Genomic DNA, 71301 nt, shown 5'->3' with positions numbered 1-71301 from the left:
GTCGTCCCCTTCTCCTAGTGCCCTCAATCTTTCCCAACATCAAGGTCTTTTCCAAGGATTCTTCTCTTCTCATGAGGTGGCCAAAGTATTGGAACCTCAGCCTCAGGATCTGTCCTTCCAGTGAGCACTCAGGGCTGATTTCCTTCAGAATGGATAGGTTTGATCTTCTTGCAGTCCATGGGACTCTCAAGAGTCTCCTCCAGCACCATAATTCAAAAGCATCAATTCTTCGGCGATCAGCCTTCTTTATGGTCCAGCACTCACTTCCATACAATATTATATTACTCAACCTGAATAGGTAGCAATTTCATCTTACAAATCTTCAGATAACCCTGCTAATGATGGTAATTGCTTACAGTTGTCTTTCAAATATAATGCAAATTTGTTCCAGACCTTTTGGAATACAAGGTCTTGCTGGTTCCGGATTCTTCCCGACAGTTCCGCCAGTTCTGCAAAGTCCATCAAATTTATCTGCCACTCGTCTTTTGTTGGTAGCTCCTGTTGTTTCCATCTTGGGGCTAACAAAATTCTTGCCGCAGTTGTTGCATATAATAAGAACAATTTTTTTTATCTTGTCTCAGTATCTCTTTACCCACGGATGCCCAATAAGAAAGCTTCTGGTCTTTTACAAAAGTGTTTTTAAACATAAGCACCGGCAATGCATTTATGGAATAACTATCTCCTGCTTTGCGGTGCCTGACTGGAAGTCAAGCCAGGAACTTACTGGTAACTGACTGGGAAGGACAGTGCAAGAACGAATTTCCAGAATGGCAGCATCTTCAAGTTCCACGTGGCTGACCACATCTGGGATTAAAGCAGCCCGTGTTGTCCTCGGAAGTGTGGCACTCACTAGCACACACAATTGACACAGATCTGCCTGTAAGTTCCTCCGATACAGGGTGTGAGGCCTATTCCTCACTCACCACCTGTTGGGGATTCTTTTTTTTTAAAAAAAAAATCTTTGTACAGCTAGAGAGACACAACACGTAAATTATGAATACTTTGTGCCACCTGCTGCAGCAACCATCTTCTGCTCTTTCTTTCAGCAGCAGGATCATATTCTCTAGCTGGACTTGATCTGAAGAAACTGGGTGGCAAGGAGAAATGTGATCCAATCCGTTTTGGAAAAGCACCTTTCCATTTTAGCAGAATCCAAGAGTCGTGGAAGACCCAGCCCCAAAAGAGTGGCTGCTTGTTGGGCTTCCATGGGCAGGGCCCCTCACATTTTGCCTGCCCGACCTGTCTCTCTGCCAGACCTTGACTCAGCTGGCCCTTGAAGAAAATAACTAGGAAAACCAAAACTCAGCCCTGCCAAGATTGTGATGTAAAAGTATAGTGATGTAATGTACAGAAATTGGGAATGCTTACACACATTACTGTGTGTTTAGTTCTGCAGTGTTCCCCAGTAACTCTCATGCACTTGGTTAACTTTGGTCACATGGGATATATTTTTATGACATTCTCCATTTTGTTTAGTGTGTGGGGGGGGACTTGACTGCAATGGCTGCGTCACCATGAACACTGAAGAAGAAGTGTTAGATAACTCTCTCTCTCCAAGCACAATAGAGAAGAGGCTTGCTAATGTTTCTGTGGGAAATGTATGTGACAGAAAGAAGTACAGTGGTACCTCGCAAGACGAATGCCCTGCAAGATGGATTTTTCACAAGACGAATGCGTCTTGTGATCTGATGGTGACTCGCAAGACGGATTCGTTTTGTGAAAAATTCATCTTGCGAATCACGGCTTCCCATTGGAATGCATTGAAATTTAATTAATGCGTTCTTATGGGCAAAAAAAAGAAATTTCAATGCATTCCTATGGGAAACCGCGATTCGCAAGGTGAATTTTTCGCAAAACGAATTGACTCGCGGAATGAATTAAATTCGTCTTGCGAGGCATCACTGTTCAGAAGCTGATGTTCTCCCAAAGAAGCAGTAAGGAGACATAAGCTGGAAGGAGAAAGTGGAAATCTCTCAGAAGGACCTATGTGGCCTAGCTGGGTTATGTACATAAGGCTGCGTGCAAGTACTGAAAGAGAGAAAGGCAGAGTTTGCTTGAATGTTTAAGGAAGAAGCTGTAATTTGCAATGCAGAAAAACTAAGCCCATGTTTGGATAAGCATGTGAATGTAAATGCTTTGCATATATTCTTCTTTAGTGTTCTGCTAGTAAAAGCTTTAGAATACTTTAGCAAGTATTTGGACATTGTTCTAATTTCAAGAAAAGGGTCAGTATTGCACATGATTTGGCTTCCTAGCTTAAGGTTACCAGATTTTTTTCAAAGAATCCAGGGACGCTTTTTTCAGAGAGAAAAAAAGGTATTTTTAAAAAGGTATTTTTTAAAATATTAAGAAGTAATACCTTCTCTTCTGTGGTCTTCTCTGTCGCGTGGCCTTCCTCGGGGCCCCAGCCTGCTCTCTTGGAGTGCTAGCTGCTGTGGAGTAGGCTCGGGTCAGGCCTGGGCTCGGCCACATGTCCTTGTCCTCCACAGTGGCGGCGGCAGCGGCGCGGCAAGGTAGGGGCTCCCCTCATTTTTCTCCTTCTTCTTTCTCTCTCTTCCTTCTCCTTCTCCTCTCCTCCTTCTCCCTGCGTCAGCTCCGGGGGGTTTACTTGCCTTGAAGCGCCGTTGGACAGTCGGCCGGGTGGCCAGGCACTCTCGCTCCCGGCTCGATTTGGGTCATGGGGGGCGGGTCAGCAGTTCCCCCAGTTGACGCGCCAGGCATACCCAGTTCCCCTTCGGCAGCGGCAGGGGCAGTCTCAGCAGCTCGGAGCCAGCCTGCTAGCGCAGTTGGCTCTGGCTGGCTTCAGGAGCTGCTCGCTGCCATGGCGCCCGCCATTTTGCCTTGCTGGAAGTGTGTCTTGTGCTGTTGAACCAATCACGCAACATTCCTTCCCTACTAATAAATCTACACTTAAAATATAAATCCGGGGACATTAAATGAAATCCGGGGACAGATTTGTGAATCCAGGGACTGTCCCCAGGAAACGGGGACGTCTGGTAACCATATAGGTAAAGGTAAAGGGACCCCTGACCATTAGGTCCAGTCGTGACCGACTCTGGGGTTGCGCGCTCATCTCGCATTATTGGCCGAGGGAGCCGGCGTATAGCTTCCAGGTCATGTGGCCAGCATGACAAAGCCGCTTCTGGCAAACCAGAGCAGCACATGGAAACGCCGTTTCCCTTCCCGCTGTAGCGGTTCCTATTTATCTACTTGCATTTTGACGTGCTTTCGAACTGCTAGGTTGGCAGGAGCTGGGACCAAGCAACTGGAGCTCACCCCGTCAGAGGGATTCGAACCACGACCTTCTGATCAGCAAGCCCTAGGCTCAGTGGTTTAACCACAGCGCCACCTGGGTCCCTGCTGGTAACCATATCCTAGCTGCAATTTACCTACTTTGTCAACAAAAACTGTGAAATTAGCTTAAACACGTTTCATATATCCAGCAGTGTTACACGCTTGTCCACTGTGTCTACAGTTCCAGTTTCTAAGACAATCTCTCTGGATACCTCAAGGTCAATGCTTCTTTCATTCACTTTCTGTTTGTTTTTGTATGGGGAGAAATGATTAGCATAAACAGAACCCATCCTGGGAGAAGTGCTCCCGTAGTCACCACTAGCTGTTGTTCTGACTTCACTTGTATAAATACTGAGTGCTGAATTCATAAACATTCAGATTTCTATTTTTGGAGTCGCAGGACTCGTCTCCTTACAGAAACAGTGTAGGCCAGACGCTCAAAAAATATATTCAACACAAGAGACTGCAGAAAAGAGACCTGGAAGATGCCATAGCGTTATGGCCATGTGTTCTGCAATTCAAAGGCAATAGACTTTCCTTCAAAAGAATGATACCCTCCTCCTTCTTTTCCTGTATTAGCAATGTTCAAAAGTGACATGGTTAGATTGAAAGATTTTATTGCACCCCTTGTTAAAAATGCTTTCAGCTTTTAAGCTAATAAGCAAGGGTTGCAAAGCACAAAAGGGTCATATTCGTCCTCCTTTCAGATAAGAGTGAAGCGTAAGCACACACTGAGAATGGCCTTGTCTGCAGATTGGATTACTGAGGCACAATGGGAGGAGACCTGGAGGAATCAGGATCAGAAGAAGAAGAAGAGTTTGGATTTGATATTCCACTTTATCACTACCCGAAGAAGTCTCAAAGCGGCTAACATTCTCCTTTCCCCTCCTCCCCCACAACAGACACCCTGTGAGGTGAGTGGGGCTGAGAGACTTCAGAGAAGTGTGAAGGTCACCCAGCAGCTGCATGTGGAGGAGCGGAGACGCGAACCCAGTTCCCCAGATTACGAGTCTACCGCTCTTAACCACTACACCACACTGGCTCTCTGATCAGGATCAGTGAAGCAGAAGCCCAAGGCCTGAAAGCTGGGAGAAGCCTCACAAGTTCTGTTCCCCTCCCCAAATCATCATCATCATCATCATTATTTACACACACCCATTTTCCCTGACAGGCACTCAAGATGGCGTACAGATGAAAATAAGATGAGCTAAAAACATAGAGAAAGCAATCATTTAAAAAACAGCTAACAATCCATGATTGTTAACAATCATATGATTTTAATCCTTTTCTGCAAATATTTGGAGAAGACGAATCTAAAGTCACAAATGGTGAGATGGAGAATTATCTGGATACTGTGTATAACATTGATGGAGAGAGGGGGAAAGCTTTGGGGAAACTCCAGTTCTGGCAGAGAGAAAGCATTTTGCATATGATCTGGAGCGAATTCAGAGAATGATGGTACTAAATTTATGGTACTCTCTCTGGAAAAAGACTGGAGGAAAAAACAAAAAATGGAAGATCCTAGAGGAAATCATGATACTATTGCAAACAAAACAGGAAATGGTATATAAATGGAATTTGAACATACAGAACTGGACACGAGCTAAACAATATAAATTATGGAATATTAGCCCAATATGTTACCACAGTGGAGAGATTTTTAAATGGACATGGATGGAAGAATTTACTCTCACTAGTATGGAGTAATGGTGGGAATCGGTTGAGGTAAAATTAACAGAAGATAAAATATATGGTTGACAGACACCAATAATAATAGCAATTAGGGAACCACTCTTGGGCTTTTCATTGGAAAAAAGAAATAAATGATTCTGAGACACCTTGACTTAAAATAAATATTGTTTAATAACAGAAAATGGAGAAGATGGATGTTAGCATGAGCTGAATGTTTTATAAGATCTTGTTTTCTTTTTTTACAGTAGTAAGTATTCCACTGGTTCTCTAGAACAAGTAATAAATAAGATTAAGTTCTGTGCGTGAGAATCTTTCTGAGTGATATCTTTATTTTCTTTTATATCACATGTGAGAGGAGAGGTGTGTGTAGAAAGGTTGGAGAAACAGTTAAACAAGCCAGATTGTGCTATACGCTGTTGGAGGAGATTGATGATGTTCTGGGACACTGGCAAACATCATAAAGTCATGCCAAACCAGAGTAAATTTGTCCTATTCCATTTACCCACACAACGTTCTTAGTTTATTTGTCAATATTTCCACAGTACAGCTACTTACCAGACAGTTTTATACCAGTTGCTCACAGCAGCGCCAGAAAGATTCTGTAAATAAATCTGCTGTAGGCTCCCATGATCTTTGCAGCCCTGGAAGATGGGGGTTTCTAAACCACACAGGGAACCTACCCAAGTTATCATTCCAGTTCATGGCAAATGACAGCCATGGGGATATCAGTGAAGTGAGCAGGCTCATTCCCACATTCTCTCATCATGGGAGTCATGAGAGTTGGACTTAGGATGTGACAGAATCTTGGGAACATAGCTGCCTGAGAAATAAGGGACTGGGCCGGAAGTAGCAGACCGGAAGTAGCGCTGTCGCCAGTTTGGAACTGGGCGGAGCATGCTCAGAAGCTACTTTTGATGCTGCTCTGCCCTGTTCCAAAATGGCCGCCGCACCAGAAGTCATGCTGCAGCCATTTTGGAGCTGGGCAAAGCAGCATCAAAAGTCGCTTCTGAGCATGCTCCGCCCAGTTCCAAAATGGCCGCCGTGCCAGAATAAACCGGGGGAAAACAAAAAAAATCCGTTTTTTCGGCTGGGGACAGCTGGAAAAATGGGGGTTTCCCGGGGAATACAGTTGGGAACTGGCTTCATAGCAACGAACCCTGTGAGATACGGCTGAGGCTGGGGCCTTGCTGTAGTCCAGATCATGCCTCAGCCAAGCCTTAGTTTCCCCCTCTTTTTTAGTCACAATAGGATAACATCAAAGCTTTGCACAATATCATAGCAAAAAAAATTTTTTTTAAAGGACTGGTTGCAAATGTTCTCTAGCAAAATGTATTGTGGACAAGTCTATGATTATGGTAAATAGGGTGTAAACTGTGTGTGTGTGTGTGTGTGTGTGTGTAGGATATGGCTCAATGAACACTTTTATTCTGGTGCAGGGGGCAGGCCTGTTGTGCATCTTGGGGGTGGGGGGGAGTGAGGTCACATCAAGCCTGCCACAGACAATATCCGATTTGTGCTAGCCCTCAAATGCATGAATCTAACACAGCAAGAAGATCTTGTAGCTGAGGCTCCAATACTTTGGCCACCTCATGAGAAGAGAAGACTCCCTGGAAAAGACCCTGATGTTGGGAAAGATGGAGGGCACTAGGAGAAGGGGACGACAGAGGACGAGATGGTTGGACAGTGTTCCCGAATCTACGAACATGAGTCTGACCAAACTGCGGGAGGCAGTGGAAGACAGGAGTGCCTGGCGTGCTCTGGTCCATGGGGTCACAAAGAGTCGGACACGACTAAACGACTAAACAACAACAGCAACAACACAGCAATGCCGTCACAATTCATGCATGATCAGGTCGAAATTTTGGTTTTTTTCCTAGAATACTGTAGTTTGGGTAGCCATCAGCTTCACAGCGTACCTTGGGCATAGTACATGAGCAATAGTGATTATTCTCTCCCCCTCCCTTTCTTTCTTTCTCTCTCTCTCTGCTTACTGGCACTGAACAATTTGGCCGTGTGATGCCGACAATAGGCGGGTGCCACTGCCTTTTGCAGTGAGGTTGCTGTTTGCACTGGCCTCTCCGGTTCTCCTGCCAAGAAAATCTTCCACTGATTTAAGAAAGAGCCATTGTTTCAGGGAGGGCCCAGTGACCCATTCCTGGGTTGCAGCAGATAATAACGGTAGTGATTTGCCTTTCATTACTGCAAAGCTAAAGGGCACCGGAGGACACACATAACCAGACATTTGTATAAGCAACCCCAAGGTAGCTGGAGCTGTGGCTGCGCTTCAGAAGAGGACAACAATCTATTGCACTAATGTGTACAATTTCTGCGACAGACCCTCCCTGGCAAATAACATGTTTGACCTTCTCTAATGACCTGTCATCTATGGGAACTTTCCAGACATCACATCAATAAACAATGACTACTTAGCCAAAGAGAACTGTAAAGATATATAAAGCCCTACTCACATGAGCGGAGCAGTCAGTTCTCTCACAGATTGAGTTTGGCTGTGGGCTTTGCCAGTTTTCTATTATTATTTTTTAAAAAATATTTTACTGATTTCCCCTCCCCCATAACACAAACAAGGAAGTTCTACAACCAACACCAATATGCATTCATCAGCACATAAACAAGCATATAGCTAGAATAAATGCATGCAACATAAATAAGTCTGATCCTGGTTGTTTCTGTTGATGTTCTCTCCAGCATCTTTTCTATATTATTTTTTACATTTCAAAAGACTGAAGTCTCCTCTACAAGTTTTAGATTAAAATGACTTCATCGTTGCCCGTTTCTCCCCCTGAAATTTCAACTGACCTGATTCGCCTCCTTTTGCGCATGTCACATTTTTCATGCATATATGATGGTTTCAAGTCAGCTCAGCCTGCATTCTTGCTCTCCTTTTGCTTCAGATTGCCTGGCAGCAAGAACTCACCTTCTAAAAGACTGGGACTCACCACCACCAAAACAGAAACACGTACAAAATCTAACTTGGGGGATACCCAGATCTCAGGAAGCAGGGGCAAGTATATACGGTAGTTAAGGTTTTAATTTCCAGAAATCAAATACAGTGGAACCTCAGTTGTTGAACGTTATCCATTCTGGAAGACCGTTCGACTTCCAAAACGTTCGACAACCAAGGCGCAATTGATTGCCGGTCGGCAAAATCCATTGAAAAAAATGGAGAAAGGTGCCTCGGAAGCCATTCGACTTCTGAGGCACGTTCGAAAACGGAAGCATTCACTTCCCGGTTGTTGGCGTTCGAAAGCCGAAACGTCCGACTTCCGAAGTGTTCAACAACCAAGGTTTCACTGTACTAGCAAGAGGAGAAGTTCAGGACGTAGTCCTTCTTCTGATAAGAAATGCTTGGTGCGGGGCGGGAGGGCACACAAAAAGTGAGAGGTTGAGGAGGGTCAGTTGGGGGGAAGTGAGAAATGTCCCTATTTTCATCTGAGGAATGTTGGAGGGTATGCTATAACCACTACTGCCTTTCATCGCCATCCCCTACTTCATCTCACTGTGCTATTGACATCTTGCAGAATACAACTATGCGAAAACTTCCATTCTGCAGGTAATTCACTTCCTGTATTGGATTCAGACCAGAGCTCTCTCTTCAGGCATCCTGTAAGCATGTTAACTAATCCTATGAGGAAGGCCACACAGATGATTACACAAGATCCTCCCCCCCCCCCATAAAAAATTGTTGTTACACTCCACAAAGAGTGGAGTGTACTATCTGATAGCGGCAAGCCACTATCTGAAGTGGGGAGCTTGCTGAACTCATGGAGGTTCCCTGAATGTATTAGAACCCTGAGCAGACAGTTGCTCACCAACTCCTGGAGAGTGACAGGAAAAGAGGAGCAAGACAGATGGTTAAAATCATGAATCAGGACCAAACAGAGAAATAAACATCTTTCCTTATTCAAGTGCCCTTACAGTCATTATTCCAGAAGAGAAGGGGGCCCATCCTTGCTTCTTTCCGAGAATCAAAATGTTCAGCAATTCAAGGAAACAGATTCCTCAAGTCTGGTGATCTTGAGTTTGTGCTCCAGGTCAGTTGGAAGGAGGAGGTTCAGAGAGTGACCCAAAGGAAGCTTGAATGCTGGGATTGGGGGAGGGAGAAATCTATAATTGGGGGACGGGTGAGACCAGCTTCTTTCCCCTCCTACACCATTTCAAGGCTAATTCTGGTTTCTGATGGTGAAACCCTTCTGTGTTTGGGCACCAGCTATTGTTGCACTGAACGGCAGGGTAGGAAGGAAGTTACGACATCATCTGAAGTACTCAGATTTCCATCAGGGTTACGGGGAAATAAGTGTTCCGAATGCACATCATCTCAGTGAACATTGCAACAATCCTGCCTGCAATGCAAGGTGAGAAATGGAGAGGCGATCAAGAAAGAGGAGCTTGTTTAAGGTCATCTGGTGAGTTCATGGTTTAGGCAAGATTTTTATCAGCACGTCATGAGGTCCCAGTCTTCTCAATAGCAGGGGCAAGTCGGTGTGCTTGGCCAGACCTCAGTTCTGGTGAGTTCCAGAGTCCTGCTCTTCCAACTCTACAGCTCTATAATTTCTTCATTCTATCCACAGATATGAAAAGACTGGTTTAAGTCATCAGAGAAGTGACAGCAAAGTTAAGAGCTCTCCATGGGGGTCGCAATGGGGGAGGGCGATGGGGGCGGTCTGCCCCAGATCCCACTCTGGGGGGGGTGCCACTTGGCGCCCCCACCCCCTCAACTCCCAAGCCGAGCCTCCACCCTCCCAGTAAAAAATCTGCTCGGCACACCGCACCAAGCGGACTTTTTACCGGGAGGCTGGAGGCTTGGCTAGGGAGTCATGGGGGTGGGGGCGCCAAGTGTCCCCCCTGCCGCGCTGAGCGGGCTTTCTACCTGCAGTTTTGTAGCTGGAGGCACACAGCTTTGGAGGCGCGGGGGCGGCGATACCCCGCCATGTAGCAGTGCATGCGTTGTTACATAGCGACGCTGCGCCCCCCCCCAGGTGCATGGCAATTTGCCACCCCGGGTGTCGCGGTGCCTCGCTACGCCCCTGGAGCTCTCCTCCTTCTCTTGTAGTATATCAGCCCTGGGCATCTCTTCTGATGCAGGCCTTTAAATATTATATCAACTGCTGTATATTAAAGGGGTATTTCTCCCCCTTGCCTATCTCATCTAATTTGTCCATCTTTTGGCAAAATGCAGTTGCAGTTTCCCTGTCCTGCCAGACTTCGTTGCAGATTGCCAAGGCAAGATAATAATCTTTGTGCATGAAAATGCAGGACCTCTAGCAGCTGCAGAGCTGCAGCCTCAACATGGGAGGCTAACACAGAAGCGTGTCTCCCACTGAGCCATCTTCTCAGTCTGAGCTGGGAGTTAGGTGTATTTAAGTTTCCTGCATCTATTTGCACAACCTTTCCCCCTTTAGATCAAGGAGGAGACTTAAGCGGAGAGGCTGAGAGAGCAGCGTCTCGCCTTCCCCATCCGTCTTCTTTTGCTTGCCACCTGGAGCCTCCATGCTGGTTACACAAACATGCCGGTTGCGCCCATCAGTGTTGAGGTCAGCGGGGAGAAAACACAGCTGAGCTCTGCGAATTGCTCACAAGAGCAAAACCTGCACTGCCCGCAGCTCCTTCCAGCCACACAAACATGTTCACACTGCCTGCAGCTGCGCTTCTGCCCATGTGCAACATGTCTGCTTGCCTGCTCGACAAGTCTGCCTGCTCAACGAGTTAAAACTGGTGAAAAGGCCGTCCAGCAAATGTACAAATCCTAAGGAACAAGACAAACACATAGGAAGCTGAAGACAGGCAAGGCATTCATGACCAAATGAATGATTTCATAACCTCCAACGTTTAATAATAAAAAATTATTATTTATACCCCGCCCATCTGGCTGGGTTTCCCCAGCCACCCTGAGCAGCTACCAACAGAATATTAAAAACACCAAACATAAAAAACTTCCCTAAACAGGGCTGCCTTCAGATGTCTTCTAAAAGTCAGATAGTTGTTTATTTCCTTGACATCTGATGGGAGGGCGTTCTACAGGGCAGGCGCCGCTACTGAGAAGGCCCTCTGCCTGGTTTCCTGTAACTCCACTTCTCGCAGTGAGAGAACCGCCAGAAGGCCCCCGGAGCTGGACCTCAGTGTCCGGGCTGAATGATGGGGGTGGAGACGCTCCTTCAGGTATACTGGGCTGAGATTGTTTAGGGCTTTAAAGGTCAGCACCAAGACTTTGAATTGTGCTCGGAAACGTACTGGGAGCCAATGTACCGTAGGTCTTTCAGGACTGGTGTTATATGGTCTCGGTGGCCACTCCCAGTCGCCAGACTAGCTATCGCAGAGAAATGACCAGCACTTCCATGGAAAGCTGTGAGTCCAAAATGACTCCCAGGCTGCGCACCTGGTCCTTCCGATGAAAATAAGGATGTCCTATTTACTACTACTACTATCATTATTATATCCCATCCATTTGACTGGGTTGTCCCAGCCACTCTGGGTGGCTTCCAACATATGTAAAAACATAATAAAACATTAAACTTTAAAAAACATCCCTATACAGGGTTGCCTTCAGATGTCTTCTAAAGGTTGTATAATTACTTGTCTCTTTGGCTTGGGAGTCACATAAATCCATACCCTCCAACATTTGCATGGCAAAACATTTGCATGGTCCCTTAGCTCTCTCGCCCCGATCTGGCCACTGTGATCCATGCGACGATCACCTCCAGGCTTGACTATTGTAACTCGCTCTACGCAGGGTTGCCCTTAAAGCTGACCCAGAAACTCCAGCGGGTGCAGAATGCCGCGGCGAGGCTCCTTACAGGGTCCCGGCCGCGGGATCACATTCATCCAGTGCTTTACCAGCTGCACTGGCTCCCGGTGGAGTACAGGATCAGGTTTAAGGTGCTGGTTTTGACCTTTAAAGCCCTATGCGACTTGGGACCCTCGTACCTACGGGACCGCCTCTCCTGGTATGCCCCACGTAGGACCTTAAGGTCCACAAATATTAATATTCTGGAGATCCCGAGTCATAAGATGGCTAGATTGGCCTCTACTAGAGCCAGGGCCTTTTCAGTACTGGCCCCAACCTGGTGGAACGCTCTTTCCCAGGAGACCAGGGCCCTGCGGGATTTGTCATCTTTCCGCAGGGCCTGCAAGACAGAGCTGTTCCGCCTGGCCTTTGGGTTAGACTCAGCCTGACCCCTGTGTTTCCCTCCCTCATGGCTTGGATTTATGGACTACTTGAAATGAGGCTGCACTTTAAATTTTAATACTGTATTTTAATCTGTATTTTAATTAATTGTTTTTATGTTTTATTGTAATTCTGTTGGTGTCAGCCGCCCTGAGCCCGGTTTTTGACTGGGGAGGGCGGGGTATAAATAAAAATTTATTCTTATTCTTATTCTTATTCTTATTCTTATTATTATTTCTCCAATGAAAATGGGGACATCCTAACCTAAGGAAAAGTGGGGTCAAATTAGAAACCAGGACGGCTTTTGCAAATTCAGGATTGTCCCTGGAAAATAGGAACACTTGGAGAGTGTGGTTTTATATTCCATGGCCTTTTACTGGTAAATGTGTTTGTGGGAGGGGGGGTTATTGTTTTGTTTTGTTTTAATTATTTTTTTTTGTTACTGTCAGGGGATTGTTGCGGCTACTCTCGAGTAAAGACGCTCGAGTCCACTCTGTCTTTCAGAGTTTTATTGTGCATATTATTTACAGTGCAGAGATATCAGGAAACATGACTGCCTAGTCCGATTCAGAACCCGGCAATGGCTCCCGTCGCGTCTTGGACCAGCATAAAAGCCTGGGGCTGGGCACCCCAAAGCGCCTCCCCCTAGCCCTGCGTGTGGGCGCGTGCCTCAATTGGGCGCCGGAAGGGGCTGCGTTCCTATGGCTGGAGCTTTGTGGAGGCTCCGGCCCCTCGCTGCCCTGTTCTTCCTCCTCTGGCCAGCTGGGTCAGTGTCGAGGCTCTGACACGTCTTGGAGCCCTCTCTCCACCCCGCTCCATTCCTCATTCCCTCCTCCTAACCCGCTGCTAGTGCTGTCACTGGGTGAAGTGCTGGTCAGGATGACTGGGGGAGAGTCCCTGTAAGGAGTCCCCCTGACCGTTACTGCCCTGAGATCTTTGGATGAAGGGCAGTATATAAATTTAATAAATCAACCAATAATAATAATAATAATAATAATAATAATAATAATAATAAATCAAATCAGCTAGCTCAGATAGACCCTCTGGAGCAGGGCCATCTTAAGCCCATCCAGCGCCCCCCTCCAGAGCCTCTCCAAGGGCCCGGGAGTGCCAAGCGGACCGCGGCAGCAGTGGGAGGGTCGTTTCCCCAGCGCTGGGTTCCGCTCAGTCAAGCTTCGCCACCAGTGCGCGCACCGCGGGACCAGCAAGAGCTGCTTGAGCGCTGTGCGCGCGCTGGTGGCAAAGCTCAACTGAGCGGAACCCAGTGCTGGGGAAACGAGGAGGCGCAGCGTGGAGTCCTCGGAGGAGGAGCGCAGTCCTGGCCAGATCGCCGGAACCCTGCGCTCACTTGGCGCCCTTCCAGCGCCCTCCAGCGCCCGGCACCGTGGTTCTCCACGCCACTAGCCTCTATGGCTAGGACGGGCCTGCTCTGGAGAGTCCGAAAGTTGTCTCGTTCATTGAATAGACCCTGGTGATAAAATAATGGTTCAGATAATCTGTATATTTATGTAACCATAAGCCCTAGTTCTGGGTGTTCCAGCAAAAGCACTTATTAAGTCTGTGGGACTTAAGGGAAAGCACTTATTAAGTCCGTGGGAAAGGGAAGGCATGTTCTGGACTGCCCAAGCAACAACTCTGCCTGGCATAGGCAAACTGTATGTAGAGTTGAGAGGGTTTGGAACACAGTCAGAAAAAGAATGCCTTAAGTACCTCCATGCAATTCCAGGCAAGCTATACACATATAACATGGCAATTCCTGTCTAGACATGAACAGGAAGCACAAATTCAGACAAGGGCAACCCAAATGAACCAGAGAATGGAGCAATAGGGCGTGTTGAATTTTTCGTCTTTAAAAATCCTGCTTTGAGGGGTGTTAAAAAGTTGTGGTAAGGTAAAGGGACCCCTGACCATTAGGTCCACTCATGACCGACTCTGGGGTTGCGCGCTCATCTCGCATTATTGGCCGAGGGACCCAGCGTATAGCTTCCAGGTCATGTGGCCAGCATGACAAAGCCACTTCTGGCGAACCAGAGCAGCACACGGAAACGCCGTTTACCTTCCCGCTGTAGCGGTTCCTATTTATCTACTTGCATTTTGACGTACTTTCGAACTGCTAGGTTGGCAGGAGCTGGGACCAAGCAACGGGAGCTCACCCCGTCACAGGGATTCGAACAGCTGACCTTCTGATCAGCAAGCCCTAGGCTCAGTGGTTGTGGTTAAAAAGTTGTGGTATGATTAGGTAATTTGGAATGTATTTTGGTTACTTGTAAATATTTAGGTCTTGCTTGGTAAATATCTATGTGAAAAGTTCCTACTTTTTAACATTTTTTTAAAAAAAAATCTGTCATTTAAACGTATAGGTTATTCCCAAATTTTCATGAAAACAGATGTTGATAAGTGCCTAAAACTGATTACAAGATATTGTAGTTCTCTTATATATTGGAGCAATTCCCCCTATGAGGAAGAAGGTTGCAGCACCTGGGGATTTTTAGTTTAGAGAAAAGGGTAAGAGGTGACATGTCACAACTGTATAAATTTATGTGGTATGGAGAAAGTGGAAAGAAAGAAAAGTTATTCTCCCTCTCTTGTAGCACCAGAACTCATGGGTATCCGATGAGGTTGAATGCTGGAAGATTCAGGACAGATAAAAGGAAGGCGTTAGACTATGGAACTCACTCCCACAAGAGGTAGTGATGGCCCCCACCCTACAGGGATTTAAAAGAGGATTAGACAGATTCATGAAGCATAAGGCTATCACTGGCTACGACTACTATTCTTTAATAACTTTATATTCTGCCCTTCACAGGGTGGTTTACAGCATAAAAACACAAAAACATCATAAGAGGTAAGACAATAACACCCCCCTTCAACACAGTTCAAAAGCCATAGATTGTTTAATAAACCAAAGGCTCCATTCTCGAACATTTCGGTTCCTAAACGCGGAAAGCCCGGAAGTAATTGCTCCAGTTTTTGAACGTTTCTCGGAAGTCAAACGGCTTCCGAGGCATGTTTTTCATTTCCCCTCCATTGACTTTGCAGCCAGTCCATTGATCCTCAATTTTCAAACGTTTTGGAAGCCGAACCGTCTTCCGGAAGGGATTACGTTCGAAAACTGAGGTTCCACTGTAATCAGCTCCATTAACTGCAGCATTTTAATTTACCAGTAGGTTGATTTGGTTTTAGTGGAGCAAACATGACTTTAAATCCCAGTGCTACAGTTTAACTGGGCTGTGGATTGGGTTGCTGCAAAACCTGAGCAGGGTTTTGCATTTCCTCCTATCTTCATTTCCTCCTTTAATGCCTGAATTCCCTCTTGCCCTGCAGCCATAAAGGTAAAGGTAAAGGGGCCCCTGACCATCAGGTCCAGTCGTGTCCGACTCTGGGGTTGCAGCGCTCATCTCGCTCTATAGGCCGAGGGAGCCAGCGTTTCTCCGCAGACAGCTTCCGGGTCATGTGGCCAGCATGACAAAGCTGCTTCTGGAGAACCAGAGCAGCACACGGAAACGCCGTTTACCTTCCCGCCGGAGCAGTCCCTATTTATCTACTTGCATTTTGACGTGCTTTCGAACTGCTAGGTTGGCAGGAGCTGGGACCAAGCAACGGGAGCTCACCCCGTTGCAGGGATTCGAACCGCCGACCTTCTGATCAGCAAGCCCTAGACTCTGTGATTTAACCCACAGCGCCACCTGGGTCCCTTGCCCTGCAGCCATAGTAAGTACAAAAACGACTCCTCTACTCTTTAAGACTGTTCCCTGGTATTGTCTGTTGCTGGCTTGGCAAGGGTGTGAGAGAGTGTGCACATGCAAATCTGAAAGCTCTTGCCTCATTTCTCGAGGGTTGTTGAATCACCCCTTTCCGGTTATGAAGGGCCAAATTTCAGCTTACCTTTAATGTATTAGTTACAGGTAGGTAGCCGTGTTGGTCTGTCGTAGTCGAAACAAAATAAAAAAATTCCTTCCAGTAGCACCTTAAAAAAAAAGGACCCCTGACCATTAGGTCAAGTTGTGACCGACTCTGGGGTTGCGGCGCTCATCTTGCTTTACTAGCCAAGGGAGCCGGCGTACAGCTTCCAGGTCATGTGGCCAGCTTGATAAAGCCGCTTCTGGCGAACCAGAGCAGCACATGGAAACGTCGTTTACCTTCCCGCCAGAGCGGTACCTATTTATCTACTTGCACTTTGACGTGCTTTCGAACTGCTAGGTTGGCAGGACCGAGCAACGGGAGCTCACCCCGTCGCAGGGATTCGAACCGTCGACCTTCTGATCGGCAAGCCCATCTTTACCTCTCTGCCTAACCTGAGATTACCCCATGTTCACTTTCTTGAGAGGGATGAGATACAAAGGTGATAGTGAGAATTAATTAACTGTAGCAAAGGCCAGCAAATGATTGCATGACTGGAAGGAGAACTATTCATTTTAGAAAGGTATGTACTGCCATGTCAGTCAGCAGCTTTTATTTTATTTTGTTTTCTTAAAGAAGAAAAACTCCTACATTTATGCAGTTGGCACAATCTAGCAAACATTCACTCATTCCTGCCAATGGATACTGGAACATTTTACTCCCATGAAGTACAATAATTTATTGGAGAGCAGTACTTTCCTCTCCCCTTGAAAGATTAGAATATTTCTTTCACTGAATTTTGGAACGGGAGAAGAAATGCACAAGCATCATCTTTGGTCATCACCATGTACACGGAATGGACACGGCAGAATATTCTGCAATAAAAGAAAAATTGGCAACAGACCAAATTATTGTCCTTGCCACCCTGTTTATAGGACAAAACCTGTGAATCTACAGATAGATTCCAACGATGAAACTGATTAAAGCTGCTTACTTAAGGGTCTTATCTTACATCTGTAAACATAGGATTGTGCTGTAAGGTATAGTTCACAAACACTTGTTCAAGCAAGTGTTCCCAAGAATTCAGCACGCCCTTCCATAGAAATGGGGAATGAGGGACACACCCTGCAGCAATTCATTTGATTCTGCAATTTGCAAAAGAAAAGAAAAGTGATTGTGAATATGCATCCAGGAATACAGATTACTCACTGGGGTTCAAGAGTGCCCTCAGGGAGTTCACATGTGATCTTTCCCCCAAAAGAATCAGAAAACTGTGGTAATTCTCCCCTAGAGAAGTTTGATGTTTGCCAGATAAAACAAGGAAAGATTTCTCAATATGCTCTGTGAATTGCAGAAGGCTCTTCAGGAACCACAAAGCTCTGCACTCGAAAGGTGGAGCCAGAATAATTTCCTGGATAATTTGGTACATTTCCACTGCTCAGCTGTAAGTGGGCAGGTATGTTTAAAACCAGTGTGGCACATCTTTTTGGGGTCCTGGCTGTAACCAGACATCAGTTTGGTCAGAATCAAATGGACAGTCACTATGTTACGGCCTCTTAAAATAACATAATACACTAACCAAATAGAAAACTGGATGTCTGTAGCCTTTGGGCAAATGTTAAGCTGAAAGTTGACACCCCATCATCCTTTCTGCTTTGGATTTCCGTACGGTAGAGGAATGACAGAATCACAGACTTGGAAGAAACCCTTAGAGCCATCTAGTCCAACCCTCTGGAACACAGGAATTTGCAGCTGTCCCAGATGGGGATAAAACCTGCAACCCTGGCGTTATCAGCACCAACCAGGTTGACCTTTGACTAACTTGCTTGCTAAGCTGTGCAGAAATCCTTTTTGTTTGTTTGTTTGTTTGAATGCAAGCATGCAGATCAGATTACCTTCAGAGGCTGGATGGATCATTGTTCTGCCCCTATGACGAGGGTGTTACGCATCTCTTAACTGTGACGCAGTTTTGGTGGTACTGATGACTTCCGTTCTGTGCTTTGATAGCACCTAGATGCATAGATTGAGGTATTGCAGGTGGAACCATGAAAGGTGGGGGCTCCTGTTGCTGTTGCTGAGCATTATCTTTTCCCCATCTCCAAATATAACATTCGGGAGTTAGAAGGAAGGTGTAACGAAACTCCGATGCTGTCGATAAATTATGAGACGAAGGGGTCCAGGGGGTGGAGCAATCCCCCACTCAACTCCTTTTGCCTTACAATAAACCCCTCACTACTTCTGGGCTTCTTAGTAATGAGAGTCTAATTCCAGCTTTCGTGGCCTGATCTCATAAAAACTCGGGGCTACTTAAATGAACAACCTCTTGCCTACAGTAAAGGGTCCCCCCCCCCCCACTCAGCTAGGATCCCCACTGTATCAGTTTGCCTTTTCACCTTGGCAAATTTGTGGCACTCTAGGTTTTCACCCTATTGCCCCTTTTGTGTGACACAAAACTATCCCCCCTTTTCCCTAAGGTAAGTTTTGCCCTCTTCTGAGTCTCCACCTCTGCAAGTTTTGATACGCTGCTGGAACAACTGAGACGATTCTCCTTGGCACAACAAAGATGAATTTTATTTTCTTGAGAACACAGTTTTTCTTTCTTTTCTTAACGATTCATAAGGTTACAAACTTAGTTACAGTTGTACACTAACTCTGTCAAACTTTAACTCCAAGTTAACTCCAAGTTAACCCTAGCCACCACTAACCTCACTTCACACCCTTCTCCTTCCCTCCTTTGTCGCCACACTCCCCCTCTCCCTCTCCAAACGGGGCTATCCCCTCCTCTTTTGAACCTGGAACCATCCCGCCTCCAAAAGATGCGCTGTCCGTTAAGTTGGAGATGGATTAACTCTTTCTAATCCAGGGTGCAATAAATCTTCCATACTAGGGCTATTCCGTTACAGAAGGCATAAGGAGACAGCGTAACATTGGTGTGCAGACTGGGGCAGCGGGCAAGCAGCATCTTTATCCCCTAGTTTCAGGAGCTCTTGAAATCTTCCCCTTGCAGGCAGGCATTTGCCTGTACTTGCTCCTAGAATAACTAGCTGTTGCATCTAACAAGATTGCTCAGCGATGTTAAGGCACATCCATCAAGAGAGCTCTGTCTTGTGACCGTTATTACAGCAGTAGAAGGAAAGGTAAACAACAGCAGCAACCTCATCTGCTCTCTTCCTCCCCCAACTGCCTCTGGAGGTAGACCAGCCACGTCAATCAATCAATCCACCTCCTTTATTGGCATGGTAAGAGTATGTCGTATGCATGGATTGGAACACGAAACATAGGAGGTACTTTAGGATAAAACTGCCCAGATGTCGTGAGACCAGTCATGTCAAAGTTCCCTAGGCTGCCATCATACCCCATTTGACCCTTTAACTTGGATGAGGGTGCTTTCTGGAAAGCAAGACAAATACTTGAAGGAGGGAAGCAGCAATGGCAAAAGCTCAGTTATCCATCCCTGGGGTTTTGCTGTTCTCTAATTGGCCAGCGCTGCGTGAAACGTGGGTCCGCAAGTGGCATGGGTGCCTCTTGGATATGCCTCTGATGCAGTTTAGAAGGGACGCGGGTGGCGCTGTGGTCTAAACCACTGAGCCTCTTGGGCTTGCTGATCAGAAGGTCGGTGGTTCAAATCCCCGCGACGGGGTGAGCTGCCGTTGCTCTGTCCCAGCTCCTGCCAACCTAGCAGTTCAAAAGCATCACAGTGCAAGTAGAAAATAAAGTTTCCATGCGCTCTGGCACTTGCCATGGGGTCCCGTGGTGTAGTCATGCTGGCCACATGACCCGGAAAGCTATCTGTGGACAAACGCCGGCTCCCTCGGCCTGAAGGCCAGATGAGCGCCGCAACCCCATAGTCGCCTTTGACTGGACTTAACCGCTCAGAGGTCCTTATATACCTTATATTTTACTTCTTCTCTCTGCCCCTCATCCTGTGAACTCCCCCCCCCTTTGTACATTTGAAACAATTCTTCGCTGGTCGGGTACTCTCCTGTTTTGCAATAAGCCCAGATATGCTTATCAACCCACAAAAAGGATCAAAGGCGACCATCAAGGCGCTCCCTCCAGTTTATGAACTTTCTTTTTCTTGTTGCTTCTGTCTTCTGTGGTTTTACAAAGAGCACAGCTACCTGCTACCCTACCCCTCCCCTCCCCTCGCTGCAAGATCACATCCCCCAGCCCCCACTAATATGCAGTGTTTATATGTCACACTCTTGCTGTTGTGCGAAGGCCAGCAAAGTGGATGGAGCAACACTAGGGGCCCCCCCTTGCGTAGCAGGGTGTCACATATCTGGGCCGGAACGAGCTCCCCAGCGTGCAGTGACATAACAGCACCTGCCTATAGAGCTGTTCCCTATAGCCTGTTACGCCGCCGCTTGTTTCTTTTACTTGGCAGGGAGGCCGTGAAATGTGAGCCGTCCGGGAGAGGACTTGCGTAACTGGCCTGCCCTGCCCATCCTGCATCCTTCGCGTTGAGCGACTGACCTGGAACAGATCGTGCCGCTGGCAGAGCTCGTTCTGCCCACGGACCAGAACACCCAACAGCAGCTCACATGTCAGCCTGGTGCCTTGCCATAATACAGGGCTGCTGGCTTTGCAAACAGAAGGGGAGTGTCTGTGTTCCCTGCGGAGTGGAAGCCGTATATACATGCAGTTTCCACTCAGAAAAGGCTGAGCTGACTCCTACGGCAGACTTTTTTTTTGCTGCCTACAAATGTAAGCATTGCCTAGATTTGGCAAACCAGAGGTAGGCCTGGGGACAGCTGTCCCTTTACCTGATTGACCAGAACATAACCGAAACAAATAACCCATCTGGAGGGTGTGAAATAGCCGCAGGAGGAGTGAATAACTCAGATGCTGATGTTAGGGTCCTCCATCCCCCCACCCCACCCTTTTAAAGTTGGACTGCTGGCTTTGGCCCAACCTGCTGGCTTTGGGAAGAGATAGGTATGCTTGTTGTTGTTCTTTAGTCGTTTAGTCGTGTCCGACTCTTTGTGACCTTATGGACCAGAGCACGCCAGGCACTCCTGTCTTCCACTGCCTCCCGCAGTTTGGTCAGACTCATGTTGGTGGCTTCGAGAACAATGTCCAACCATCTCGGCCTCTGTCGTCCCCTTCTCCTAGTGCCCTCAATCTTTCCCAACATCAGGGTCTTTTCCAGGGAGTCTTCTCTTCTCATGAGGTGGCCAAAGTATTGGAGCCTCAGCTTCAGGACCTGTCCTTCCAGTGAGCACTCAGGGCTGATTTCCTTCAGAATGGATAGGTTTGATCTTCTCTCAGTCCATGGGACTCTCAAGAGTCTCCTCCAGCACCATAATTCAAAAGCATCAATTCTCCGGCGATCAGCCTTCTTGATGGTCCAGCTCTCACTTCCATACATCACTACTGGGAAAACCATAGCTTTAACTATACGGACCTTTGTTGGCAAGGTGATGTCTCTGCTTTTTCAGATGCTGTCTAAGTTTGTCATTGCTTTTCTCCCAAGAAGCAGGCGTCTTTTAATTTCGGGACTGCTGTCACCACCTGCAGTGATCATGGAACCCAAGAAAGTAAAAATCTCTCACTGCCTCCATTTCTTCCCCTTCTATTTGCCAAGAGGTGATGTGACCAGTGGCCATGATCTTAGTTTTTTTGATGTTGAGCTTCAGACCATATTTTGCCCTCTCCTCTTTCACCCTCATTTAAAGGTTCTTTAATTTCTCCTCACTTTCTGCCATCAAGGTTGTGTCATCAGCATATCTGAGGTTGTTGATATTTCTTCCGGCAATCTTAATTCCGTTTTGGGATTAATCCAGTCCAGCCTTTCATGGATCACTGCCTTGTCGTGGCAAAGGGGCTTGAATAACTCAGAGAAGCTATGAGCTATGCCATGCAGGGCCACCCAAGATGGACAGATCATAGTGGAGAGTTTTGACTAAATGTGATCCACCTGGAGAAGGAACTGGCAAGCCACTCCAGTATCCCTGCCAGGAAAACTCCATGGACAAAGACAACAGGCATAGGTATGCTACTTGAGTCTAATCTGTTCGTACAGATTCCTCTGGTTTCTACACAACCAAAAAGCACAGTTAAGCCTTAGAATTGCTACCGTACTGTTTTTGTTTTTTTCTTGCAACAATCAGTTCAGTTCTTCAGCTGCTCTGAGGTTTCTGTATGTAAAATACAGAAAACTAAGGAATTTAATTTTTGATATTGCTTTAAAATGTTTTACTTTTAAGGTTTTGAGGCCTATCAACTAGGCTTTAGAAGTTACTGTACAACAAAGAGCTCCTCAAACCAAGTACAGTGGTGCCTCGCAAGACGAATTTAATCCGTTCTGAGAGTCAATTCGTTTTGCGAAAAATTCATCTTGCGAATCCCATAGGAATGCATTGATTTTTTTTTGCCAATAGGAACGCATTAATTGAATTTCAATGCATTCCTATGGCAAACCGCGATCCGCTAGACAAATTTTTCACAAAATGAATTCGTCTTGCGAGGCAACCTCCGATCGCAAAACCCATTCGTCTAGCGAAAAATTCGTCTAGCAGGGCATTCGTCTAGCAAGGTACCACTGTATCTTATTTAAACAGGAGGAGCCTTTGAATAGGTCTTAAAATGGTTTTTGGAAGTTAAGCTGAAACAGAGAAAACGCTGCTTGGAAATGTTACCGTATATTGAAAGGCAGAACAGAAATAGGACTTTTGAATACTGGACAGAATCTTTGGGTTGTGTCTTCAAGCAGAAAGGACAGTAGTTGAAAGGAGGGAATGATGCCCAGGAATTAATACTAGTGTCTTTGTTAGGTCTAGTTATTTATTATGGAAAGTTTTTACCTAACTTACCTAGAGAACAATAAGCCTTCTGACATGTTTGCTTAAGGAGAGTGTCTCTGGGGCTGCCAGACTGGAGAATGTGACAGACAAAGGCATTACTGATACGAAAACTCAAACAGGTGGGTACAATATGTTCAAATAGAGGATCTGCTTACTAATTCCATGGAGGCAACTATGGATAAATGTTGATGGAGACAGCAGGCTACTCAACGATTGTCAACTGTACCTTAGCTGCAGAATTTTATTTTTTAAAAACTGTTCACAAGGCATTCACGAATATTATGAAAAAGGTGTCTCCTTTTGGCTCAACCAGTGCATTTCTTTTTTAAAAGAAGAGCTTTTACATTAAAAAAAAGCAAGGGAGATGCTAGTGTTTCAAAGAACCACCCCTTCATTATTGACATATCCTTCTGAGCAAGTCTATTGCTCTCTGGGTCAAGCCATACAACCAAAAAAGCGTGGTTGAATGAATGAACAAGGTTGAATTCTGTTTCCAGCGAAAAAGGAAATGATTGTCAATTGTCAATCCATATCCACTGTGCCCGATTTTGGCAGCTAAAAAAGCAGCAGAGCTTGAGAGGCGACTTTGGAGGCGAGGACCTGGCAAAAACAGTTGCGCGGCTCTTCCCCCAAGTTCAACAACTGAACAACTGAACTTTCCTCTCCCTCTACTTGCTGGTTGACATTCTCAGCATGTTAACATGACTCTGTGACGACACACTAGTTGCAGTGTCAGTCGAGGGCTGTTTGACCATGAATTGCACAAGTGCTGGGTGTTACCCAGACCTCCAGGGTGGACCTGCAGTCTCCAGGATTATCTGGCCACCTCCAAGTGGCAAGGGGGGGGGGAGGAGGTGAGAGTACCTATATATCTATCCATCTATCTATCTATCTATCTAGAAGGCTCTCCATGCAGCTTGCAAGATTCAGTCTGGCAGGAGCCAGCTGCAAATTATTGCATAGACTGTGGGGAGGGGGTCCTGCCCTCATCCGCTCCATTCTCCCCTCTCCCAAATTATCTCCATTTCCAGGGCTCAGTGGTGGGAAGGAACGCAAAGGGGGGGGGGATTGCTCTTGTGACATCACTCGTAGGCCTAAAGTTTGGACCCTTAAATCTCAGAGTCTGGGATGCTACTGATCTGGCAAACCTAACTGGCAATAAGTAACTATTTTACTTTTAGAAGAAAACTGAAGGCGGCCCTGTTTAGGGAAGTTTTTAATGTTTAATTCTGTACTGTTTTAATATTCGGTTGGAAGCCGCCCAGAGTGGCTGGGGAAACCCAGCCAGATGGGCGGGGTATAAATAATAAAATTACTATTATTATTATTATTATTATTATTATTATTATTATTATTATTATTACAACTGGGTGCCATATTATTTTGTGCAAGCCATTGTTATAAGAATTTTAGTGTGTGTATATATATATATATATATATATATATATATGAGATAAATGTTCATAACTGTATATATAAACCACATGTCTGAAACTTCACAGAAAAAAAGTCCTGAACAAATTGACCTCAAATATTTCTCTGCAAGGTCAAAGTGGGAAACCTCCCCATTGTCTTTCCCCTCACAAATCCTGTCTCAAGGGCACATTTAAGCTATGAATAGGGTGTGACCTGACTTAGGAACTAAGTATTTATCATTACAAAAGACTGGCCAGGCTCCCCAGGTAATCCAGTCAAATGACCAGGCAGGATAAAAACAAGCCACTCAGATTTCTGTTGTAGACCGCCTTTTTTGTGATGTATCTATGATGTTTCTGGGAGCGGTCTCGGACTCCAGGACAGGCAATTAAAATTTTCTATATAAGAGCTTGCACACCTTTGTTCTGGTATCTGAAGAAGTGTGCATGCACACGAAAGCTCATACCAAAATAAAAACTTAGTTGGTCTTTAAGGTGCTATTGAAGGTATTTTTTTATTTTGTTTCGACTCAGACCAACACAGCTACCTACCTGTAACTAAACCTTTGTTCTGGGTCTCTCTCTCCCCTTCCTGTGTGTGTGTGTGGGGGGGGAGCACCCTGTTGCAAGAGCTTTTAATAAACTTGCTTTTCACTATAATTCTGGCCTGGTCTCTGTCATTTTACTAGGCGGTAAGGGCTTTCAATTGTGCTCTGCCGGAGGTCCAGGCTCCCTCCCGGAGAAAGACCTCTTTTAACTCTTATAACACCTTCAAGTGCTGAGAAGTTAAGGAAGTGGCCATCACTCCTAGGTTTTGGTTTTTAGGGGAGAACAGGACACTGGAGATTTAGGAGTGTTGATGTTGTTGTTTTGTAATATTTGCTTAGGGAGAGGAGAAACAAATAGCAGGCACTCCTATAAAGGAGCAGGTTGAAGATCTGCAGTCACAAAGTGCCTTGAGTGTTCAACTAACTCATCTCCCTCCCTCCCTCCCTCCCTATCTCTCATATGGAAGCATGGTTCAGTTTATGGGAATTCTATGGGAGGGGGCACATTTTCAAGAATGGAATTAATGATATATAACACACCCCTTAAGGTTTACAAATTGCTTCCAAGTTAGCCCTTGCAATCCTTTTTTTGCTGTGTTTTTAATGGAGCCCACAGAACTTTGTTGTCAAACCGTTGCGCTTTCTCTGACCCAATTTGTGACCCTTTTAAAAAGAATATCGTGCCATTTCAATGCCAGACCTACAGTTTTCTCTTTGTGGGCTCAGCCTTTGTTCAGCACGGTTCAAGGGCAAGTTCAGAATCGCCTCTTAATTAAGTCAATTTCTGCCCATACTTGAGGAGAGGTCAATTGCTCACTTCCCCCTCACCCTTTTTATAACAAAGGAAGGCCATTTCCCAGTGGCGCTGTGGTTAAACCACTGAGCCTAGGGCTTGCTGATCAGAAGGTCGGCGGTTCGAATCCCTGCAACGGGGTGAGCTCCCGTTGCTCGGTCCCAGCTCCTGCCAACCTAGCAGTTCGAAAGCACGTCAAAGTGCAAGTAGATAAATAGGAACCGCTACAGCGGGAAGGTAAACGGCGTTTCCATGTGCTGCTCTGGTTCACCAAAAGAGGCTTTGTCATGCTGGCCACATGACCTGGAAGCTATACGCCGGCTCCCTCAGCCAATAATGCAAGATGAGCGCGCAACCCCAGAGTCGGTCACAACTGGACCTAATGGTCAGGGGTCCCTTTACCTTTACCTAAGGCCATTTCACTGTAAAATAAGTAAAATAGTAAAACCAGAAGGAAATCCAACTGGTGTCCTGTCTGGAGGAGGGGAAGGATATAAAAATACTCAGGCACCAAACCACTTTGCATGTAAATTACAGATGGCCAGGAATGCAAGGCTAGGTTGGGGGAGCTATGGAAGAAGCAAGTAATTATTAGCAATGCTAAGGCAGGAGCTGCCAGAGGCTAAATAAGGACATATCTGCATACAAATCAGTTCTAGCCTGAGTTATCCGGCCTCTTCAGGGACTTCTCAGCTGACACACTCGTGCCATTTTGTGCTAGCTGGAGCTCAAGTCAAGCACATCCTATGTTCTCATCAGGACTCCAGGTTTTAAATCATGGGTAGGCAAACTAAGGCCCGGGGGCCAGATGCGGCCCAATCGACTTCTAAATCCAGCCCGCGGACGGTCTGGGAATCATGAGTAGAATGTGTCCTTTTATTTAAAATGCATCTCTGGGTTATTTGTGGGGCATAGGAATTCATTAATTCCCCGCCCCCCCCCAAAAAAAATAGTCCGGCCTCCCACAAGGTCTGAGGGACAGTGGACTGGCCCCCTGCTGAAAAAGTTTGCTGACCCCAGCTTTAAATCGTAGAGAAAGCACACTTCTAGTCTCTCCAGGTAAAGCAAACTGTTTAAATGGGCAAGAGGCTGTGGATAGTGTGTCTTGCCCTGCCCAGCTCTCTCTCTCTCTCTCTCTCCCCCCCCCCCCCGGGCTCCTAACCCACCTGCGTTCTTGCCTCCATGCCATCTCATGCCCCGCTGTCCATGCTTGCCGGGGGGGGGGGAGACCATTGCAGTAAATATACAAGTATTGCACTGATAATAATGATGATGACGACAGTAATAATAATACGACACACAAGACATTTGTTACTAGGCACAATGTGAATTGCTAGAAACGTTTCCGTTCCAATACCATCTCACTCCTGTCAGAGCTTGCTGGGGGAAAAGACCGTTGCAGTTAATATACACATATTCCACTAACAATAATATGACACGCAGAATATTTGCACAATTCATATTACTAGAAACGTTTCCTAAGCACTAGTTTTGGATTCTTTTTGGCACGGTGTTAGAGATGAGGGTGGATCAGTCCCTCTCAAGGAGGTCTCCTGTTACATGGGAACTTGAAGGCAAAAGAGGTCACCCTGTCTGTAAAACCAGGTATAAACCTGGATTTTAATTCTATTATTATCATCATTGTTGATTTATTCCCTGCCCTTCAACCTAAGGTCCTAGGTTGGGTTACGGCATTAAAACAATATTAAAAACAATTTTAAACAACTTACAACCATAAAAATGAGTTGTGCCCTGAAAACAGTTGTTTGTTGTACATCCTGGGCACAGGATTATCACCACAGTGAGAGCTGGACTTTCCCATTCCTTTTTTTTTCTCCCCGAAACCCAAATGACATGCCACCCGTATAGCCTTTTCCACTTTTATTATTGACTAGCTGTACCCGGCCACGCGTTGCTGTGGCTCCGTCAGGGCCCCCGCTTCCCAGGACAGATGTACCGTAACGACACCCCTCCCTCTGTTGCCGCTGGCGCGTGACATCATATTCCCCCCGTGACGTCACCCCCCACCCCATGCGTTTCATTTGTAGTTAAGACACATATAGGAGGGTTGTATTGAAAGTAGAGAAGGCCCCCCTTGGCCCCCACTTCACAGTCCCCCAAGGGGTATTTTGTAAATCCCCCCACCCCGTCCCGACCCATTGAGGGTCCCCGAAAGCCATGGGTCTCCTGCACTCTCCGTCGGCATCCCCTCTCCCCCCCTTGCAGACCTCATGCTCCCGGCGGGGCAGGCAGGTGAAGGGGCAGGATCCGGCCATCGGCCTTGGAACAGGAGTTCTCCACTATCTGCCGGTGTTCCCTCTCCCCCCCTCGTATAGTTGATGTTCCTGGCATGGCCCGGCGGTCGAAGGGGTAGGATCTGGGCATTGGCCTCGGAGTAGGAGCTGCCCACTCTCTCCTGATAGTCCCTCTCCCCCCCTAATATACCTCATGGTCCCGGTGGGCCAAGGGGCAGGATCTAGCCATTGCCCTTGGAGCAGGAGTCGCCGTGGTGGCAGTTACAGCATGTTGTGTTCGCTGACATCAGGATCCAGCCCCCGCCCTCGAAGAAGGAGCTGCCGGGTAGTCGCTCCTAGCAGCCTCCGCTGTCTGATGCATGTAGTATAGCGTCTGTTACGTCAACGCCCAATAGATTGAGCTGTGTTGAGTTGTGTTTCCGAAAAACAGTTTTACCTGCCACAGGTGTGACATCTGTGTATGCAAAGTGTATACAAACACTCGCGTATTCACATGTGACGTTGTGTCCAAATTTCAATGCAATCGGTCAAGCGGTTTCAGAGAAAAGAGGAGACACACAAACATGGACATTTTACATTTATATATATACAGTCGTACCTCGGGTTGCGAACACCTCGGGTTACGAACAACTCGGGTTACGAACTGCGCAAACCCGGAAGTATTTTCGCCGTGCGCGCATGCGCAGAAGCGGCACGCACGATTTGCGCATGCGCAAAAATAGCGAAAATAGCGTTTTGCGCATGTGCAAAATGGCGGTTTCGGGTTACGAACTGCGAGCCGGAACGGATCGGGTTCATAACCCGTCCCTCAACTGCATTTCCACCTGCAGAATGTGGATTTTGCCGTAGGATGAAAAGAAGCTCAGGGGCATTTTGAGTGGGAAACAACCCCTCAGACAGAGGTGAACGAGCTGGTTCTCCTCTCCTGGTTCTCCTTAAGATTCACAGCCTTTCATGGCTGTCCTTGCCAAAAATGGAAACAAGAAGGGGGGAAATGTGTACTTCTTGGTTTGAGATTAGTGAGCTGAAGCCATGTTCGTCAGAGCTGGAGCAAAAGGGCTTCTCTCCTTGAAACGGCCTCGGTCTAGTATACCTGAAGGAGCATCTCCACCTCCATCGTTCTGCCCGGACGCTGAGGTCCAGTGCCCAGGGCCTTCTGGCAGTTCCCTCGCTGCGAGAAGCTGTTACAGGGAACCAGGCCTTTTCAGTAGTGACACCCGCCCTGTGGAATGCCCTCCCACCAGATGTCAAAGAGAAAAACAACTACCAGACTTTTAGAGGACATCTGAAGGCAGCCCTGTTTAGGGAAGCTTTTAAGGTTTAATAAATTATTGTATTTTAATACTTCTGTTGGAAGCCGCCCAGAGTGGCTGGGGAAACCCAGCCAGATGGGCAGGGTATAAATAATTTATTATTATTATTATTATTATTATTATTATTATTATTATTATTATTATTATTGAATCTTCCTTTCAGAAGCCCCCTTGGGTCCAAATGATGCTAGTCCCACTTTCCAGGCTAATATGTTATGATCCTTGGGGTGCAAGGCTTCCTGTACCGTTGCATCTGACAAGAGGCCTCATGAGCAAACCAGGAGGCCTAATAACTGAAATAGACAGATCATAGAATCATAGAGTTGGAAGAGACCACAAGGGCCATCCAGTCCAACCCCCTGCCAAGCAGGAAACACCATCAAAGCATTCCTGACAGATGGCTGTCAAGCATCCGCTTAAAGACTTCCAAAGAAGGAGACTCCACCACACTTCTTGGCAGCAAATTCCACTGCTGAACAGCTCTTACTGTCAGGAGGTTCTTCCTAATGTTTAGGTGGATTCTTCTTTCTTGTAGTTTGAATCCATTGCTCCATGTCCACTTCTCTGGAGCAGCAGAAAACAACCTTTCTCCCTCCTCTATATGACATCCTTTTATATATTTGAACATGACTATCATATCACCCCTTAACCTTCTCTTCTCCAGGCTAAACATACCCAGCTCCCTAAGCCGTTCCTCATAAGGCATCATTTCCAGGCCTTTGACCATTTTGATTGCCCTCCTCTGGACAAGTTCCAGTTTGTCAGTATCCTTCATGAACTGTGGCGCCCAGAACTGGACACAGTACTCCAGGTGAGGTCTGACCAGAGCAGAATACAGTGGTACTATTACTTCCCTTGATCTAGACGCTATACTCCTATTGATGCAGCCCAGAATTGCATTGGCTTTTTTAGCTGCTGCATCACACTGCTGACTCATGTCAAGTTTGTGGTCTACCAGGACTCCTAGATCCTTTTCACATGTACTGCTCTCAAGCCAGGTGTCACCCATCCTGTATTTGTGTGCTTTTCACCCCCACCCCCACCCCGTGTAGCATTTCCCCCTGAGTGCAGATGAGTCTGAAAGAGTGGTTCAGATAAAGAGCTCGGGCATGACCCTCATTTTTGCTCTTTCCATGAAACGGTTACTGTTTTGATGTGGTCTTTCTTCAGCTATGCCTCTGATACAAGCCGTGCCTTAATTTGTATGAACTTGTCAAGCCCTGAAGCTCTCCACCGCCAGCTTTCTGGGTGTTTGGGGGGGGATTCACCACTGCTTCCCCTTTAGCACACCCCTTCCCTTTCAAATTGCATTTCAACATTTGTACCGTGTGTGATTTTATCGCTTTACGTCAGTAGCAGGAGTTTTGCTTTCTGCTAGGGCACCAATAATGCAAAGGCACTGCCGCCATCTGGTGGCTACTGAAGGCAAAGCAATGTTTTGCGACTTTGACAGGGTTGCCAGACACAATGCTGTGTGAGAGTTTGCCAGATGAAACTTTCAGGAGTAAGAATCACTTTGGAGTCACACTGGGTCTGAAATGAGGGATATTTTGCATCTTGTCTCTGGTACCTGATGTTCCCTCTCAAAATGCAGTCGTACCTTGGTTGACAAACGCCTTAGCAGTCGAACGTTTTGGCTCCCGAATGCCGCAAACCCGTGAGTGAGTGTTCCAATTTGTGAACGTTCTTTTGGAAGCCGAATGTCTGGAAGGGCTTCCACGGCTTCCAATTGGATGTAGGAAGCTCCTGAAGCCAATCGGAAGCCACGCCTTAGAAGTCGAACGTTTTGGAAGTCAAACGGATTCCGTTTGGCTTCCAAGGTACGACTCTACGCATGTGGTACTCTCTCTCCTTTCAAAGCCCCTTTCTACAAAGCCTTGGGCAGAACCCCTTATCTTATCCCCTACTGGAACAAGTCCTAAACACATTGAACTAAACACATATTCTTCTTGTCATCCTTGCCTCCTTTCCTCTCCCTCTATCAGAGCAGTCGCCAGACATTTCAAGATTTGAGATACGTCTCATTTTCCTAAAAACCAAACCCACCCCCACAAACCATCCCCCAAAACCCACAGCATCCCCCCCCCCACAATTTAAACACACCCAGGCAACTTTCCCATACCCTTCCCAAAAAAACAAATGAGTGTCTCTGACTCTAATTTCTTAGAGTACTTTTGCACTCTAAGCAAAATTCCAAAATTGCATTTCTCTGTCTCATGCACGTGGAAGAGATTTACATTGGCACCGAATCACCTGAAAGACATGTACGTAAGCACTATGTCCAGATGCAGCGTTCAACTACCCTTCCCGTGTGATATTTTACCATGTAACTTAAAATCTTTGCTGTTGGAAGCAGTTCAGTGAGTGGCCGGACTACGGCTTCATGCAATGGGGATAATGGAACATTGGGACAGTGTGAGGGATGTATGTATGCTGGTTGTAAGAAAAAGCCTGAGCTGTTGAGAGTCCTGTATTTTTTTAAAAAACCTTTACCATTGTTTATCCATGCCATCGGCTGTCCACAAGTGTAACTAATTGAGGAAAAAAACATTTTATTCTAGCATGCGCTCTACTGAACCGTTAAAGGGTCTCTGGTTAAAAGACAAAACCCTGAACATTGCACAGAAAAATAAGTATCCCTTCGCAGTCAGGACCACTTCTGAATGCCACTGCAGGAAAGCTGGTAACATGGCATGAACAAAGGTAGCAACAAACACTGGAAGCCCATATTCTCATTCACACACTTGAGGGCTACATCCCATGTTACAAAGAGACAAAAGAGAGAGGGGAGGATTCGCAATGCCAGAACTTAGACTGTATTACGAGGCATCCTGCCTCTGTTGGCTTAAAGACTGGATTTTACTAGAGTACATTTTGTAGATATTGTGCTCTTTGTGAACACAAACTAAAACGAGCAACACATGCCACTAGCTTCCAGACAAGATAATAACTGGCGGGCTTTTTGACTTGGATCCAGTTGCATGCATTCCCCAGATGCATTTATTATGGTGCTCCTTTCATTTATATATATTTATGGAATCTATATATATATTTAGGGAAGCTTTTAATGTTTGATGGATTACTGTATTTTAATATTTTGTTGGAAGCCGCGCAGAGTGGATGGGGAAGCCCAGCCAGATGGGCAGGGTATAAACAAAAAATTACTATTATTATTTTTTCCTGCTGTCCATGCAGACAGACATTGGCTATTCCTAAAAACAAGAGAAGGTAACTGTTGGGGGCAAGAAGGAGGGAAAACCGAAAGAGGCAACGGGGATATTTAGCAACCAACAAGTAAGGTTCATTCAACAACAGATCAAGGACTTTGAGACACACACACACACACACACCCCATCAGATTTTTCAAGATGCTCCCCACCAACTTTTTAGCGCATTGATAAATGCACAACAGTTCTTTATCTTTCACCCCAATTTTGCTGACCAGGAGAAGCAAACACAGCGTGCTCAGCTCTGGATCCAAATATGTCAAACTGCTTTTGAGCTTAGCCCATCTAGAGAAGGTACAAAATAGAAGTAGGTAGCAGTCTCTGCCCATCCACTCTCAACAGGCTGAGTTTCTGCAAAAGAGGCTGGCTGGCTCCAGATCCAAAAGGTGAGACTTAAGCAAACTAATCACGGAGAGGCAGAAGACAGAAGAGTTTGCTCCCAGGTGTCGGTCCTCACTACTCACCACACGGAAGAACTAAGGAACAGGGCAAAACCTGGTTCAGGAGTCTGCTTGTCCATCTCTCTCAGTCCAGAGGAAGCGTAGGGTTTTCCAAGAAGACAGCCAGCTTGCCTGCTACCATATCCAGGTCGTTGGTGTTGGCATACTTCAGCAGGTTGGTGCCTTTGATGAAGTAATGCTTCAGGAAGTGCTGGCTCACACATTTGTGCAACTTGCGAACCATCCGCAGGAAGCCTTTGCGGAAGCAGGACCAGTCCTTGGAGCGAGGGTACTTCTCGCACGTCCAGAAAAGCACCATCTGCAGAAGACACAAATGAGGCACAATAGATTGAATTCAACAACACAGGAAGTAGTAGTAGTAGAAGAAGAAGAGTTTGGATTTGATATCCCGCTTTATCACTACCCGAAGGAGTCTCAAAGCGGCTAACAATCTCCTTTCCCCTCCTCCCCCACAACAAACACTCTGTGAGGTGAGGGGGGCTGAGAGACTTCAAAGAAGTGTGACTAGCCCAAGGTCACCCAGCAGCTGCATGTGGAGGAGCGGAGACGCAAACCCGGTTCCCCAGATTAGGAGTCTACCGCTCTTAACCACTACACCACACTGGCTCTCCAGTACCGGGGTGGATGGGTGGGGCTGGGATACGGTCTACATGGGATGGCTCCCAACCTTGAAGTAAATACAGTGGTACTTTGGTTCTCAAACAACTTGGAACCCAAACACTGCAAACCCGGAAGTACAGTGTTCCGGCTTGCTAATGTTTTTCGGAAGCTGAACATGCTCCGTTTTGAGTGTTACGCTTCCGATTTGAGTGCCACACTTCCCTTTTGAGTGTTACGCTGAGGTCTATCTGTTTTTATTCTTTATTTTGCATTTTTGTTTTTGTAACTGCGTGGAACCCAGTTCAGCTACTGACTGATTGATTGTGTGACTGCAGTACATCGTTTATTGCTTTCATTTTATGGGTCAATGGTCTGATTAGATAGTAAAATTCATGTTAAGTCCTGTTTTAGGGGTTGTTTTTAAAAGTCTGGAACGGATTAATCCATTTTGCATTACTTTCTTTGGGAAAGCGCACCTTGGTTTTGGAACACTTTGGTTTTGGAACTTACTTCTGGAACGGAATAAGTTTGAGAACCAAGGTACCACTGTAATTTAGAAATGCATCTTCTTCTGTCTGCTGCATTTGTTGCTGAAGTTAGAACCCCTGATACCCAGGAGAATTTGCAGTTTTCAGTATACGGGGGGGTGGGTGGGCAGACAACAGCCCTTGTTGGCTTGGTGCCTGGTTGCCAGAAAAACAAAGAACAAGACCATTTCCCACCCCCCCAAATATCACACACACAAAATCTGTGCCAAAAATGATTTTCCTGAAATCATTACTAGCATGTCTCTGCGAAGTGCTAGTGTCTGGCCTACGTAGTATATCTTCAGGTTTATACAGAGTTGTTTCCATAACTGAAAGCCTAGAAACACCCCACAACGCTTAGAAGTGCCACACCTGGCGTCTCCATCACAGAAGCCTATCCTGTAATGTTTGGCCCTGTGTGGGTCTGCAGAAAGTATCCCGCCTAGAAGAGAGAACATGGGGGCTTGCCAGCACAAGTGAATTAGACTGCCTTCTTAATAATGGCATCCAGTCAGAGAAATGACCCGGGTCAAGGGTGGGAAACCCTTTTTCTGTCAAGTGTCAGATTGCGTTGGGACTACTTTAGATTCCACCTAAACATTAGGAAGAACTTCCTGACAGTAAGAGCTGTTTGGCAGTGGAATTCGCTACCAAGGAGTGTGGTGGAGTCTCCTTCTTTGGAGGTCTTTAAGCAGAGGCTTGACAGGCATATGTCAAGAATGCTTTGATGGTGTTTCCTGCTTGGCAGGGGGTTGGACTGGATGGCCCTTGTGGTCTCTTCCAACTCTATGATTCTACTCTGTCAGAGGTCGACGGTGGATGGAGCCAGAGCTGAAAGTGGGAGACTCTACCCATTTCCTCTCTCTTTCCAACATGACCGTTTTCTCATCTCCTTCCCCACCCAGTAGGATCCTGTGGTGTGGGGAAGAGACAGTCAGTTGCCTTGTGTTCTGTCCAGCCCTTAGCAAACCACAGGCAATGAAGAAATTGTTAAGTAGCCAAGTCCTGCAAAACGGCTCCTCTTGTCTTTGGGGTACAGATCTCTCTCCCCTTTCCAGGTGCACACACCTGCAGGTGGAAGGCTGTGAGGACTGGCTTATTTCCTGCACACCAGACATCTTCCTTCATCTGCCTCATAACCCGGAAGCACATCATGCGGCAACCGCCGTCCTCATCGAGTCCCTGCATCAGGATGTGCTCAGCTCTCAAGAAGCTCAGGTACCAGTGGTAATTGGAAGAGGCCAAGAGGTCAAAGCCAAAAGACTGCAGAAAAAAGAAGGAGAGGAAGTTGGGCAAGGAAAAGATGGGGGGGGGGAGAAGGCAGAGGGTGCCCCCACAGCTGAGAGATTCGTGGAGCCATTCCCATAGGAGCAGCCTTTGCATTGTTTCAATCCATTAACTTATCCCAAGGGTCCAGGGTGTTTACTAATACTCTGAAACAGATTTAAAGGTACAGAATTATGCAAATAAAACATCTTAAAATATGCTAAATTAAAAGCAACGTTTACATGCTTATCCTATTGCCTTCACAGGGTATCTAGAAGCTGTGTTAAGGCTTGGGCTTTGGGGACCCTCCAGCGAGAGGAGGCAGGATGCGTATCTGGAGAAGAGAATGTAAACAGCTTTTCACATGCCACCATAGTTTTCAACAACAACAACAACAACTTATTATTATTATTTATACCCCGCCCATCTGGATGGGCTTCCCCAGCCACTCTGGGCGGCTTTCAACAAAATATTAAAATACAGTACTCCATCAAACATTAAAAGCTTCCCTAAACAGGTCCAGATTAAGAAAACATGAGGCATATTTTAGCAGTTGAAAGGGAAAATATGGGAGAAGACACTGTCTAGAGCAGGGTTTCCCAAACTTGGGTCTTCCAGCTGTTTTTGGACTACAATTCCCATCATCCCTGACCACTGGTCCTGCCAGCTAGGGGTGATGGGAGTTGTAGTCCAAAAAACAGCTGAAGACACAAGTTTGGGAAACCCTGATCTAGTGTTTAGGGTCTTAAAAGCAATTGGTGAAGAGGGGTCTGTAAGTTACGATCTTCCCCCAACCTAGTAGCATCAAATAGAAATGGTGTCCTCTTCATACTTTTATGGGTTGTGTACAATGGCCACATCTCCCTAGAAAGCAGAGGATTTGAAAATGAGTCATGTTTTTCTTTCGTTGGTTACAGGGATGAGCTGCAAGCCTCCACTGCCAGTTGGCACCACTCTCCTGTCTCTTGGCATGGCACACAGAAAGTGGACGGAGAAAAATCCCGTTCCCCGCTCTCATAACACGAGAACTTGTGGGCATCCAATGAAGTGGAAAGTTCAAAGGTTTGGGACAGATGAGAGAAAACACTTCTTCACACACAGCGCATAGTTAAACTATGGAACTCACTCTCACAGGAAGTAGTGTTGGCCACCAACCCATACCCTCCAACATTTCTCTGATGAAAATAGGGACGTCCCATTCCATAATGGTCATTTTACTATTCATACCCCACACATCTTAATTGTGTTTCTCCAGCCACTCTGGGCAGCTTCCGAACATATATAAAAACATAAGAAAGCACTAAAAAAATTTTTTTTAAAAAAAAAAACCTTCCCTATACAGGATTCCCTTCAGATGCCTTGGGGGCTGGATAACTCCATACCCTCCAACATTTCTCCAATGAAAATAGGGACATCCTAAGGAAAAGTGGGACATTCTGGGATCAAATCAGAAACCAGGATGGCTTCTCGAAATCAGAGACGCCCCTGAAAAATAGGGACCCTTGGAGGGTCTCCCATCCTAGATATATTTCATGAAGGAGAGGGCTATCGAAGGCCACTAGCCATAATGGCTATGCTCTGTTTCCACGGCTGGAGGCAGTATTGCTTCTGAACCCCAGAGCAGAATATTAGTTTAACTGTTCAAATCATTATGGCCTAAATCAGTGGTTCTCATTTTTTGGATTTTTTTTTTGTGGGCCACACTTTCAGAATAAAAATTTGCTCATGCCAAACCGACTTTTTTAGTGATAAGAAATATATCCTCTCCTGCCACGCACCGCACTCATGGAGAACCCCTGGCCTAAATCCTGCTCTCTTACCCCTCCACATGCCCCTCTTTGCAAGATCGGTTTGGGGCTAAAACAACAGTCACATCTTGGCCTGGTACCTTGACGCATTGCACTTTTTCCTGGCTAGGCCAGCGCTTGAAACACCGGGGCCACTTGATTTTCCGAGGCCAACAAGTTGGGATCTCAATTGTTGGAACCAGCTCAACCTCAACCTGGACATCAGGGGTCTCAACAGCAACATGGACCACCGGACTGAAGCCTTCCAAAATGCTGACTCGGTCTGGGGGAAATGGCATCAAAATGATATTTGTCAGCAGAAACTGGACTGCAGCAGATTCCTTGCCTGGCACAATTCTGCAGCTTGCATTTTCTCTTCCTATCCCCAATATTAGTTGTATTCTGACATTCATTCATTTCTTGGGTTTAGGGGCATTCCCCCCCCCCCAAAAAAAATCCCTTATGACAGTATGCTTCTGCCAGTCTGTGTCTATAGTCACAGAGGCAGTTTCATTTCATTTCGCTTTTAATTTGTATACCGCCTTTTTATATTTACTTGCACAAGGCGGTTTACAGCAGCAAAATAAACAACTAAGAACACACCCCTTACGATAATCTGATCCAATACAGAAAGTCGTAACAAAATACAACTTTTAAACAGAATGACTTATATAAAATAAATTAATATTCAGCAATCTATTCGAATATAATAGTACAAAATAAAATTAACTCTGAAAACATCAGCAAATAATAATTAAACAGAAATTCACTCCTAATTACAATATATATGACCTGAACTATGATCATTAAAAATAACTGCAAGTTGATGTTGATGATTGTGTGTGTGTGTGTGTGTGTGTGTGTGTGTGTGTGTGTGTGTGTAGGACCTGGCAGAAATATCTGTCAGAGGTTTGGGGAGGCCATGAGTGCTTGTGGTTGATTGTGGGAAAGTGCTACAAAAAAAAAACCCTGAGCCACTTCCTCTCACACCCGCCCCAGTGAACTCACCCGCGAGATGGTGAGATACGATCGCTTTCTCCACAAGTTCTCTGAAGACAGCCAGGACCTTGGCAGGCACGATGTCACCCTCGATGTTCACATCTGGCTCATGCCACTGTTGGAGGCTCTTGGAGAACTGCTCCACTTCCAGCCACTGCTGCAACTCCTCCGGGTCCCTGACAGGAGACAGGAGCTTGGCTCCATGCGTCGTGTAGTAGCGCCAGTGCCGTACCTGGCCTTCTTTGTACCCAGAAAGGCCAAGCAAGGGAACGGTAATGAGGAACTGGCCGGGTGTTAAGACCTAGACAGATTCAGAAAGGTTGGTACAGGAAATGGCTAGGATGGCCAGGAAACTAGAACAGAACTTGGCCTTGTCCACACTTCCATGGGTCGGATCTGAATTAGAGGGTTCCTGATTCACAGTTGAATGCAATCCTAAGCATGCTTACTCAGAAGTATATATGTTAAGTACTGGAGCCTTGGTTACTTCACTACATCTGCTAACAGTGAGGAAATGATCTATCTCTCTATATAATAATAATGTAAGAATGCCGTCAAGCAATCCTCACTGGGAGATTGGCAGTGCCGCATCACAATCCTGGATTTGCATGAAGTCAGGTTGGGATAGGGAAGCAAAAGTGAAGGAGGATTGCACAACAACAATGGCCATGGCAGAGGAGTGAGGAGCAGGAGGAAAAGAGGCCGTTTAAAACAACAGAAGAGTTTTAAGTAAAGCAGGGATTGAGTGAACTGAGGGGGGAAATGGTGGTCTGAAACAACAGCAGGTGTTTGAGTAAAGTACTATGGAAGATTTGAGGACTTCACATCCTTGGGGAAGTTTGAGCACAGTGAGAAGGGAGGGACACTGAAAGCAAGAAAAGTGGCCATTTTAAACAACAGCAGAGGTCTGAATAAAACAAGGATGGGATTCCTAGAAAGGAATTACAACGTATAAGTACAGACGGAATTTATTGTTCATGTGCCATTGCAAAGAAGTCCCACGTTGCAAATTCTGCCCAGGGACTATAATACATCAAGCAAAATGTGCAGGGCCCACAAAATGTGAAGCACCCTTCTTCAGGTGAGACTTCTCAGGCAGCAGGTGGATTAAAAGCTCTGATACATTTTGGGAGGGCTTGGCTAGGGAAGAGGTGAGTTAGGGTAGTTGGTGGAGTGAGAGTGGTGGTGATCAAGGGAGGAAGCGGACATGAGGGGACCTGGACGGAACCTATGCAAGGTGTTTGTACCTGGATAGATGGGTGGAAGGGGCTCTTCCCATGAAGTAGAGCTGACCACTTGGCCAGTAAGGCTGGCTGATCCTGAGAGGCAGCAAGGAGAGAAGTAGACAGAACAGACGCAGTAAAAGGCGATTAGTCGGCTAACTAAAAACGCAACTGGTGTTAATGCAAAGCGCTAGGTAAGGTGAAATCCAAAGAGACGACCAGCTTTGCAGCCTGGAGATGGAACTTCTTCAAAACACTCTTGAGCACACATTGTCCAATCCTTCGGGAAACAAGGAAAACACGGCATTGAGCTACTTTCTTCCCTTGTGTGGTCTTTGCTTGCTATGTCAGTTCAGTCTCTATCTTATCTGCCTGCAAGAGAGGTGAGTGGGGGACCCAGGGCAGAGAGCAGGAGAGAGCAGGAACCGCAGTCATCTCCACATGTTTTGCAATGCTGAAAAGCAGCTTGCGGTGGCAGCCTCACAACCTTCTCCAGTCTACTAAAATAAGGTGTCCCCTTGCGGCAAGTGCCGTTTCTGAAAACAGGTATCGGCCACCAAGAACCAAAGTGAGGGAGATATGGCACCACCAATTGTTGGCTTCCCCCTCACCTTGCCACAAGGTCTGGAGACTTGTTGGGGCATTTCGTTCCCTCTCCCCCCCCCCCGCCCCACAGCTTGCCACCTAGCCAAGACTTGATGGGTTCCCCAATTTCCATAAGTCATCTCAAGGGCGACCCTGCCAGCAAACTCTAAGGCTGCTGGTTAATGTCAAACTAACCTAGCCCCAAGCCAGGAATGTAGAAAGGGTACTTCAAAAGAGAACTATGGTCCCTGGGATTCCCTGCTACCCTTATTGATCCCTGGGGCTGGTACTGTGGTGATGATCGTCAGTACTCACATGTTGCTAAGCGCTTCAGTAGTCTGAACCAGCCTGCCTGATGTCTAAATAAGCCCTCTGTCCAGAACCTTCTCACTGATGCATGCAAATTAAAGTGTTACCTGGATATCACCATTTGCTGCATTCACCTGGAGTTAATTTAGCTGTAAGGTTACAAACGGGAAGAACTATGTACACCGCTTTGAGCTCTTTGGGGGGAAAGTGGGATTCAAATACATTAATTTTTTTAAAAAAATACAAAGGCAAGTTTCTCTCTCAAAAAAAGTTTAGCTCTTCAGCTGTAGATATTCAGTCAGTTGACAAGAACCGCTGTTGATTTGCAGAAATGAAACATTTGCTCACTACGGCATGCCTTCCAACCATTAAATATGAAATTGTGCCTTTCTCTGGATGCTTGCAAGAGTTATTAAAAAACTTCCTTTACAAAGGGTTGATGTTTTAGGGGTTTTACTTACTAAACAGAAAGAGAACCTTAATCAAATTATGGAATTGCCAGGGTAGAAGGAATGTTGAAGACTACCTTCTCCAAATCTCCCTACCTTGTGTAAAAGCTTGCCATGCCCCACAACAACTCTTAGATGAATATGACCAGCCTACAATCACATCATCGCTATGCAGTGGCAGAAACTGTCAAAACACTGATGTTTTTGTGCACTCCACAGCATCTGGACATGGGAGATAGGGGAGGTAGTATTTTATTACAACCTCTGAAATACCAAGACCTGGAAGTGTCTGGGCAGCAAATAACCAACATGCAAGGAGGTTACCAGACAGCATCTGTTGTGAACAGCAGACTCCTAACCATATCTGCTCCTGCTGACCTTATCTGCACCGTCTTACTGAATTCATACACCCAGCTAAGCAGGACTGCAGCCTCAGACCTAAGTTACCATCACCTGTAGTATATCTCCTTCACTCTTTTCTGAAGCTCACACTTTCTCTGGTACGTAGTAGAACATCTCTATGGCCAAAGGCACCCGTGTATCACCAGTGGTACCATCCATTCTCTTCAATCAATTTCCACTGGCATTATGGTACACCCAGGGCAGATCTACGCTCACGGTTTATAACATTAAGGAAGGGTTAAGGAATGATTTTCATAACATAGATAGATGGGCATGTTACGTTTTGCTTGTAACGTTAATAATGTGTCATTGAAATGTGACACCAGAGGGCGCTGCAGAGCAACCATGAACTAGCAGCAGGGAAACTGCATTTTGACAGGCAAAAACAAGGTAAGGAACGTTTTTAATTTACCAAAAATAAAAATAAAAATTCCTTCCAGTCGCACTTTAGAGACCAACTAAGTTTGTCATGGGTATGAGCTTTTGTGTGCATGCACACTTCTTCAGATATCTAGTGTGCATGCACACGAAAGCTCATACAGTGGTACCTCGGTTTATGAACACAATTGGTTCCGGAAGTCTGTTCATAAACTGAAGCGTTCATAAACTGAAGCGAACTTTCCCATTGAAATTAATGGAAAGTGGATTAATCCGTTCCAGACGGTCCGCAGAGTAACTGTTCATAAACTGAAGCGAACTTTCCCATTGAAAGTAATGGAAAGTGGATTAATCCGTTCCGGACGGGTCCGTGGACTACTCAACCTGAAGCGTTCATAAACTGAAACATGGGTGTAATTGGTTCCGGAAGTCTGTTCATAAACTGAAGCGTTCATAAACTGAAGCGAACTTTCCCATTAAAAGTAATGGAAAGTGAATTAATCCGTTCCAGATGGGTCTGCGGAGTTCATAAACCGAAAATTCATAAACCGAGGTGTTCATAAACCGAGGTTCCACTGTACCTATGACAAACTTATTTGGTCTCTAAGGTGCTACTGGAAGGAATTTTGTTTGTTTGTTTCGACTACGTCAGACCAACACGGCTACCTACCTATATTTAATTTACCGGTATGCCCTGTGACGTTTTAGAACCATATATCTAATGTCGCTCTAATAACGTTAAAAAGGTCTGCGAAGATCCAACCCCAGTTTTAATTATTGCAAGGAAGTATGCCTCTGATTGTAACTGGTGGCTGAATACAAGTGGTAATAGAAGCCCAATCAGGGGGTATTGAGGTTATGAACAGGAAACAATGAAATATTCCTGAGTTCCAGCATGTTCCTGCATCTTTTGGTTGTACATCAGTCCTGGCTTCTGGCTTGCCCTTTGGTTCTGAATTACGCCTTCATTCCATGACTCCTGGTTGCCCACAAACTGTTTCCCACAGCCCAGACCTGACACTGTCCTTTAAAGGTTGCAGAACTGTAGTTCAGAGCAAGAAGCCAGAGGCTTCCTTTAATCTTGGAGTCTATAATGGACAGATGGTGCTCCCATGAGGAGCAGGGTCCAGAATCGCTTGTGGATTCAGTGCACAAAAAACAAACAAACAAACAAAACTTTATTATTTATACCCCGCCCATCTGGCTGGGTTTCCCCAGCCACTCTGGGCGGCTTCCAACAAAAGATTAAAAATACATTAAAACATCAGTCATTAAAAACATCCCTAAACAGGGCTGCCTTCAGATGTCTTCTAAAAGTCAGGTAGTTGTCTATTTCCTTGACATCTGATGGGAGGGCGTTCCACAGGGCGGGCGCCACAACCGGGAAGGCCTGGTTCAATCCAAAGACCCCATGCATGCATGCTTACCTTCATGTTTTCATTATGAATCCCAGAGTTAGAAATTGCCTGGAAACGAGAATCCTTGTTGCTAATTTCGGTGGTAAGCCGTTGTATGATTTTTTGCACTTCATCCACCGTTTTGGCCACTGTTCGGTGCCTCAGGTCCACCTGTAGACAAAACCCAACACTCCTACTACATTGCTTTGAACCCCAAACCACATAGAATCAGAGAATTGTAGAACTGGAAGGCAGTGGCGGAGGAAAGGGGGGCGGGGAGGTCGGGCTGACCCGGGTGCCAGCCGGGGGGGTGACATTGCCACAGGCGAGCGCCTCCCCTTTGGGACGCTTGCTCAGGCGGGCACCGCCGCACTGGGACGCTTGCAAGTCCGACATGCCACGCTCCCACCACCCCGGGTACTGAAGCCCCTTCCTCTACAACTGCCGGAAGGGACCCCCATGGGGCATCTAGTCCACAGCTTAACCAAACAAAGCTACTGGAACCATAGACCTTCTGGAAGGCATATTATTTACGTGAAGCTTGCTGTGAGTGTATGTACACATGTATGTGAGTTTGGATGCAAATGACATGGGAATTCCAGTTCAGAGGGCGGTGTCCAGTTAAGCAGTTCTGCTAGTGCAGGCATCCCCAAACTTCGGCCCTCCAGATGTTTTGGACTACAATTCCCATCTTCCCCGACCACTGGTCCTGTTAGCTAGGGATCATGGGAGTTGTAGGCCAAAACATCTGGAGGGCCGCAGTTTGGGGATGCCTGTGCTAGTGCAAGGATTCTGTTTGTAGAACGGAACTTCCCTTCCCTCCCCAAATCTTTTGGGTTGGGGAAATATCGAAAGGGTTGTCCCCCTTAAGGTATTATTTGCACGGTAGAGCTTCCTGTGCTTAATTACGAGTAGTTACACCCAAATTTACTGGATCTTACATTTACTTGGCTGGTACTCTGAATTCTTTTGTGTTCTGCTTTGCACTTTGAAGCATCTAAAGCAATGTTTCCCAATGTTGGGTCTTCAGCTGTTTCCGGACTACAACTCCCATCATCCCTTGCTAGCTAGACCAGTGGTCAGGGATGGTGGGAATTGTAGTCCGAAAACAGCTGGAGACCCAAGGTTGGGAAACACTGATCTAAAGCTATCGCTTGAATTGCTTGGCCTTTTGTAAAAACAAAACAAAAAATTGATTACCCCCCCATTTCTTTCCCCTCAAGGTTTATACACTTAGGTTACGCTTCATGCACCTAGCAATGCAGGTTTTTGCCCATGAAAGTGTCAGCTGCAATGAAATTATTATTATTATTATTAAGAATGTATATACCAAATTCCTGGCATGTATGAACTGTATGAGAATCCGTGCTTTTCAGACCTGTTTTTAATATACTCTAGTTGCCTCCTGCCCTCCAATTCAGGGTGGGGATTTTTGTAAACAAACAAACAAGAACAGTGTTCCTTCCTTCTCAAGAGGTGTCTTCTCACTGGGGCGAGGTTTTGTTTGTTGATAATCCCTTATTACATCGTGTTGACCATACTTAATTACTGTATATTCCTGCGTATAATACTACTTTTTAACCCAGGAAAATCTTCTCAAAAGTCGGGGGGGTCGTCTTATACGGCGGGTCATATTTCTTATACGGCGAGTATATCCCAAACTCTATATTTTAACTGGAAAAGTTGGGGGTCGTCTTACACACCCAATCGTCTTATACGCCGGAATAGGTATATCATGTGTAGGGTGTCAAAGTAAATTAGATTTCTTGTGCGACTATACAAAAACCAAGAACAACAAGGTGTGCATGCCATGTCAGTATTTAGTTAGCATAATATAATCAAGAAATGGGAAGGTGGGGGGAAACAGAAAAGAAAACACGAGGAAAAATGAAGCTGCTCCTCATATACAGATTCCAGTACGTGTGGATGTAGACTGTCTAATTTGATGGGGTAAAGTGGATTAACAGCCACATAATGCTCAAACATGGACAAGCCCCAAAACGTCCTTCTGTTAATGCCCGGTTTGAGTAGTTCCTGAGAAAATCAGGGCCAAATTAGACACGACAGCACAATATCTCCCACGTGTTTTGGAAGAGGCTGAACCCTTTTCACCCTGCATTTCCCCCCCCATTAAAATCCTGCCTCAGCAGACAATAAAGGCTTCCTACAATTAAGAAATTTGGAAAGAGACTCCCCCCCCCCCACAAATGATTCTAGCCATTCGTATCTCTCCATTGAGAGCATCTGGCCTGTTTGGCTCCAGCAGATAGTAAAAATAACCACAGCTCCTCTTGCATTTGTTCATAATAGTTTTACTGTAGATCAAAGATTGGGTACTTCAGAGCAGGAGACATTCCCAGGTTAGATTTTGCTGACCCTTCCCAAAATTCCACCCAGTTGGTACTTTACCTGGAGAGTTTTACCCAGTGCCTCCCCCCCCCTAAAAATTCTTTTAAAGATACTCTCATTTTCCTGGTCATATTGAAATACTGCCCCTCAATGAGGCCAAACTTAGATTCACAAAATGTTTAGGTGTATGCTTGCCCCTGCACCCACCCGCCCCCAGAAAAAAAGCACTGGTTCTACCTCAAACATGAAAACATTATTCCGAACCTTTCCAAAACAGAAGAGACACAATGTCCCTTACCTTATTCTGAATGTATTGTTCTACAGCTTCTTCTGTGAGTGGTTTCATGGCAAGGACTTGTCTTCAACGTATCTCCCAGGAAAATCCTTTGTGCCTGCAGGGTTTTCTTGACACTGACGCGGGGCAACAATCCCGGGGTTTTCCACATGCGTTTTCCTTGGCTATTTCATCAAAACCTTGTTTTTCCTGCATATGGAGAAGGAAAGCAAATCTTCTTTTTTCTCCCGCATTATAGCACCCATGCGCAGCTTAGCACTTAAGGACATTCCCAGCCCGACCCCCTCCAAAAAGAAAACGGGTTCGGTTGTTTCCATTTTTTAAAAAAATGCAAACCATCTTAACATGTGCAGACTTGAGAGTTTCAGAAAAGGCTAATCTTTTATGAGAAAGCAGCGCACTTTCTCAGCCATTGCGGACTGCCACAATACACTTCCTCGCTCAGTCAAGCTCTCTTTGCCCATATCATTTGTAAAATAAATCATCTTCCACCTCCCCCCACCCCCCCTTCTCTGCAACGGTGCCGTTGGTTTTAATACACTTTAGCGTTGCAGTGCAAGGCCTCTGTTCCTTATCTCTCCTTTCTGCCTCCTGCTAGTATTGTCAGTAAATGCCACACCACTTGGGCCTTGCCTGCCAGTGCGCTCGCCTTTCTTGACTGTAAACACAGACTAAGCCGCCTCTCGTTAGCTGCCAGCGGCCCAAACAGAAGCGCACCCACCACAAATTGCTCAGGAAGGGAAAACAATTGATCAGGCCCTTTATCAATCGAAGCGGTTGTTTGTTTTTGCAAAAGCTTGCGTCGGAGGCATGTGGTGCTTCAAGGCCAGAGATTCACTCAAAACAGTTGGGCCTGCCTTGGGAGCTTGCAGCCTCTTCCCTGGATAGTCTTACAGGGCCACAAGAGATTGGGTAAGACCTAAACACATGCAAATAAAAAAAAAGTATTAGCACATAGGGGGTTTCTGCAGCTTTCATGCCTCCTCAACCACCCAAGACATTTGGACAGGAGTTAGCCGTTCTGAAGGTGTCCCTAGCTCACTTCTGATGTTTTGGTCACGAGACAGATTGGTGTGGGTTGCATGGCTAGAGGAAGCTTGATATGTAGAGAATCCAGAACAAACGAAATCACCGATGGTGAGATGGGCTCAAGATCTGGGATATAACATAACGATAGACCAATGGGAAAAGTTATGGCAAGTAGATATTAAGTTTACGGCCTGTTATAATTTAAAGGAGAATATCCTAAAATGATGTATAGATGGCATAATAAGGACCCCTGACCATTAGGTCCAGTCGTGACCGACTCAGGGGTTTTGCACTCATCTCACATTATTGGCCGAGGGAGCCGGCGTATAGCTTCCAGGTCATGTGGCCAGCATGACAAAGCCGCTTCTGGCAAACCAGAGCAGCACATGGAAACGCCGTTTACCTTCCTGCTGTAGCGGTTCCTATTTATCTACTTGCACTTTGACGTGCTTTTGAACTGCTAGGTTGGCAGGAGCTGGGACCAAGCAACGGGAGCTCACCCCGTCACAGGGATTCGAACCGCTGACCTTCTGATCAGCAAGCCCTAGGCTCAGTGGTTTAACCACAGCGCCACCTGGGTCCCTGCAATTTTGTCTATACTTGCTCTTAAATTCTGACTTTTACTGATAATGTTAGTGTACATGTTATGTTCCATATAAATTGCTTAGAGAATTCAAGAATTAAGTGGTATACAAATTTTAAAAATAAATAAATTCAATCTTACAAGTGAATCCCCGCATACTGCTATATTTCTGAAGCATAATTTTATAAGTAAGGTAAAGGGACCCCTGACCATTAGGTCCAGTCGTGACCGACTCTGGGGTTACGCACTCATCTCGCATTATTGGCCAAGGGAGCCAGCGTATAGCTTCCTGGTCATGTGGCCAGCATGACAAAGCCACTTCTGGCAAACCAGAGCAGCACACGGAAATGCTGTTTACCTTCCCGCTGTAGCGGTTCCTATTTATCTACTTGCATTTTGACGTGCTTTCGAACTGCTAGGTTGGCAGGAGCTGGGACCGAGCAACGGGAGCTCACCCCGTCACAGGGATTCGAACCGCCGACCTTCTGATCAGCAAGCCCTAGGCTTTGTGGTTTAACCCACAGCGTCACCTGTGTCCACCTGTAGATGGCATACAACACCTGAAAAGCTGTCAAAAATGTATAAGAATAGATCCCCCACATGTTGGAGATGTGAAAAAGAAAATGGTCAACCTGCAAAGAGGTCAGTAAACTCTGGAATAATATATATGAAGAACTAAAGAAATTACTAAAAAAAAAAGCCAGAGGTATTCTTACTTAGCCTTCTGCCAAAGGAAATAGGAAGATCAAAGAAAACATTGTTTATGTATGGAATAGTGGCGGGGAGAATCTTAATAGCAAGATATTGGAAAAGCAAAATAGTACCCACGATAATGGATTGGCAAGTATTAATGGTAGAATATATGCAGCTTGCAAAAACAACAGGCAGAGTGAGAGGGCAGATGAAACAAGAAGTCAACAAGGAATGGGGAGTATTTAAAGAATATTTTAAAAATAACAACATAAAAGAAACCCCTCTGGCAGAACTAGACTGAACCTGGTATAACATCAATTTTTATTACAAATGAGTAACAGAAGACCAAGAGATAAAGGGGGGGGGAAAAGGTAATATGTATATGAATCGTGCGAAAATATTTCGATAGTAGATAAAATACAGCGAGTCTAATTTGAGGTCAGCTGAAAGTTTGAATAACAGATTAGAAGCTTAAAATGAAATATGTTTATTGGTTATTGTTTAGTATGAATTGTTAGCAGAATGGAGAATCTGGCTGTGTTTATGTTTTATATGTTTGTTTGTTATATGTAAGTTTTATATGTGTGTTTGTAATTGTACGTTTTTAAACTTTTAATTAATAAAGATATTAACTTTTTTAAAAAAGAGAGAGAGAGAGAATCCAGTTTAGGGCTGAAAGTCAGGTGCTTATCTTTCCAGCCTCTAAGACTACGTCCTTCTGCCTCACCCGTGGTCTTTTCCTCCCACTGCTGAAAGCCACCCACCCAAACCGCTGCCTGTCCGGACAAGATACATTTCTAGAGATACACTGCCAACCAGTTTTGACAATATTGAGCTAGATTGGGTCAATGATCTGACTTGGTATAGGGGAGCTTCCTATGGAAAAAGGGACGCAGGTGGCACTGTGGTCCAGATCATTGAGCCTCTTGGGCTTGCTGATCAAAAGGTCGGCTGTTTGAATCCCCGCAATGGAGTGAGCTCCTGTTGCTCTGTCCCAGCTCCTTCCAACCTAGCAGTTCAAAAGCACGCCCCAAAAAAGTAGAGAAATAGGTACCGCAGCGATGGGAAGGTAAACGGTGTTTCTGTGCGCTCTGGTTTCTGTCACTGTGTCCCGTTGAACCAGAAGTAGTTTAGTCATGCTGGCCACATGACCCGGAAAGCTGTCTGTGGACAAACGACAGCTCCCTCGGTCTGAAAGCGAGATGAGCACCGCAACCCCATAATCGCCTTTGACTGCACTTAACCGTCCAGGAGTCCTTTACCTTTACTTTTGGAAAAGACAAAAAGGTGCAACAAAGAGGGGAAATGTATGGACAGCTACGGAATACCACATACTACAATTTTCGAAAATATAGCATTTGGATTACTTTCAAGGCACCTTTGATGCCAGAGATCTAGGAACAGGATCACCATGATTTGCTAAACTGTAAAGTGTCAATAGCAGCTGTGTATAAAGCAGAGAACTTGCATTGGGATCATAGCATGGGGCAGAGGGGGGGGGTTAATTCTTTCATGCTGTTTTTCCTTATTAAAATGCCTTCCTCAAGCTGCCCTCCCCCCAAAAGCTGGACAAGACATACAGCTATTTTTGCCATTAACACTTTTTTTTAAAAAAAAAACCCCAGTAGATTCTGTTCACTGATGTTGTGTCTACTTTGGCTTTAAGACATGAGAAAATGTAAGGAAGGGATTTCTGTAAGTCAAACTCTGAGCCTAGGGCTTGCTGATCAGAAGGTCGGCGGTTCGAATCCCTGTGACGGGGTGAGCTCCCGTTGCTTGGTCCCAGCTCCTGCCAACCTAGCAGTTCGAAAGCACGTCAAAATGCAAGTAGATAAATAGGAACCGCTACAGCAGGAAGGTAAACGGCGTTTCTGTGTGCTGCTCTGGTTTGCCAGAAGCGGCTTTGTCATGCTGGCCACATGACCTGGAAGCTGTACGCCGGCTCCCTCGGCCAATAATGCGAGATGAGCGCGCAACCCCAGAGTCGGTCACGACTGGACCTAATGGTCAGGGGTCCCTTTACCTTTACCTATTTTGCCCTCTCTCCAGCGTAGATATAGCATTCTCACAACTTTTCAGGGTAGGCTGGAGACAGAATAGATGTCAAAAACCACCCTATTTTTATTTCCCCCCAGAAAGTGAGGTGTGTTCCCGACAACAGAAACATATTGCAATACTTATCACCCCCATTCCCACCCCCACTGTACTATTTTGCTTCTTTTAATTGTTAGGGTACTGAATTTTAAAGACATCAGGCTATTTTAATAACTTGAATTTATGAGTTTTGTAACTGAAGGTTCTGTGCTTCAATTTTACTACACTGTGCAGCCTTCTGTCACGGAGTATGCACTGCATTATATAAATAGCAAAGATGCATTTTTGACCTGCCTATTTTGAGGATGTTCCACACATCATTTTTTCTTTTTTTCTTTTTAATGATTGGATGAGTCACGGGATGGAGGCTTGCAAACAGAAAGAGCTTTACACTGTTGTCGCTAATTTGTTGTGACAGCAGCAAAGTCATGTAGCAAGGCCAACTAGCACCGTTTCTTCATTGCTGCGGACGACGGTAGATCAATATTTGTCAGCTCCATCAACTGTGCCTCCATTGCTTGCTTGCTTGTTTGTTTGTTTGTTTAAACGACACACCTAAATCTGCCCTATAGACTGTTACTGCTATGTCAGTCTCAACCACTATAAAAAGGTGATTTCTGCTTTGGAGTAAGACTTCTCCTGGGAGCCGTGCACAGATTTTGGAGGTTGCAAAATTTATCTTCGGGCAGAACGATAAAGCTAAATGGGAAAGCGAGCTTAGATATAAAATAAAATGAGTTAATCCTAAATCTGTATTCAGAGAGAGAACATGATTTCTTGCCACCGAGATGTAGACAAATGAAACTAGAACTGGAGTGTTGTTGTTGTTGTTGATGATGATGATGATGATAATAATAATAATAATAATAATAATAATAATAATAATAATAATAAATTACTTATACTCCACCCATCTGGCTGGATTTCCCCAGCCACTCTGGGCAGCTCCCAAAAGAATATTAGAAACACGATAAAACATCAACCATTAAAAACTTCCCTAAACAGGGCTGCCTTCAGATGTCTTCTAAAAGTCAGATAGTTGTTTATTTCCTTGACATCTGATAGGAGGGCGTTCCACAGGGCAGGCGCTACTACCAAGAAAGCCCTCTGCCCGGTTCCCTGTAACCTCAATTCTCGCAGGAGGGGGAACCACCAGAAGACCCTCAGAGCTTTAGTGTCTGGGCTGAGCTACTGGGGTGGAGACGCTTCTTCAGGTATACTGGGCCAAGGCCGTTTAGGGCCTTAAAGGTCAGCACCAACACTTTGAATTGTGCTCGGAAACGTAAAAAGAAGAAGAAGGTAAATGTAAAGGACCCCTGACAGTTAAGTCCATTCGCAGATGACTCTGGGGTTGCGGTGCTCATCTCACTTTACAGGCCAAGGGAGCCGGCGTTTGTCCACAGACAGTTTTTCTGGGTCATGTGGCCAGCATGACTAAGCCGCTTCTGGCAAAACCAGAGCAGCGCATGGAAACTCCACTTGCACTTTTTGGCGTACTTTCGAACTGCTAGATTGCAGTAGCTGGGACTGAGCAACAGGAACTCACCCCGTCATGGGGATTCAAACCGCCGACTTTCTGATTGGCAAGCCCAAGAGGCTCAGTGCTTTAGACCACAGCGCCACCCGCGGCCCTATGCTTGGAAATGTACTGGGAGCCAATGGAGGTCTTTCAGGAGCGGTGTTATATGGTCTCTTGTTATTTATTAAATTTGCATACCGCCCTTCATCAGAAGATCTCATGGTGTTCCACCGCATAAAAGCACAAAATACATAATAAAAACAAGAACAAAACCAAAACAAACCAATAACTTCCTCCCAGAAACACCTTGAAAAGGACATATAATTTGAACATTTGAATGCTGCATGTTCAGAATGCTATTGCAGAGAGAGAACCTCTTTAGAGTTTTGTGACTGATCTCAGGCCACTAAGCAATACATGTCATTGAGGAGAGTTAACTGAGTCTTGCACAGGGCTGCCATAAGTCTGGGTTTTCTCGGATATGTCCGGGAATTGGGCAGGAAAATGGCGCCTGGGCAGATTATTGGTTACTGGTTTGTCCAGGAAAGCCCAGGCGTATGGCAAGGGGGGTTAATTTTTTAAAAAATCATTTAAAAATTCTAATAATGATGATGATGATGATTTGTTTATATCCCACCCATCTGGCTGGGTTTCCCCAGCCACTCTGGGCGACTCCAACACAATGTTAAAAACATGATAAAACATGTTTCGCTGGCCACGTACAAAGAACTGAACTTGCCTGACCTCCTGCTCCAGAATCTCTTTGAAAGAAAGCCATTTGCTGAATCCAAGAGGTTCAGTGCCTGGCACCCACAAACTCATAACATTTCACTTCCTTGCAGCCTAAGGAAAGCTGTTTATTGGCCGAACACACTGGGCAGAAATGGAAAGAAACGGGGATGAGGAGGTCTAAGGATGAAGCCTTGCTCCTGTCCATCATTACTGGACAGATTACTACAGGATGTTGAGAGGGGTTATTTTTAACTACAGTGGTACCTCTACTTACGAATGTTTCTACTTACGAACAGAGCTCTGTCCGCCATCTTGGATGCAGTTTAGATAGGATTTTTTATACTTACGAATTTTTAGATAGGGTTGCTTCTACTTACGAATTTTTTCTCCCAATGCATTCCTATGGGATTTGACTTACAAATTTTTTCAGCTTACAAATGTTCGTTCGGAATGCATTAAATTCGTAAGTAGAGGTACCACTGTATTAAGTGAGAAACAGCAGCCGTAGTATAGGCCAGAAGTGTTTTCCTTTGGTGACCCCACCATATTGAAAAGCGTGTATGTTTGTGTGGCGTTTCCTGTCCTTTCCAGAAAATCACTGGGCTGCATGAAAAGGGGTCTTGAACTTTTCAAAAATAAATTAAACAAAATGGCTTAACCCACTAACATATATATATATATATATATATATATATATATATATATATATATATATATATAATGAATATTAAGGGGAGCCATGCCCATTGTTAAGCTGGGTAGCTAAAGCAATGGTGTCATGTCCTCCATTGTGACACGTCCCCTGCTGAGTGACTTGGCTGAGGACTTTGGGAAGAGCAACTGTCTGAGGATAGTTAGTTTGAGGAGCTAGAGTTAGTTGGTGAGAAAGCCAAGATGTTTTCCGGCGCAATGAAGAGACTTTCTTCATCTAAAGTGTAAGTAGGATTTCTAATCCTTTCTTCATTCTGCTTCTTTTGCTATCCCTCAAAATTTAGAAACATAGGGAACCATATCATGGTTAGATTAATTTTTAAAGATTGTCCTCAGGGCCACCTTAGAGGCTTTGAGGGAAATGGCTTGCCTTCTCCCTTGTGGGCATCATCATAAGAAGGGCATCTCCCAGTTTGGGAGGGTCTTTTGACAAGATGCCCTCCTCAGTGGGTCAACAACTTGGTTTTGGGGGAGATGTCCCCCCCCCAAAAAACTTTTGGGAATACATCAACCCTAGATGACCAGCTAGTATTTGGAATCAAAGACAACAGCATCAAGAAAAGTTTGGTAGAAGATTGTGAGCTCACCTTGGAAAAGGTCCTTGGAATTTTCAAAACAGCTGAGTCAACAGAGCAGAGTATGCAAATACTGTATTACCCAACAGAAACCCAATGAATTCTTTAAGCACCAGCTCACAAGACAATGCAAAAACAAAACAAAAACTTAACGCTCTGGATGGGGGCACACAAATGCAACAGGACAAGTGCTGGGAGAAAGCAGAAAATTGTGCAATAAACCCGGCTGCTTTCATGAACTCATGCAATGGCCCCACTATGGAAAATGTTTGCAAGAGACTACCCCACTTTGCAAGGGTCTGCAAGTGCAACATAACAGACTAAGAGTATGTGCTGTGCATGAATTATTGCTGAATTATTGCAGCAGAGAGGTTGTTCAGGAATCACTGAGCGCCAGTTGGATCTAGCCAGGACCCCAACTTTTATTGCCAATGAATCCTCCAGGTACTCAACTGCTGCCCGGAAAACAATGTCCCCACTGTGGAAAGACTTGTGGATCCAGAATTGGCCTCCAGTCACTTACGGTCTCAATGTTAAAACTCTGTTTATGAAAGACAATCTTACTCAGCTACAAGTGATAGAAGAAGAAGAAGAAGAAGAAGAAGAAGAAGAAGAAGAAGAAGAAGAAGAAGAAGAAGAAGAAGAAGAAGAAGGCGAAGGCATATCTAGCTAAACTCGAAGTCCTTAAGCACTGGAGGGCCTTGGCTCAATGTCATGCCCTCCCCTCGGCCTGTCCTTGAAGGCCGATACAGGAAGATTGCCTTCTGGAGAGACAATGCCCCTGTGATTCTGGACAAATAGAAACAACAGAACATGTGCTTAACCAGTGTCTCTACTATGGAGACATTTGTACTAGTCTCATCTTACCATCACTGCATAACTACCCAGGGTACACAGGACAATTCTATACCCCCCTGCTGCTTTCAGATACCAACCCTGCTACAACATACGTTGCCAGATTCTGCACAGCAGCATTCGACGGATGATGACCTGTGCCACAAACTAGTTATAATAAGCACTCAGAGTTCTCTGTAGACTGATAGCTGTGGTCTTACATATACTAGCCTTTTGCGCTCTTCCACTCGTCTAATGTTCCTAACCCTTCTTTTAGACTTTCATAGCTTTTTTTTGGATTCTGTTTTAATTCCTTTTAGGGTTTTTAAAGCTTTTAAAAAATTTTTAAATTATTTTAAAATGATTGTACCCCTCCCTCCTTATGCTGGTCTACGACCACAATAAAGTACAGTGGTACCTCGGGTTACAGACGCTTCAGGTTACAAACGCTTCAGGTTACAGACACCGCTAACCCAGAAATAGTACCTTGGGTTAAGAACTTTGCTTCAGGATGAAGACAGAAATCGTGCTCTGGCAGCACGGCGGCAGCAGGAGGTCCCATTAGCTAAAGTGGTACCTCAGGTTAAGAACAGTTTCAGGTTAAGAATGGACCTCCAGAACGAATTAAGTTCTTAACCTGAGGTACCACTGTAGTGTTGTTGTCATTGTTATTGTTCAGGGGAAAAAATCGAAAGGGAAGAACTGTTCATGAGTAATAAAAAGCTTACTAACGCAGTTTACGATGTTGCTTAGAAAGTTGATGTGATTTTCCTATTTTAACTTCTGTATGTTTTACAGTAGGGTTGATTCCCCCCCTTGATTTTCTTGTCTTATCTTTTTGTAAGGTGCTTTGTAAGGTGTTTTGTTTTTGTTTTATAATTGAGTGGTGCATATATTTTTACAAAAGTAAAAAGTATATATTTCGAAAAATAATAATAATCATATGCCACTGTATCACCCAAATGTATCAAAACGGTTTGCAGCAGTTGAAAATAGATAAAACCCATACAACAAAAGCATAAAACAACCAAGTTATAAACAAAGATCAGTAACCCAGTGTTGCGGGTTGTACTCTTAATTGGCTGCATATAGAAAAGTTTTCAGCAGCTGTTTAAAAGTTGGCAGGGAAGACGCCCACTGAATCTCTTTTGGCAAAATTAAAAGTAAAAATCATTCGTTTCCAGTGCGATTTTTCTAGAAATACAGGTGCCAGAACTCATCATGAGTGCCTCCCTTGTTCTCTTATAATGACATTGGTGCCGGAACTGAGTTCCAGCTGAAAAAAGCCCCATTCTTTACTTTTTAAAAAAGCTAATGCCTCTCCCTCCCTCCCTCCCTCTGTGTGTGTGTGTGTGTGTGAGAGAGAGAGAGAGAGAGAGAGAGAGAGAGAGAGAGAGAGAGAGAGCGCTAACCACTGTTATCACCAAACCTGTTGCATTGGAAGTGCCACTTGCCAAGGGGACCCAGGACCACTGAGACTGAACACACACATCCTGCCTCCCAGGAATAACTTCTAAGACAAGGAGACTCATCTGGTCTCATCCGAGAAATTGGTGCAGGGAACCCCGTTGCCTAAAACGACAGTCTGCTCCAATTGTCTGCTGTCTTTGAACTCCATAAGCAACGGGAAGGAACACCCTGGACCCACCATTGACCAAAGGAACAAGAGCTATAATCTACCATGTAAACAAGGGCAGACTGCCCTGAACTGAATATAAATGCTTTCTTATAACCTAGCTCTTGTGTACTGGCCTTGATGAACTGATCTCCCTCCTTTCCTATATAATTGTAACTTGCTTTCTGAGAACCGTTCTTTCCTTGTGTGTCTTTTGTAAGACTGATAGCAAGGCTTCTCTCTTCCGCTGATGGGAACTGCTTTGGGAGAAAACAATACACACATACAGTACATACAACAAAATTGTAAGGACGTTGTCACTGCAGGACACATGGCCGCCAGAGGTGGTGTTACAACAAAGTGGGCTCTCAGAGTTTTGGGGTCATCAAAACAGTGTCAGATACTGAGGACAAAGACGGAGATGGGCGAGCACAGCTTCAGTCGCTTATTCTTCAATATGCTTAGTTGTTTTATCTTTAACAATACTCTCCACCTGCTTTCCTAGGACAGACGTTAAACTAACCAGCCTATAATATACAGGATCCCCTCAGGCAGATCCCATTTGAAAAAAATTGTGTTACATTGGTGATTCTCGAGTCCACAGGTATGGAGGCTGATCTGACACACAAGTTGCTAGCTCAGCAATTTCACATTTGAGTTCTTTGAGAACTCTCAGGTGGGAATTTGTTGGTCTTTATTTTGTCTATTATTAATCCCCCCCATCAATCCCTATTCTGCTTATGGCAGAACTTGGGCCTTACCCGACGATCAGTTAACGTTAGCCATATTAATATTTCAGAGTTATAGTGCATTTTTTAATCCTGCAGTCAAGCTCCACCCTCTCCCTATAATATCTAAATTCTAAAGCATACCAGCAAGTTCCTAGCTGTATGTTTCAAAGTAGTTCTAGCCCTGCTCATCCCCACTCCAGATGATGCTAAGCCAATTTTCTCGTTTCAGTGGCTCCAGGCCGTTGCTAGCAGCAGTTTGCAGCATTTCGAGGGGAAGGTACTGATTCACACTGACAGTTCTAGCTTCCCAAACCCTTTGGGATGGTGTCGCTCTAAATGGAACTGCTTTCTACCTTGTCATTCCTTGCAGGGATGGGTATAAATATCTGGTCTCAAAGAAATCACTCCTTGTGCTAGCAGCAGGCAGGTGGATAAATCAGCATAAAACTGGGTAGGCAATATTGCAGATGGCCTTGTTTTTATTGAGGTTTTGGAAGTGGGAAAAAGAGGGAAAAGGCACAAAGTAAGTCAAACACACATTACACAGATTGTGCAAATCAAAGGCAGTTTTACAGCTTTAAATTGGCAATGTGCTGCCCAATACAGGCAAATATCTTAAACCCTCAGGCTACAAGCCAAATCATACACAAGTAAAATTGTCCTAATGAGTTCACATAGGTATGTAAAATTATAATCATACAGTTTTCAAAGATCATTAACATTTCCAATGGGGCAAAGGTTTCCCTAGTGAATTTCTGTTTTAATTCTACTATATACTGTTATTATCTGGGGGCTGAAGCCAAAAGATGCGAATAAATCTTTTCAGGCAAGAGTGTAGCCTTTCTGAGAGATCAGAAGCAGACTTGAAAACAGGGTTGCTGCTCATGGTGTTATTATTTTTGTCTCTGGGTCAAAAACCTGTTGAATGCAATGGAATAAAGTATGTACAGTTCTTTGGAAACAAAGCTCTCACAGATTGCATTCAACTTTCTTAAACTTTGTCTATACGCTGCCTCTTACGTTTTTAAAATTCTGCAATTCATCTGGCAAATGTGAGGATGGGGAGCTGGGGAAACAAAACAAAAACACATCTGAACCAAGAGCATATTCAACTGTGACACAAACATATTTAAAAGGATAGGACTAGCATGTATAGGAATGCAGTACATAGGAAGTTACACCTTTACCATTATAGAACAAGACGCTGATTTTAGTAACACACAAAATACATTTGATAGCAAGAGTCTCTTTTCACATGTGTTAAGAAGTGCACATGCCCATATGTTTCCTGTATTCAGTGCCCCAAATTCTGTATTAAGAAACATAACAGCATTTACCATTCATAAAAGCACCTTCAGGATAAAAAATCTCTGCACTGGCTCCACAGACATCTTTGAATGAGTTACAATTAATATTATTAATATTTCTGAAGTGGAAAGAAGTAGAAGTTCCAACAAAAGACGAATGGATTTGAAAGTTATTGGACTATGCTGAGATGGCGAAGTTGACAGCAAAAATAAAGAGATCAAAAAGATGACATTTTTTGTCAAAGAGTGCGAGATTCTTTTTGGACTATTTAAGAACAAATTAAGAGTCAAATGAAATCACAAGCAGGATTTGAATTATAGGCAAGGGAAGGAGAATAAATAAATTATTGTAATACAAGTTACAACACAACAGAAAATAAATAGTAGATATGGCAGCAGATAAAGGATTACAATAGGAGCATCATGGATGTAAGGATGGGAAGTCAAAATTTAAAAAATTATTATACTGAATGTGAACATGTGAACTGAACAAAGTCAAATTTTGTATAATAATAATAATAAATTATTAAAAAAACAATTAACATTTCTGAATGGCTTATCATTTAGGGTTAAGAATGGCAAGCTGCGGTGAAGTACAGTAGCTGCAGACTGAATCTGATCCCACCAGTCAATCTGATCCTACCCTTTCATTTGTTGGCAAGGCTTGTTTTGTTTTTTAAGTGCAATACCATTTGTGTGACAAAACAGCAACTGATAGCATTCAATCCATCAAGTTCCTTAAATTGGTCCCTAATATATCTATATCTATATATATTTGGGGTAACCTGAAGGAGCTGTGAGCGCCTAAACGAGTTTGCCCTTTAGCCACGTACTGAACATGCCCCCAAAGGAGCAAATTTATCAGTGACCGATTAAAGCATACATTCCAGGGATTGGTTTGGCTGTAACCAGTTTGAGTTTCACCTCAAGAGCCAGCTCTGCACTTTGCTCTTCCAGTCAACTATCCTGCTCCAGATTTGGCTAATATAAAGCCGTGGCTATATTAGATATCTGCACAATAAAAATGTAACTTTTTTCGAGATCTCTACGTTTATTTCTTTGGCTAGGTGCTATCTGCAAAGTAATAAATCATTTCAGAGACATTAAAGTGCTTATGAGAAAAAAACCAAAACTTCTCATTCCTCCCAAAGATTTCTCACCTTGAGGACTGGTTCATATATACAGTGGAACCGCAATAATCAGAACTCCATTCAATGGGACTCTACAACAGAGTTTACCTATATCAGGGCTTACGAAGTCCTAAACATTGAGTACAGTTTCGTTTTTGAAGCAAGAGAAACCAAAGTTCGTTTTCTTATGTTAGATTTAATTAATTGGAACAGCCATCTAAAAATAGTTAGGCTAGGAGAAGACACAGGTGAATAGGCTTAGGAAGTGGTCCGAACTGGATCTCCCATTCAGATGATGAAAGCAGATGTGTTCCAATAAGCTTCTTATATACAGCACTTTATTGCTTTGTAACAATGCCTCCAATGAAAAGGTTTAACGTCATCCAAAAGTGCTCCTCTCAAGACACTGAAAGCAAGGAAAGTGAGTACATACCCTTGTTTGGCCCGAGTGTGCTCCTTTCTACTAAGGCTTCGCTTCCTCGGCTTTGAAAAACTAACAGAAAACTAACCCAGCTGCAAGTGGCCTGCCTTCTTCTCCTGTCAAGACATTCCTTCCTGGCTTCCAGGCAAGGCATTCCATTTCCACTGTGCCAGCTCATTTACTAATCCAGGGGTGTGTTTGTGTGTGTGTGTGTGTGTATTTAAAGTATACACGAATTTAGTATTTAAAGATGTATTATATGGCAATGCAAGCATTTTCTTCAACTACTAAATGAAGCAAAAAAACATCATTTGAGGATTTCAAAGCGCTCAATAGTAGCATCACCACTGATCATGATTTACCCATTTTAAAGGGTTTTTACTTATATATTGGACCTGTTTTAGGCTCCCAACAACTTCTTCAAGCAGACTGTCTGTTTGAACTGATGAGGAAAGGTCAAAGGACAAACCAGTTAAAAGAGGACCTGCACACAAGCAGGAAAACCTACGAATCCAAATTTTTATTTGAATCTGAAAAAGCATTTCCCCTTACAGTGCAATTCTACGCATACCTTACCAAGGTATGTCCCTCTAATTGCAACAGGATTTTATCCCTAGTAAGCATGCAGACTTCCCAGTTCTCTCCTTTCTGGTGTAGTCTGACCCTAGCACTCACTGCACTCTTAATGCAGCTTATCTTAATGAAAAGACAAGTTTCCAAAGCACTTGGGGCCTTCTAAGCAGGATAGGACCATTTTTCAATTTCAGGAGGAGGGATTTTCTGAAAGACACTGCAACGTCATAGCAGTTCCTCGCTCTGACTGAGCTTCTGTCCCTGAAAAAAAGGGACAACTTTCATAAGCCTTTCTACTTTTCCAACAACATTTCCCCCCAGTCTCCCCTGCCCTCCTGCATTGTTAGGAGCAAATGGTTTTGAATGAACCAAAGCCCATCAGCTACAGAAGAGCACCTGCATGTTTCCAGTAGGGGTGGAGAGCGAGTAGAGCTGTGTTGTGCCCACTGCCTGCTCCTTCACCCTTTCCTTACAGTGTGTTTGCATATTGGCTCAAAAAATAGAACTCCCCACTAAAAGGAAACCATGATGAAAAATGCTAATGTATAAAATATTGTGAGAGCAGGGTAGGTAAAAGGAAAGTGGAATGTGTTGCCGATCACTTGTCAATAGGTGTCCATGAAACGTATACAATCTCAGCCTAGGCTTCGTAACTGGAGGTAAGTCCCAGGCAAGAGTATTGCTTTCTCAACAGCAGCCAGGAAAATGTACTTCTCCCATAACTAAAACACTACCTGGGAAAAACAAAATGCTAGCAGATCTTCTGCGAATTGAGTAAAAAGTGAAACAACCAAACATCAAGTCCCTGCCTCTGAACACAAAACGTGGTAGAAAAATGCCTTCTAGTCTGAGAGTCTAGATCAGGCACCCCCAAACTGCGGCCCTCCAGATGTTTTGGCCTACAACTCCCATGATCCCTAGCTAACAGGACCAGTGGTCAGGGAAGATGGGAATTGTAGTCCAAAACATCTGGAGGGCCAAACTTTGGGGATGCCTGCTCTAGATTGATTAAAAAGAAGTTGATCCTGTGAAGGTTGGTCCCTATATAAAGTGGAGCATGAGCTTCAGTTAGTCTTGTAGAAACCTGCCAGCACAGATAGGCTTCCTACTGCTGTTTTAGTTTTGATAAAAACGATTTGGAGCAACTACCATGGTTTGGAAGAGATCTCCTAACCTAGATCATGTCTTCCAGTTTTCTGCCTCAAGATAGGAAACCAAAGAAGTGTCTAAAGCACCAAGAACTGCTGGCCCAGATGCCATTTACCATTGTTACCTAGTTAGTGTTAGGCACATATCTGTTTCTCATGTGGAGCTCAGTTCAAAACGGAAGCTATCAGATCTCCACCAAGCTGAGAAATGCAATGATACATGCTTCCTATCTAGGTGTAATCTTGAATCTGTTAAGACTGAACTCACTGAACACGATGACTGCATGAGCAGTAGGAAAGCTTTCAATGGACACACAACCACCCTTGTCTTGCAATCACAGGTGATGATTGGAAAAGCTTTCAGGAGCTGCCATCTCAGGCCTTAAGTCTCTTTTCTCCCATTTAAATACAGGAGGGAAAAGTGAGCAGGTGTAAGTATCAATATGCTTGAAGCACGGAGGAGATGGCACTGGGTGGATTATTGTGCAGCTCAAATTGCTCCTTCCTAAAGGGGAGGAAGAAATGTCTTAACACTACGCACAGCCATACACTTCCAAAAAAAGGAAAAGCTTCCTTGTAAACACGAAGCTGTATTCCCTTGACAAGTAGAAACCAAACATAGTCCAAATTAGTAACTTCCCTTCCATTTAACCAGCAAGACGCAATTGCTCCTACCGTTTTTGTAAGGCAAAGCAGAATGAGTTATCTCACCTTGATGGCTCCTTCACCAAAGGAATACATGACAAGTGGCACTGAAATATCCAAAAGAGGCAACGTAATAGATCGACAAAGGCAAGTTAAAATAAAAACTTTAAAAATGAAGTTGTGAATCCACCATTACTGTGATTCAGTTGCCTTTTAAATCAGTTGGTCTGTATTACAGGTCTTTGCAGTCTTGCTCTGTTATATAGAACCATGCCTGATCCGCTTTCTGCATCACCCCAATATTAAAATCACACACAATGCAGAACCACCAGGAATTGCATTGACAGCAAAAATGCCACATCTTGCAGTTTTTCACATTTACCCCACTAAATAGTTAACAATGCCTCTCCACAATCAAGTTTCACCAGGGTAGCATAAAATCCAAGATTAACAAACAAACCACTTCCAATAAGTCAAGGGGAAAAAACTGCAATAGATGCAGAAGAGAGCTGGCTAAACATTGGGGCCACTTTTAGGATTCACAAGTGCTGTCATACAATGGGTATCCTGAAAATGCCTTACTTGTCTATAAATCAGGAGCAGTCTACAACTGCCAGAGCTGTCACTGACAAGCAGTCATCCGATTTGCAAGAGCTTTCAACGGTGTCCTACTTTTCTCCTAAAAGCAGACACAATAGTACGGTTCTGCTCACTGATTGCTCCTGGCTTTTAGGTTTGTTCAGATAAAGCTGACTGGATAATTCACAAAGAACATAGCATTTAAGAGAAGTGTTTTATCCATCACTTGATCATTTGGGTCTCTTCATCAGCATCATAGAACTCTTCATCTTCACTTCCACTCCCAGCTGAACTATCGTGGTCAGACTAGAAGGAAAAGAAGATTCTGATATCAGAGATAACCCTCACCAAGTTTCGAGCAAAATGTTTCATATGATTCATCTCAGTCTTGCAATACTTTTCACTAGGTCATTTTCAGTTTCCACCAGGCCTTTATAACCCAGCTTCAACCCACACCTCCATATGAGATAATACTAAAGTGGATCATTCTCTTTATCAACTGTTTTGAAGCTGTCCCCTCCTCCCCCATCAAGAAGTGTATAAATCTTACGAAATAAAGCATAGTGAGTGTTTTCAGCACTCTATAAAGAACATTAAAATGCCATTACTATCGCTGAAAACAGGACAGCTTGGGCAACTTGGGATACACGATTATGGCACGTTTGAGGCTTGCCTCTTATAATCAAGAATAAGAAGCCACTGACTTTTACAAAGCACAGAGCAGGCAAGTGACTGGATTTCTTCCTGAACTGGCTATCCCTTTGTAGTTTGTACTCTTAAGTCAAGGGAGACAGGCACTCAACCTATCCAGCACCACTGATTTCCACTTCCAAAACCTCCACAGCTGATCGACAATAAAATGGCAGCCAAACCCTGCTGCCAGTCAACTTTGCTTCCTTCATTGCTGACAGAGGGATTTGGGCCCCACCTTTCTGTTTCTTGTTGCTGAGTAGGGACAGGACATTTGTAGACACAATAAGCATGCCAGAACACTGTTCCTTCATGGTGGCTGTCCCTCTTCCTCTAGGAAATATTGTATTCACATGTTCAATAGCATGTATATTCCTGTGTATAAGACTACTGTTAACCCAGGACAAATCTTCTCAAAAGTCGGGGGCCGTCTTATACGCCGGGTCGTCTTATACGCTGGAATATACAGTAATTCGTTCCGGAGGTCCGTTCTTAACCTGAAACCATTCTTAACCTGAGGTACCACTTTAGCTAATGGGGCCTCCCACTATCGCCGTGCTGCCGGCACGCGATTTCCGTTCTCATTCTGGGGCAAAGTTCTTAACCCGAGGTACTACTTCCGGGTTAGTGGAGTTTGTAACCTGAAGTGTTTGTAACCCAAGGTGTTTGTAACCCGAGGCACTACTGTATTCTTTTGTTGTGGGGGGGGGGCAATGAGAAGAGTGAATGGGTAACAGTTGCTATCCTTTGAAATAAAGGAGGAAGCAGGCTCTGGTCTGAAGCTGGCAGCCAGAGAGAAACTGTGGCTATTTGTTTGGGATGTAGTCAGTTGTTCTAGGAGCTGAGAGTACCTACTCCCCTGAAAGTTTATGAGAAAGTCTCTGTTTCCATATGAAGGCAAGGGAGGGCCTTTCCAGATATTAAGAAAGCTTCCCTGCCATTGTCTAGGAAAGCTAGGTCAAGGTCAGACTAAAAAAAAAATCGTTTTGGGGGGGAATGAGTAAAGATTTAGGAGATAAAATTGCCTAGCAGTTAACATATCTAAACGGCACAACTAAATATTTAACATCTTCTCCTTGGAGCCCATCTGCAGAAGCTGACACTACATAAACCTAAAGAAGGTGGGACTTCCTATTCAACTTGACAGCTTTTGTCACAGGAGGGGATTGGCAAAGGTTCATACCCGTGAGCTTTCCATTGTTTGCAGCGACACAGCTTCATCTCCTAGCCGCCGATATGAGCAAGCCTGTAGATCAGATATCGTCTCCAGCAGTGGGCTATTTAGGGTTTCTGGCAATAACAGACTCAGAAGACCAGCAAACAAGCCCGCCACACCAAACACAATAAATGGCAGAGACCCTTGCACAGATTTCTGTAAAAAAAGAAAAGAAAAGAAAAGAAAGAAAGAATATAACAAACAGCAGCAGTAGTAGCTAGGGCTCAAATATGTTCATGTTATACATGAAATGGTGCAAGGACATAACAGCTATTCAACCTTCTTTCAGCTGTTCTGCTCTGGCAAAGCACACGTTGAGCGAGTCACAGGCTGCAACTGTGGTGAAACAATCACACACAACAGCATGAGAATTTGCAGCGACCCACTCGAGGAGTCACATCTTCAACACATCTATTGGTCATGTGGAAAAGGTAAAGGTAAAGGACCCTGACAGTTAAGTCCAGTCACAGACGACTCTGGGGTTGCGGCGCTCATCTCACTTTACAGGCTGAGGGAGTTTTTCTGGGTCATGTGGCCAGCATGACTAAGCAGCTTCTGGTGCAGCAGAACACCGAAGCCAGAGCAGCACACGGAAACGCCCTTTACCTTCCCACCAGAGCGGTACCTATTTCTCTACTTGCACTTTTGTTTGGCATGCTTTCGAACTTGCTAGGTTGGCAGGAGCTGGGACCGAGCAATAGGAATTCACCGCGTCGGGGGGGATTCGAACCACTGACCTTCTGATCGGCAAGCCCAAGAGGCTCATTGGTTTAGCCCACAGCACCACCCGTTGTCCCTATTGGTCATGTGAACTGACCCCAAATTATGCATGCAGAGAGAACAAAAAATTGGGTAGTGCAAGAGCACAGTTACAAAAACGGAGTCTGGAGAGACGGATAGTGTGGAAGAGAGGGGAGACAGAAGAACCAGACTCAGACACCTGTGCCCTAGCCACGCCTGTCAGGGTCAAGGGTGGAAGGAACAGAACAACTCTCATGACAGACTATTACCAAAAAACTCTCTGAAGGAGCTCTGGCTCCCACTCTGCTCTCACAAATATGAACAGCGAGAGCTGCCAAAGAAAGGCAGTAGAACAGTCGATGCAGCATCCACATAGGGGAGGGTACAGGGCTCAATTGAGAGCGCACAAACTCTCACCAATATTTCCGGTTTTAAAAGATCTCAGATGGCAACATTCTTGAAGAGCTGCTATCGAGCACAGCAGGGAGAACTTGACTAAATAGGCCAATGGACTAAGCCATTACAAGGTGGATTTGTTCATCTATTTTCAACATGTCCACCAGCTGCAGGTGGCCCACCTGGATGCTTAGGCAGCTCTGCATTGCCTTTCCCCTCCCCTATCCCTTTCTCACACTTATTCACAGGAAACTATCTCTACAGCTTTATCATGTGCAAGGGGAGCTTAGGACTCTTCAAAGTTGCATCAGCCAGCAAAAGTCGTGTCTATCCCAAAGCCAACTGTCCCACGCACCTGGCAATTTTCAAGAATTCTGAACATCAAAGCCAAAGCCAAATTTAACCCATGCAAAATGTACTTTACAGTGCTACTGCCCAGTTTGGGGGAAGGCGTGGGTAAGAGGAGGAAAAATCGGTACAAACCAAAGACGGAACAAAAGGAGCGATGATCCCACCAATTCGGGAGAACATGGAGCAGGCTCCCATTCCAACATTCCTGAGGGAAATAAAACAGTTACGTTCATATGAAGCATTTTTCCTTGACTAATGTAGGCTTAGGACTACACTTTCAAGTCCTGAAGAGTATCTGCAGATTGTTGAAAATATCTATTTAGTAAGCCCAACAATACTCAGCAATGACGGACATTGCCTGCCACAGGGACGTGGCCCCAGAGGGTTCTCTGAGGTAACACAGCCCTCCTCACCCCTACTGCAGTGGTACATTTCAATGGTGAAATGTCCTTCCCCCACTAATTTGGTTAACAACAACCCTAAAAGGCTTTAGGCAACTTGTAAAGACATTACTTAGTCAAGCATTTGGTTAACTGACTGGAGGCGATGGTCTGTCACTCTTGTGGTGCTATGATGTACTTTTGATTTATTGCTGTGGTTTAGTTTTTTATACTGTATTATTATGTATTACCAATTTTTACCTCCTGCTCTGGGATTATTTTTATGAAGATTGGGCTATAAATCACCTAAATAAATATATATACCGGTATTATTGACTGAGGTGGATTCAAGGGAGGCTGAAGGAGAAATAAAATGAAATATTTTGTGCAGGGGTAGAATGCTGCCTGTTTTCGAATGAAAAAATCTGCTTTAGATGGTTGTTCGACCTCCTGGTAGAGCAATTCTGCTCTGCCTGAATCCTTTGCCTCTGAAGATGGTGCCTAGCACGGAAAATGGTGCACAGAACGCCTCCCACTTCCACATCAGTTACTCTCAAGTCACCACATAGGGGAGATAAGCATCATTCTCCTTTGAATGCTGCTGGCTTTTCAGAAGTTTTGCATGAGTTTTGCATGTTCCCTGGCATGGAAGGACTCAAAAGTAGAGTTGATAAGAGATACACCCCTGATGGCAGCAGGAATTGGCTTCCCAGTACAGTGGAAGCTGAAGCAGCTCCACCTGGTATGGAGCAGAATGAATGAGTTTGTAGTGGAAGCTGCCAGTGGGTGGCTCAGCCACAGAACTGGAAGGCCGCTTTTTTGCTTAAGGCTGTTTGACCTGTGCGCCACGCTGTGTCTTTTTTTTTTTTTAACAGCTCCTGCTCCTTGTGTGACCAACTGAGCCACAAGGAAAAAAGGAGAAGCCTTTTTTTTTCAAGAAGCAGTAAAAACAGGAGAAAGTAGTTTGTCACTTTTTAAGGAAGAATAGCCAATGTTAAACTGAGGGGGAAAATTGAGTTCTAACAAAGGTTGAACGGAAGCTCAATCCCAGGCAAAGGCAAAGGAACATACTTGGGAGAAGCCTAGAGGATATGATACAGCACAAAGAGTTAGTCACATGTTCCTTGCCTTCCTGGGTAGCCGCAGGGCTTAACCCAGGCACAGGCAAACTCGGCCCTCCAGATGTTTTGAGACTACAACTCCCATCATCCCTAGGCAACAGGAACAGTGGTCAGGGATGATGGGAATTGTAGTCCCAAAGCATCTGGAGGGCCGAGTTTGCCTATGCCTGGCTTAACCCATTCATTTCTTAATCCCATAGAAACAACCAACTCCTTTAGTATTTCTGTATGGACTCCTTGGACTGAATAATAGTGTGGGATGTATCATCACTGAAGCAGTCAAATACAACATTTCCTGTTGCCTAGAGTGGACAACCAAACCCCTGTGTTGCAAAAACCAATGCAACACGCGGCCATGTACAAACATACAATGTATAATATCAACTCTTTACGATGTCTAAACAGAACATAAAACTTAACATATATGAACAATATAAACAACTCTTAGACATCATAAAGAGTTGATATTATACATTGATATTATACATTGTTCTGTTTAGACATCATAGAGTTGATATTATACATTTTATGTTTGTACATGGTCGCGTGTTGCTTTGGTTTTGATTCACTCCTAGAGTGGACACACAGGGGAATGCTCCAGATAGGGAGGACTTCTTGTCATACCCAGCCTGGAGCATCCTCCCGCTGTGTGTGACCAGATAGATGGATGTGACCCTAGCAGACCCTACAAAAGGGCTAGTGACGCAGCCATCTTCCTCTTTTCGCCATTTCCCATTTTCTCCTTTCGGACTCCTCTGCTGGCTTTTAGCCAGCAGCACAAGGCTCATCCATACAGAAGATGGAAGCCACAAGGTGGAAAGTCTGAGGCCTAGCTCAGACTTCTTTTCTCTACAAATGTAACTGAAACCACAAGATAAAGCCTGCCTTCAGGATACTATTATGAACTGAATGTAAGTAAACTTTACCATTACTTTTAAAGAAGACTGTCATGTTGTTATTATTTTGAGGAGGGAAATAAAAGGGGAAATTTACCAGGAACAATCCAGACTGGATAAGCCAGGCTGGATTGCTTAACTTAAATGATTTTAACAAATCCAACTTGCTTCCAGCAATGTGCAAAGGAATGTGCTCTATTACTTGCTCACTAGCGTGAGTGAGGAGGGATAATATTCAATCAATATATCCTCTCCTACTTTCCTCAACATTCCCACAAAAGGAAGCTAACATTCAAGTGGATTTAAAGCACTGCGCATTTCCTATGTGAACTGAATTCTTTGGCTAAACAGGGATGTTCACATTTAAATTTTGCATTTGGTAATGGGGAGAAGTCGAATTCCCATCTGCAGGCCCCTCAGGGAAAGGACCTGCAGCTATAGAAAGATACTGCAACCCACCCTAAAAACAAGGACCTATAAATTTAAACTGAACGGTGCCTCCCAAGAAGAAGAAAAGTCAGGTGGTCTCATGATAGACAACAGAAGCCACCAAACTGAACCTGTCTTACCTGATCACTGTAGGATAAAGTTCTGATGTGTAGATATATACAATGTTAAATGCTGCACTGATTGTCAGTTTTCCCAGTAAAGACAATGAGCGGCTGTTTACAATGGCAAACACTCCTGTAGCTGTTGGGGGAGAAAAGCAAAGCTTTTAAAGATGCTGTAGTAAGCAAGGATGGCCTTTTGGCTTTAGGTTGGAAGTAGACACACCCACCCCACCCCCTTGCTAAGCAACAGGAAGACCAGTCTGTTCCCATTTTATCAAAGGAGGAGGAGTTTCAGGCAGTGGCAAAGCTGCATGCTCCGGCACCGGGAGCAGAGAGCAGGCAGGGGCGTGGCGCGTGTCCTGGGGGCGTGGCATGCATCCCGGGGGCATAGCGCCCGATGCGGTGCGGGGGTGCAGTGTGTGTCCGGGGGGGCGCGATGGTACCCCCCCGATGGTGCCAGGGGCGGTGCGCTCCCCCCGCCCCCCGTTCCTCCGCCAGTGGTTTCAGGGAGCTTGCTTGCCCTGTTTCTGACAGAAAGCACACTCTGGTCAAACTGCCACTTGGACTTGTACTGCGGAACTGAAGAGAAGTGCCATTTAATGTTGTGTTCACAGAAGAGAAACGGTTCCATTCATGGTGTCTAACTAAGATTTACTCAGAAGAGACCCAGTGAACATGACCAAGTCTTTTGCTGCGGGCTCAAAAAGAGACACCACGAAGTGCTCTTAGAGAGGCTGGACTTTGGAATTAGGTGGGTTACATTTTTAACTAATTCTCAAGCTTCTAAGATCAGTTATTTATTGCGTGTCTGGTTCCAGCTGCCCAAGGCAAAACTCTCCATATAAGCAGCTGGAGATTGCTGCTCCCATATAGATTTGAGGAGGCCTTCACTACAAAATGTTGGCCTCCTGCAGTCTGCTCCACAGTTAAAAGAATAACACGCTTACCTTTCTTTTCTGGAAGAAACATGACGATAAGAGAGGCTAGTCCTCCCAGGAACAAAAATGCTGCAAGCGTCCGTTTACGGCCAAACCTGAAGAACCGGAAAGATAGAGAGCGATGAAAATGCAAAGCAAGTAGAAAACAAGCTCCCTTTACATCAAGGGCTTCAGTGCATGAAGCCAAATACTCTTCTTTTAAAAAAATAAATAAATCATTTTTATTCATTTTCCAACAGAAACAGCCAATTAACATATCCATCAAATCATAATCATGATCCAATTAAAAACAATAAACTAAAATTAAAGAAACACCAAATTACAATCCAAATGATTAATTATTAATTGTTCCAGGCTTCCCGTAGTCTGGCCCTCTTGAAGTATATCTCCAATATCTTCGTTCCTGCCTTCTTGTTGTTCTCATATTTTCCACATTCCGATCTTAACACTTTAAAGTTCTCCGTCCCTGGCTATGCGATTCTCAATCATGTCAGAAATCATATATCCTCTCACCCATTGAATACAGCTTTATTTGTATATAAGTATTTTTTCAACTGTCTATTTGCCAGCGCAGCTTTCTCCTGACTTCATTCCAATCTTCCAACACTCACCATTTTTGGCCAATCAAGTAGATGCAGAGAGGGTACGCCGGAATCTCTATTAGCCCAGAAAGAGCCAGGTTAGCATAGACACTGCCACCCAGGTCACCCACATTGAGAGTAAGACCATAATAAACCAAGCTGCATACGAACCTGTAGTGAGTAAAAAGGAAGAGATGAAAAATGAATGCCAAGTTGCTTTTTCTAGTTTTCTGCCTATGGAGTAACTGTAACCTTGAACTCAGAGAAGGATATTAGGCTTTAGGCATGGAACCTATTGACTGGGGCTTCTCAGTAACACTATACCAGCATAATATCAGCATAACAAATGCATGACCGGGGCAATATAAATAGGAATTACATTTTGGCATTGGGTAAAGGTAAAGGTACCCCTGACCATCAGGTCCAGTCGTGGACGACTCTGGGGTTGCGGCACTCATCTCGCTCTATAGGCAGAGGGAGCCGGCGTTTGTCGGCAGACAGATTCCGGGTCATGTGGCCAGCATGACTAAGCCACTTCTGGCAAATCAGAGCAGCGCATGGAAACGCCATTTACCTTCCCGCCGGAGTGGTACCTATTTATCTACTTGCACTTGACGTGCTTTCAAACTGCTAGGTGGGCAGGAGCTGGGACCAAACAACGGGAGCTCACCGCATCGCGGGGATTCGAACTGCCGACCTTCTGATCGGCAAACCTACGCTCTGTGGTTTACACCACATAGCCACCCGCGTCCCTTGGCATTGGGTATCTAAAGCATTTCCAGGCAGGGTATTTTTTAAAAAATTATCAGGTACACTGAATCAGCACCCGGGGACCCTTGAGCGATCTTTTCAAGCTAGTCTAAATGACAGGCTTGAAAATAGCAGACCAGTGCAGCTAAAAGTCCAGAAAAAGCACACTAAACATCCACACTCCCTGGCACCTCCTTCCTTCGGTGTTCTCCAGTTGCTTTCCATGGGAGAAGCTGCTTTCTTTACAAGCTCCTCCTAAATCCAGCCTTTCCATTCAGATCACTGAACCTCCAAGTCTATTTCTTCCATTAAACAAAAGGTTCTGCTTTGATCCAGACAACATAAACCACACGTCAGTGGTCTTCCAGCTTTTTAACA

The 71301-nt window shown here is 44.9% G+C and overlaps 2 protein-coding genes and 1 non-coding gene across 6 annotated transcripts in view; 1 reads left to right on the top strand and 2 right to left on the bottom strand.

The window, feature by feature from the left end:
* The first annotated feature begins 20164 nt into the window (after positions 1-20164).
* LOC118097549 (uncharacterized) lies at positions 20165-37831 on the top strand. Its single transcript, XR_015947274.1, has 5 exons — positions 20165-22002; positions 22862-22934; positions 35013-35172; positions 36138-36282; positions 37138-37831. It is a non-coding gene; the product is annotated as an uncharacterized LOC118097549 (transcript).
* MAB21L3 (mab-21 like 3) lies at positions 31675-46006 on the bottom strand. 3 transcript variants are annotated; one of them, XM_088658660.1, is made up of 7 exons: positions 45933-46006; positions 45397-45582; positions 42780-42920; positions 38016-38307; positions 37109-37290; positions 35023-35217; positions 31675-33125 (listed from the first exon to the last, which is right to left on the bottom strand). In XM_088658660.1, the coding sequence occupies exons 2-7, from the start codon at positions 45442-45444 to the stop codon at positions 32892-32894; spliced, it is 1092 nt and encodes a 363-aa protein (XP_088514786.1). In that variant the 5' UTR covers positions 45445-45582; positions 45933-46006; the 3' UTR covers positions 31675-32891. The 3 variants fall into 3 exon arrangements, with proteins under 3 accessions (XP_088514786.1, XP_088514787.1, XP_034996385.2); XM_088658661.1 differs by lacking the exon at positions 45933-46006 and adding an exon at positions 39254-39325 and having other exon boundaries at positions 45397-45453; XM_035140494.3 differs by lacking the exon at positions 45933-46006 and having other exon boundaries at positions 45397-45915.
* Positions 46007-62512: 16506 nt separating this feature from the next.
* SLC22A15 (solute carrier family 22 member 15) overlaps positions 62513-71301 on the bottom strand; it is an 18929-nt gene continuing 10140 nt past the window's right edge. For both annotated transcript variants that reach the window (XM_035097018.3, XM_035097017.3), the window contains 6 exons: positions 70204-70344; positions 69602-69687; positions 68673-68793; positions 65839-65911; positions 64186-64374; positions 62513-62618 (listed from right to left, as the gene is read on the bottom strand). In XM_035097018.3, coding sequence (XP_034952909.1) covers positions 62535-62618; positions 64186-64374; positions 65839-65911; positions 68673-68793; positions 69602-69687; positions 70204-70344 — 694 coding nt within the window. In that variant the 3' untranslated portion in view covers positions 62513-62534. The remainder of the gene's footprint in view (positions 62619-64185; positions 64375-65838; positions 65912-68672; positions 68794-69601; positions 69688-70203; positions 70345-71301) is intronic.

This window comes from Zootoca vivipara, chromosome 15 (genome assembly GCF_965207765.1).
Source record: "Zootoca vivipara chromosome 15, rZooViv2.hap1.1, whole genome shotgun sequence".
NCBI classification, from domain to species: domain Eukaryota; kingdom Metazoa; phylum Chordata; class Lepidosauria; order Squamata; family Lacertidae; genus Zootoca; species Zootoca vivipara.
This window is presented reverse-complemented; position numbering and strand designations above follow the sequence as displayed.

Excerpts from the sequence above, each read along its gene's own strand:
- MAB21L3 (XM_088658661.1), bottom strand. The coding sequence starts at position 45,444 with ATGAAACCACTCACAGAAGAAGCTGTAGAACAATACATTCAGAATAAG. Across the intron at positions 42,921-45,396 it reads AACAATACATTCAGAATAAG|GTGGACCTGAGGCACCGAAC; the intron begins GTAAGGGACATT and ends TTTTGTCTACAG. Across the intron at positions 39,326-42,779 it reads TTCATAATGAAAACATGAAG|GATCAGCCAGCCTTACTGGC; the intron begins GTAAGCATGCAT and ends GCTGCCTCTCAG.